Raw genomic sequence first — 60,948 nt, 5'->3', positions numbered from 1 at the left:
ATTAAACAAAGGGTAGTTATGAGTTTATTTCTCTTACTTTCTGTTTGATAGTTTATTTACTTTCCTCTGTTAGATTATTGGTAAGACCACCTTTCACCTGTCTCACCTATCTCATTATTTTATGATCTATTTTGTGTCCAGACATAGAGAATATAATAGTAAACCAGACAAATTCCCTTTTCTCCTGGAATTTATGCCCTTTTCTGTGAACCTCAACAACCTACCACCATATTCATGGGTGGAAAATTAAAGTCAGGCAGGCTGTTTTTTTCATTTCTCTGGCCTTCAGGTTGATCCTCCTACTTGCTGTGTTGAGAGGGATAGATGTATTAAGAAATAAGGAATCTAAGAGACTGTTGACTTAACTACGTAGAGTTCTGTGTCATTTTTTCTGCTGCAATAAAAGAAAAAAAAATAACCCCTGTGGGTGATGAGTGGGAGTATGGCAGGGCCCATGCCAGTGACTGTGTGAGGTGTGAGAAGGTGCCTGTAAGTACAAGTTGGCAAGGAAGTGAGACTCCTCTTCAGCTGTGGCGGTTGGAATGGTGAGACTGCCTTGAGTTTTCTGCCAGCATTTCTGCCCCTCACTTGCTTCTTGCCTCTTTTTCTGCCCCCAGTTCTTGATATTTGGAGTGCATTTATAATAATGAGTTGGAAATTCAAATTGTGATCATTTTCTAGGCAAAAATCTTTCAAATTGGACTGAAACTAGCCCATAGACACTCTGTAGAGCATCAGTTGCCTCTGGTTTGTTTTAAGATGCCTGAAATCACTTTGGCAAGTGAACAGAGAGGCCAAAGGTGTTAAGAAGAGGCACAAACACTCAGTGGCTTCTCTTTATTAACAGAAATTGTAGTAAGTTTTACTAAGATGAAGATATTTTGGTTATACTGGAAAACATATAGATATTCCACTAAAGGCCTTAATTATTACATTTGATGTATCATTGTTAGACTTCCTGCTCTCTGTGTATGTGTAGCATTCCTTGGAAGACTTGGTGACCCATGAACAATGTGTTTCAAAAGAGGTCATAGAGGGACATTGTTAAGTAGTGGGAGAGAGCTTTGCATCTGAGTTAGACAAATTGGAATTTAAATCCTAAATTTGTCCACTTACTTTTATATAATTTTGCATAGGTCCTTTAATTGGTTTTTACCTCAGTTTCCTCATCTCTCAAAGGTCAATAATAATATATTCTCTTGGGTCATTAGTAGTATCAACTAAAATACAATTCATGAAACTCTTGTGAGGTCAAAAGTGTGGTGAGCAATGCTAAAATTGTATGTTATGGGAAATATTATTTCAACTTTTCATTTCCTTTAAGTTACATTGCACAGAAAGATTAGAACGTAACCTATTAAGTATGTTCATTTTATTTTAAGCTATTTTAAATTCTTGATGGGACCTATTTAGGCATACATTATAAATTAATGAATTAAAACATCTTGCTCCTGTCTTTTGTATAATTCTTAATCTATCATAGCTCTAAATTACCTTGGAAAGTTCACCTCTAACAACACATGCTTATCTTTATAAATATTAAAAGACCAATTGTGCAAATGTATATTTGCTTACTAAATTTTAAATCAACTAAATTTTGAATTTGGAAATTTGAAGCCAATAGAACCAACTAAATACAATTTGCCATTTTGGATGGAAAAATCATGTAATTGTTGTGCTCATATTTTTTCCTAAGTAGACAGTTTTGTGCCCAATTTTCTTTATTCAACATATTTTACAAAAAGCATATGGAATAGCTTTTTTACATCTTCCATCAGGCATGTGGAGGTTGGTGAGAAAATAGATCATAAGAAAACATTTTAAAAATACATGAAATACATTCAAGATGTTTAAGAAAAGCCAAATGCAGATTTTGCATGGCCTGGCATATTTAGAAGGAGTGAGAAAAACATTGGATCCAAAGCCTTGATTACACTTTTGCTCAAATTCCTAAATATAAATAAATAGTAAAGCAGTATTTTTTTCTGTTTTCTATATTTTTCATGGTTCAAGGAAAAATTATTCGATTAACTTTTGAGTTAGGCTAATGACTATATCTATATTTTAAGTGTGTTACAATATTTAAATCAAACAGAAAAAGCAAACACTGTTCTTCTGGACCAACAGCTATATAACAATTGCATATCATTATGTATTAGAAATTTAAAATCTTACAGTCATTGAAATCCACACAAATAATAAAACTGGGGGAATCAGGAAAAATTCTTTAGAATCTTTTTCATGTTCTCTTAGCATGGTGTCTGAACATGTTTTACATGGCCATTTGTCTACTTTTGTAAAAAATAAGAAATCGAATTTAAAATAATTGAAATTGAATTTAAAATAATTGAATTTAAATTGAATTTAAAATAATTTGTGGATTCCTAAGCTCAGACCACGATATTAATAATTTCAAATACATTTCCTCACTTAAGTGTGATAGCATGATAGCATTTTATTTTTCCAGTTGAGGAAACTGAGAAGTAAATATATTAAGAAGCATGCCTAAGATCACAATTTTTTAAATTGGTACAGTTGGAATTTAATTTTAATCTTTGGATTTGAGAGATAAGTTTTTCAATCACTGAACTATATTACTCTTTCATATAAGAATAAATTGAAAATCCAAGAGGAGCCATTATTATTGAGTCTTGTTTTCACATGTAGTGACATATCTTCATAATTGAAAACATACATGAATGAGAGATGTATTGTCTCATTTTAGTTTAAAAACAATCTAATATTATTTAATATCATAGAAGTTTTATAGATAAAGCAACTGAGATTTAAAGAGTTAGATGATTTTTTTCAGATCAAATAGAGGAAAGTGGCAGAGTTGGAACTTAAGCTTTCTGATTACTCATCTCTTGGATGGGTTGTTATTCTACTGGTGTGAGTTGCTCAGTTTATACTGATTTACATATATGCTTTTGTATATTTCTTCCTTTAGAGAATGCCATGCATTCATAAACTTACTTACAGCATGTAATATTTCCCCTTTATTCTCACAGAACTTTATTTCCTGCTATTTGGCAGATACGTACTAGTAGGTATAAAAACACATTAAAAAATTGAAACTAGTCCTCAAAGACCTCAAAGCCCAATAAAAAATAGAGACAACAAGTAACCAATTGTAATGCTATTGGATAAGTAATTTCCTTAGTACTATTAAAAACTATTACGGAAACTCTGAGTGTTCATCCCCCCTTTTACTGGGGCAATCTGGAAGAAGAAATAATTCTTTAGTCCTTTGGTAACATAAAGCTAATTACTAACTTGGCCAAATAAATAGTGTGTTTTAATCATTTGAATTAATCAACTACAAGATTATTCAATCAATAAATATGCTTTAGGCAGCTCTGTTAGAGACATCTTGCAACTCAGTCTGTTGCTCTATCACTTGGCCTCTGCTCTTAAGGGGACTCACAATGACATCAAAAAAATAAGAGGCCACATTTCAAAAAAAATGTTAGTTCTATCAGGGAAGAGAATTTTTTGCTGTGTTCATGAGTGTATTCCAAGCTATTATAAAACATGGCTCCAAATAAAAATTCAAAGAATAATTATTGAATAAATGACTGAATGATTAAATGAGTATGGTGAAAAAAGTGAACTTTGATACCAGATATACCTGGGTTCAAATCATCATATCCTCCGACCACTTTGGACTTTGGGGTTTTGGGAAATAAATGCTTCCAATTTACATAGTAGTTCTAAGGATTAAAAATAATTTATGTGAATTATAAGGTTTTGTACTTATAAAATACAACAATTTTTAAAATTTGTAAATATATATTAATATAAAAGTTGTTCAGCAATATCATGAAAAAAACATAAGCTCCAAAAAGTTATAGAGATGATACAGTGCTGAGTGAGTCACAATGCTAGTGCAGTGAACTAAACTTGAGCTTAATAGCTAGAACTTGATTACATTTCTGTCTCCTGAATGTCCTACTCATCTTTTGGGCACTTTGTTTGACTTTCCTATAAACTTTAGATAGTGATACTTACCTTATGGGGATTAAGACATAGAAATTGAACATATTACCTGAAATGTAACAGGGATTCTAAAATGATATCTGGTTAGTGATTTTTGTGAATTGAAACAGTCAAGGGAAGGTTTACGTAGGAGAAAAAGGCTGAATTAAATAAACAAACAAACAAAAGAAACAGATAATGGAACAGAAAAGTACTAAAATACTTGGAGAATGGAGGCACATAATGAATTTAGCAAATTAGTATGGAAAATTAAAATGTTTAATAGGTAATATATTTAATCCTTCTAAATGTTAATATTAATAATCCTTTTATTATATCACCTATGGATTAGAAAAGTGAGGCTTTAAATAGTTTAAATAATTTGGCAAAGGACATACATTTATTGAGTGGATTGCCAGAAATTATTAATCTACCAGCTTGGTATTTTTCAAAGTGTAGGTAATATATACACTGTGTTCATACCTGTGGTGTATTAAAAATGCCAATTTCCAGGCTTCACACCAAATATACTAAATTAGAATAGCTTGGAATGGGGCCAGGAATGCACATTTTTAATGATTGAGAAGAATCTTATGGATATTACAATTTGAAAATCATTCCATTACCTATACCATAAAAATTCAGTTGTTAGCCAAGTTTTTAAACATATTGTTATGCATGTTAACTATATCAACCTCAGTTTTTCATCTATAAAGTGGGGAAAATAATAGTACCTACTTTATACAATTATTTTGAGGATTATATAAATAAGCATATATAAAGCCCTCAAAACAGAATCTGGCAAATTGTTATTGTTCAATAAATGTTAGCTACCATTGTTATTTAGTCATTTTCTTTAAGATTTCATTAAGCTAGAAAGGGCCTTGGAGACCACTTTATGCATTTTAATCAATACTCTCTCCACATTCATTTTCTCAGACTGAAGAATCCTAATCTTCTGGTTTTTCATGGAGACATTCTAACATCTTGGCCATTTAAATTATACCTTCCTGAACTTTTTCCATCTACATTATATCTTTCATTTCACTAGCAATCTCACCATAGAATATTGGAGATGAGGCCTCACCATAATTTCACAGTAGGATAAGCTTATATTTAGTGTTATTTTCCCACCTTTCTTAATGCTACTCAGGTTTCTTAGTGTTTTGTGCATATTAAGGTGGGAAAAAAGCCAAAATCAGTTAGTTTCTCTTTCCTGTATTGGAACTAAAAGCCCAGAGACCATCATCCTAAAAAAAAAAAAAAAAAGGTGTTTAAATTTCTTCTCCCTAAATGCATTATCTTAATTAAAATAATAACACTTTGTATTCTGACAGTGCATTATGATTCAGAAAATCCATTTGATCAGAGCCAGAAAAGTAAGTGCTCCCCATACACACACACACACACACATACACACAAAGCCAAATCAATTATTTTTTATCCCTCATTCCAGAGCTTATTCTACAACCAATATGGGGTAAGATTTAGTATGATTCCTGCAGTAAATATATCCTGTTTGTAATAAAACAGACTTTTGAAGGCATTTTTGAAAGATTAGGAATAGAGGAAGTATATGTATCATTAATTACTAATTGTGATTAACCAAAGTCTCCTGACTTCCAACTTAGTTTTTTAACTGTGCTCAAATGAATCTTGGTGGAGCCACAGAGATGATCCTGGACAGCTTCGCTCATGAGAGTGTGAGGATGAGTGGACACTAAGCAACCAAGCCTTTCAGCCCCTTCACCTCAATGTCTCTAATTCCATATGTTATTATCTGGCATAAAATTTTACTTGAAGAAAAAGATACAATTTTTAAGAATAGGATTGCACTGAGTAAAAGATAATTAAAATAAATCATCAGAAATCAGGTCAACAAAAGTATTTAATAAGGCTAGATAACAGCCAACTCTAAAAGCTCAGGTACTTAAAATTGTGCTATATATTCAACAGAGAGCTGTGCTCCATTTTGTCTATGTTTAGAGACCATCTTTAGCATCTCTGTTTACTCTAACAGAGAAAAAGAAATATGACAAATCATTCACTGATGCTCAAAGTCTTCTCAGTAGTGACAAAAGGCACTTCTGTTGATACTTCATTGCCCAAGCAAGTCACATAATTATGCCTAATCTCAAGAGATAAAGAACTTCTACTGTAGGCCACGATGGAGAAAAATTGGAAATATCAGAAAACAAAAATAATAATCACTGCAAGAGCCAACTTTATGTAAGAGAATGTCTTAGTCCATTTGTGCTGCTATAACAAAAATACCTTAGATTGTGTAATTTACACAGAGCATACATTTATTGCTCACAGTTATGGAGGCTGGGAAGGCCAAGATCAAAGCACAGGCATTTCATGTCAGGTCAGGACCTTCTTGCAGCCCAGCACAGAGGGTGAAAGACTTTGCCTGGTAATCCAGGGAATTCTCTTCCACCTTACCCAAGCTCAAGGTAGTATCACCAGGAGTCTGCAGACTAACAACTTTCCTGGGCTTGGGGCACATCTAGTGCTGATATAACTGCAGTGATCAGATACTTAGACCACAATACTCAATTTCATTTGAGTATCTGGAAAGACTTCTTGAGAAGAACAGGTTCAAACAAGCCCATACTGTGAAGATTAAAGTAAATACCTAACTCTTCAAATCACAGATGTCAACAAACATCCACAAGCATCAAGAACATCCAAGAATACATGACCTCACCAAATGAACTAAATAGGGTACCAGTGACCAATTGTAGAGTGATGGTGATAGGTGATCTTTCAGACAAAGAATTTAAAACATACATCTTAAAGAAGCTCAGTGAACTTCAAGACAACACAGGGGATGAATTCAGAAGCCTATCAGAGGAATTTAACAAGGAGATTGAAACAATAAAAAAAACTCAAGCAGAAATTCTACAGCTTAAGAATTCAATTGACAAGCTGAGAAATCCATCAAAGTCTCTCAACAGTGGAATTGACCAAGCAGAAGGAAGAATTAGTGAGCCTGAAGACAGGCTCTCTGAAAATATACACTCAGAAGAGAAAAGAGAAAAAAGAATAAATAAGAATGAAGCATGTCTATGAGATTTAGAAAATAGTCTCAAAAGAGCAAATCTAAGAGTTATTGGCCTTAACGAGGAGGTAGAGAGAGAGATTGGGATAGAAAGTTTATTCAAAGAAATAATAATATAGGACTTTCTAAACATATAGAAAGATATCAATATTCAGGTACAAGCAGGTCATAGAACACCCAGCAGATTTAACCCAAACAAACCTACCTCAAGGCATTTAATAATCAAACTCCCAAAGAACTCAAACTCATTCTAGAAGGCCTGTATCACCCTCATAGCAAAACAAGAAAAAGATACAACAACAACAACAAAAAAAACTATAGGCCAATATCTCTCATGAACATAGATGCAAAAGCCTCAAAATAATACTAGTAAACCAAATTCAACAATACATGAGAAAGATAATTCATCATGATCAAGTAGGATTCATCCCAGGGATGCAAGGATGAATCAACATATGCAAATCAACCAATGTGAATGCAGGACAAAATCTATATTATCATTTCAACTGATGCTGAAAAAGCATTCAATAAAATTCAACATCCTGTCATGATAAAAATTTTCAAAAAACTGGATATAGGAGGAACTTACCTCAACATGATAAAAGTGATATATAACAGATCCACAGCTAGTATACTGAATGGGGAAAAACTGAAAGCCTTTCCTCTAAGATCTAGAGCAAGACAAGTATGCCTACTGTCACCACTGTTATTCAACAAAGTACTAGAAGTTCAAGCCAGAGCAATCAGACAAGAGAAAGAAAGGGCATACAAATTGGAAAGGAAGGAGTCAAATTATCCTTGTTTGTAGATAATATAATCTCATATCTAGAGAACTCTAAAGACTCTACCCCAAAACTATTCAAACTAATAAATAAATCAGTAAATTTGCAGAATACAAAATCAGCATAGAAAAATTAATATCATTTCTATATTTCAACAATAAACAATCTGAAAAAGAAACCAAGAAAGTAATTCCATTTACAATAGTTACAAATAAAATAAAATACCTAGAGATAAACTTAATCAAAGAAATGAAAGATCTCTATAATGAAGACTATAAAATGTTAATGAAAGAAGTTGAAGAGGACACAAATAATAGAAAAGATATTTCATGGCCTAGATTGAAAGAATCAATATTGCTCAAATGCCCATACTACCCAAAGCAATCTACACATTCAATGCATCCCCATCAAAATACCAAAAAACTTTTTCACAGAAATAGAAAAATAATCCAAAAATTTATATGGAACCACAAAAGACCTAGAATAGCCACAAGTATCCTGAGCAAAAAGAACAAAACTGGAGGAATCACATTACCTGACTTCAAATTATACCACACAGTTGTAGTAATCAAAACAGCATGGTACTTGGCATAAAAATAGACACATAGACCAATGCAACAGAATAGAGAATCCAGAAATAAATCCACACATCTATGGTGAACTTGTTTTCAACAAAGTTGCTGAGAACATATAGTGGTGAAAGTACAGTCTCTTTAATAAATGGTGCTGGGAAAACTGGATATCCATATACAAAACAATGAAACTAGACCCTTGTCTCTTACCATATACAAAAATCAAATAAAAATGAATTAAAGACTTAAATATAGACCTGAAACTATGAAACAAGTAAAAGAAAAAACTAGGAAAATGTTTCAGGACATTAGTCTGGGCAAGGACTTCTTGAGTAATATCCCCAAAGCACAGGCAACCAAAGCAAAATTATACAAATGGGATCACATCAAGCTAAAAAGCTTCTGCACACTAAAGGAAACAATCAACAAAGGGAAGAGACAACCCACAGAGTGGAGGAAAATATTTGCAAACTACTTATCTGATAAGGGATTAATAACTAGAATATATAAGGAGCTCCAACAACACCATAGGGAAAATCAAATAATCTGATTAAAAAATGGGCAAAGGATCTGAATAGACAGATCTCAAAAGAAGACATACAAATGGCCAACAGGTATATGAAAAAATGCTAAACATTATTAGTCATCAGAGAAATACAAATCAAAACAATAATGAGATATCATCTCACCCCAGTTAAAACAGTTTTTATCAAAAAGATAGGCAATACTAAACGCTAGTGAGGATGTGAAGAGAGGGCAACCCTTATACGCTGTTGGTGAGAATGTGAATTAGTGCAACCACTATGGAAAACAGTATGGAGTTTCCTCAAAACACTAGAAATAGAATTACCATATGACCTAGTGATTCCACTTCTGAGTATATATCCAAAGGCGGGGAATTCAGTATATTGAAAAAATGTCTGCACTCCCATGTTTATTGTAGCACTATTCATAATAGCCAAGATACTGAATCAACCTAAGTGTCCATCAGGTATGACTGGATAACAAGATATGGAATCAACCTAAGTGTCCATCAGGGATGACTGGATAAAGAAATTATGGTACATATACACAATGGAATATTGTATAGCCACAAAAAGAATGAAATACTGCCATTTGCAACAACATGCCACACGGATGGAACTGCACAACATTAAGTGAAATAAGCCAAGCACAGAAAGACAAATATTTCATGTTCTCACTCATATATGGGAGCTAAATATTAAAACCAATTGATTTCATGAAAACAAAGAGTAGAATGATGGTTACCAGAGGCTGGGAAGGGTGGCAGGGAGGTGGGCGATAAAGTGAAGATGGTTAATGGGTGCAAACATATAGTTAGTTAGATAGAATGAACAATACTTGATAGCACAACAAAGTGACTGTAATCAACAATAAGTTAGGGTATACTTTAAAATAACTAAGAGTGTAATTTGAATGTTCCTAACACAAAGAAGTGTTGAATGCCTGAGGTGATGGATACTGTAATCACTCTGATTTGATTAGCTCACATTGTATGCCTGTATCAAAACATCACATGTACCCTATAAAGATATACAACTATTATGTGTACATAATAATTAAAATTTTTAAAAATACCATTTTTTAAAACATGTGCTCAAGTTTTTATAAAATGCCAAGAAAAAGAGAAGTATATTTTTTAAAAAAACAAAGGCTTAACTCAAAAAAGCCACATTTTTAGATTAATAATTTCTGTATTGAATAAGAAAATTATAACTAATACTTTTTTCATACACTTTCTGCAAACCTGTGATAAATGCATCATGATGATTTGCATTTATGCTTACCACAATTTGAACCAAATAAATGCAACTTGACATCTAACCCAAGAAGAGTGGTAAAAACTATTCATCAATTCAGCATACACTATGTATTGAGCACTGTACTGGGCGCAGGGACAGTGGTGAATAGATTCATGCTTGTAAGTTACTCTCAATATCCTCAGAAAAGTCAGACATGAAAATTATTTCTTAAAATATATGAAAACATATAGACATAAAAATGCGCAAAATACTTTTAGGCACACCTGAATGAAAGAACAAGTCCACTTTTCTATTTAATGTGTAGTGTTGTGACGTGGGTGTGAGAAAGGAAGGATGGGGATAACTAAGAAATGATTTTATGTGAGAGACTCTATTTGGTCTTAAGAGAATGAGGATAAGAATAGTGAGATTCAGGGTGGCCCATATAAGGTATTGAGTGTTAGGAAATGTTAAGGGTAGAGTTGGAAGGCATTTATACAGAGATTTAAAACTGAAATTTTTAAATAAATAAGAATGTAATCTAATGAAATTATTTTGTCTCTTTACCCAATAAGCGTGGAAGAAATTAAATATTAATTTGGCAAACATTTATTGTATAGATATTTTTGCCAAACATGGTTATAAATACTAAGGGCACAAATGAAGAATTAGTTCGAAATTTTGGAAACTATTTGTAGTAAAATAGAAAAATTAGAGACAATCCTGTACTAATAATATGGGAAGCCATAGAAGTGTATTAGTAGTGGCATACATAAACAAATTTGTTTTACTATGTCTTTCAGTCACAGTTAATGTTGTTTTCTCATATTACATCAGTCATATGATGAAGGCAGGCAAACAGAGTCCGTGCCAGATGTTAAACACAGGGAATTTAGCATGGGGAATTAGCTACGAGTGTTGGAAGAATTGAAGAGACAATTTAATGGGGAGGCAAACTAGATTCTTATAAAGGAATGGAGGCTTTTAGCCCACTTAGACCTGGAGAAGCCAGAAGAGGAATGGCAATACCAGCCCTGGGACTGGGGCTACCCACTGGATACTAGAACTATAGCGTAGTTAGAACCATGGAGGAGGATGAACCTCCAGTACAGTGAAAGGGGGGCTACCTTGGAAATTTTCCTCTGCCTCTCTTTCATACCTCCCATTCCTAGCCAGTGAGTAAGAGAACCTGGGAAATTAGGTTTCCAGGAAATAGTCTCCTGTAATAAACGCAGAGCAGGAGAAGGACAGGGAACAGATCTTCAAGGAAAGGAAATGAGTACCACCGTCTACCTATCTATTCTCACTCTTCTTTCTATATCTGTAATATAACAGCGATGTAATACTTTGGCCTAACGTGATGCAGCTGTTCTTCATCCAAATAAAGATGATGTAACTCTGTCACCCAAAAGAGAGACAAAGTCCCATGGATCACTGTATTCATCCCAAGTCCAAGATCTCCAACTTCAATGAAATACTTCTTTTTAGGTCCGAATATGACTCTTCCTGATATTTCTGATTACTATAGTGAAAGAAAGGACAAGAGAAAAATAGTAATAAAAAAGAAAGTCTGTTTATCCATTCATCCACCTAGCTGTGGAGGCCTGTTTCTGCAACAATCAGGAAATTACAGTTGATATTCATTACTTTTTTCTTCCTCCACTCATTCCATGTTATCCTTGCTCCCCATGATTACCATAATCACATTCTGCATCTGGTATTTTACCTGATTAGATGATCCAAAGCATCAACCTGGTTGAGCGAAAGAAACCATTCCTGAAAAATCTGAGTCTATAATGCTCCTGTTTTTATTAGATTGCTGAGTTTCTTCTGTGAACACCTGTTACTAAACATAAAACTATTAAGAGGTGGCCAGTGAATTCTTTGAGCTATAGAGAAGTCTCTTTGTGTTTCTTTTGTGTAACAACCATCCAATTTCCATTTTGTAATTGGGATCACTTATTTCAGGCAGGCAGTAATGTCCTTAGCCTGTTCATTCTGTAGTGGGAGGGGCCCCAAACCACAGAAAGGCAATTTCAGTTTATAATTCAATAGAAAAAATGATTTATTGCCTGATGAAAACAATTCTGTCTTTGAAACCTAGACCTCTAACCTAGAAGATCCCTAGGTTTCAAGGATAGAAATTATAAAGCCTATGATTGTATCATTAGGTATAATAGTGATAGTGGCCCCTTCTACTTTCATTCCTGTTTCTTATTTTGTATATTCAATTTTAGGTCAATTCAGCATAATATATTGTAGAGGTTGGCACATTTTTTCTATAAGGGCCTTTATGCCCTCTGGGCCATTATGTTCTCTGTTGCAACTACTCATTCCTGCCATAACAGAGCTAAAACTGACACAGACAATATGTAAACAAATGAACATGGCCATGGCCCAATAAAATTTTACTTACAAAATAGGCAGTGGGCCAAATTTGAACATAGGCTGTAGTTTGCTGACCCCTAATACATTATTAATAGTTACTGATTCAAAGTATGTACTACTTTCTGTAGAACTGCACTTTAGTTTTGTTGGATGTGGTCTCAGCTAATGTCATACTTGAGTTTCAGTAGATTAGATTATTCCACATCATACACTTTCCATTGCTTCTGGTATATGGCATACTTGGTCCAGTGAGAGAATTATTAATACATAGATTTGAACTAACTATCATACTTTTTCTGCTGTGAAGTGAATTATTTGGTCAGAAGGAATATTGTACAGGTTAGTATAATGGTGAATATGAACACAACTTTCCATAATTCCACATTGGTGGTGCTAGAAGATATATTATGGGTAAGAAAGATAAGTACTTTTACAGAAAAAGTCTTTTTTTATGAGAGAAGAAACTGCTTCTTCCTTTGTGATAGAAGGGTACCAATGTAATCAACGTGCCCTCCAGGTTACTAGTTGGTCCTCCTTGCAAGTGGTGCTTAACATGGGACTCAGTGTTTCCCTCCAGTGTTTGTAAGTTGGCTATATGCCAGTGGCTGTAGCTAGCTCAGCCCAAGAGAGTGAAGCTTATGTTGTTGACTCAATGTATAATCTTCATACTTGCTATCATGTTCACTTTGTTTATTATTCTATTAGGCAAGGACATGTACAGCTGAGGAGAGTGGCCAATTGATGTAAAGAAAGATTATATTGTTTTTCAGGTTGTTGAGAGAGACTTCTTAGCAAAAATTGCCTTTTGGTAGGATATTTATGGGACACAAATATCCTCATACTTTGTGTACATTTGGAGAAGCCCATTCATCTACCTCTTTCCCTGATCCATTACTAAACATTGATGTTTTTTCTTATAAGTCTCTGATAACCTGGTGAAATTATTAGCCACTGCTTATAAATCAGTGTCTAACTATACTGTAAGTCATCTCTTCTTCCAAGCAAAGTAGACAACTAGATGTAATATTAAAGATTCTGCCCAGTGGGCAGATTTCATTTTACAAGTCTTTCAGGCCTGCCCTTTTCTTAGGTTAAAATGGCCTGCATTATATTTTTTGCTAAATTAAACACGTCTAAAATATTTATCTAATATCCAGGACCAAGTATTTTCTTCTGAAAGCTGATCATAGTAACTCTCAATAAGTCCAAGTGTATGGACTGAGGAGGCAGTAGCAGTATGGTAGGAGGAGGTACCACATAAGTCTATGCCATATGTTCACATAACACCTCTGTCTTCTGGACCAGCTCAAACCCAGTTGAAAAATTATGCCTCTTTGAAGATGGATTGCTGCTGTGCAAGTCCAATCTTATGGCTTAATATATCAGCTAGCACTCAAGAAAATCACGGGTAACTTTTAGCTATTGATATAGTTTGGGTGTTGGTCTTCTTTAAATCTCAGGTCAAAATTTGATCCCCAATGTTGAAGGTGGGGCCTGGGGAAAGGCACTGGGATCATGGAGATGGATCCTTTATGATTGGCTCAGTGATTTTCTCCTGGTGACGAGCTGGTTGTTTAAAAGAGTATGGCACCCCTCCTTCTCTCGCGCTCTCTTTCTCTTGCCATGTTACATGTTGACTCTCCTTGTTTCTGTCATAAATAAAAACTTCCTGAGGCCCTCACCAGAAGCCAAGCAGGGGCGAGTGCCATGCATCTTTTATAGCCTGCAGAACCATGAGCCAAATGAACCTCCTTTCTTTATGAATTACCTAATCTCAGGTATTGCTTTATAGCAAAGCAAAACAGACTAAGACAGCTGTCTAAGGTGACATTTCCAGTCAAAATGTAGTTCAAAACCACAAAATAGTTATCATCAAAAGAGGCTTTGCTCCACATACTAATTAAATTGCATATAATCCTATAGGGTGGCTCACAGAGGCTCCATTTCAATATCCATATTTGCTACCATAGCCTCCGCTGAGTCAAAGCCTGAGTCATCAGCCAGCTGGCACTGCAGCCTAATCCTGCCTCTGAGCCTTCTCTTGCATTCTGCCCCTTCAAAATTAGCAAACATGTGCTTGGAAAAGTGGGTCAAAAAAGCACACCCAAATAAGTTATCCCAAATCCAAAGAATCCCATCAAGCATTGTGTCTCCTTTGTCATGGTGGTCAGAGCATAGAGGAGCATATTTTCTCTGCCTTTAGGGGGATATCCTGGGTGTCCTCGGTATATGGATATCCTATAGTATTTTCATCCTGAATTCTCATAGTGTTTATCACTTTCAGATGTACATGTGTTTTTTAAAGCATACGGAGTACTTGTTACTACTCACTGGTTTGAATCAGTACAATATAAGTGATTTTTTTTGGTGGCATGTGAAGGTAATTAAAAGGCTTGTGAACTATATGATGTTGTTTTAAGATTATTTGCCATAGTGATGCAATGAAACAGTACAGATATGCTGCTGCCTGTGCCAGCTGAAAGGAGACTTCTAAGTTTACATACTAATTGATAGAAGAAAACAAATGAACAAAGAAATCATAATAAAAACTTCTGAAAGATCAATAGATGCATACCAGATGCTTAATATCTAATTTCATCTCTTTGGCAAAGAGCTCATATCCGGAAGAGCAGCTATAGATAAAGTCATCTCCAAATTAAGTTAAAGAAAATTCAGTCACTGTCCAATATCTATTTTGCTTTTTCTCAGGACATTTCTTTTTTTTTTTAACACTTTAAAGATCGAACTCATCTCATCAGTTCCCTGAGAGACACAATACAGCTTTTGGCCTACAATACTGGAGGAACAGTCTTTGGGAGGCTTTCCTTTGGCCCTTCCTCTCAAAATAACATGTAGTTCTTAGGTCAGGAAGTCAATACTTGGATTTTCCCAATTACTGAATATATCTATTAAACTATGCATTTAGGAACTAGGGCTGAAACTATAGGATGGGTGTGAAGATTCACTTGCCCATGGTGATATAGACTTGGTTGAAAATTACATTTATTAATTTTGTAATTAATAAGCATCCACTAAAAAAGTGAAATTTTGTGTTTCCATGTATATATTAGTGCTAATTCAGAGCCAGTGACAAAAAATTCCCCAGATGTCTGTGTATATCTTTTCTTCAGCCTCCTAGAAAATTGTTGCAGGTCCCTTTGTGGAATACTTGTGGGAAATTTTAGTATAAAATTGTGACAGCATTACTGGAATTTTTTTCTCAAGAGAAACTGTCCTCTTTTTCATTTAAAATGTCTAAATAAGCCTAAGTGTGAGAATGGGATAAGAGTGTGTGACTGATTCTGTCAGGATGACTTAAGGAAGGTCATGCTCAGTGAACCTAGTAGTAATTAATACTTTAGTAGGTAGCCTTTTATTTTTAAGGAAAACATGATCATTATGTCACCACCACAGATCTGTAAAGGTCGATTTACTCTCATTGCCACTTCATTGCTGATGCCCATTGTTACAATTGCATCTCCCTTGTGGTCTCTGCTGCTAAGTACTCCTTCCTACTTGATCTTTGCTACTCTGGAATACCAGTTCCCATTGAAATCAGAACACTATTTCAACTTGGGCATCATGTAGCATCACTTCAGCTCACTACAGACAGCTAAGACAAGGTTTCCAAGGACACTGTTGTTACTTTAGCCAATAATTCTTTCATTGATTGGTGAAGGGGTGTTCTTGGGGCTTTCCCAAGGACATAATTATGAGGTGGGTTAATGGGTTTTCCATTTCAACAGTCCTCTACCAGTCTTGAGGCAAGAAAGGGTGGTAGAAGGTGGCATGATAGATACGTCCTTGCAAATACATATCTCAGGTTAATTTATTACAGAGTCTTCAAGAAAGGAAGCTTGTTTCCTCACAGAGTAAATGAAGCATACTTTTGCTGGTGAGCAAGTTTCAACAGAATTTTTGGATTAATCTGTCTTAATTTTTCTTATTTCAGTCTTAGGGTTTCAATCTTTCCGAGGCAATGCCCAAATCATACCATAGAAAAAAATATATATATAATTCTTGTGCATTTGAATTATATTTTAATTACACAATCAACCTGGATAGATTTTGGGTCAAATTTTTAGGCAGGTCTGTCTTATAGTTACCAAAAAATAAGAGACTTGTTTAAGTCTGGAATGAGAACTCATTCATTCTCTGATTTCTTGAAATGAAAGTTTAAAACTCTATTATTATCCTTTTCAAGTTCTCCACAATTGTGAGAAGCAGTCAACAAATACTTGATATCTCAAAGCTCTTTCCTTAATTGGCTTTTCATCCCAAATATGATACTATGAGTCATCCTGATGCATTTGTATACCACAGATTATTAGCATCACATTTTTCCTTTAGCAAAAAAGCTGTTATGTGACCAAAGTCATAGAGGATAACAATACAATCCTAGAATACTGTGTTGAAAGTCTTTTTTTTTTTTTTTTTTTGTGGAACCATTCCTGGTATTAAGACTGGATTAATAAGGTTTTAATTAGAAAATAAAAGCCCATTCTAGGTAGATCAATAGAGCAATATAGTTAGAAGACATTTAGAAGATCTGGAAAATCAAACAAGGTATGATAAAACAACCAAAAATTAGTAATATCAGGAGACCATGGTCACTTTGGATTTGGAGTAACCAAAGAGGGAGTAGGTGTTACTAGAGTAAGGGCCAACCAGTGGATATTGGAACTATGGTGGAGACTGCCTCATCAGAATTGGAACATTAGAGGAAAAACAGAAAGTAAGTGCTGGTAATTTCTCTTCTATAAATGCTCCAGACTCCTGATTGTGTTTCTACTGACTGAACCCAATGAGAGTGCTTTGACAAGGAATCCTTGGAAGCGTAATTTAAAGGATTCAGCTCCCATCAATCCAGATTATGTTTGGAAAAGTTTAGGAATGGGTTGAAAGCAAATCGAGAATAAAAAGCATACTCATTTTCATAACCACTCTTCATAGATTAGAGGGTATTAATATATTTGAGTTCTTAAGACATCATCACATCCTTTTTCTGAAATAAAATATTATTTTTCCTAGAAGAAAGATTACCTTGGCTCAAAACTTTCCTTGGCATTCAGTTACATGGTCTAATCACGGCTCTTTGAGTCCTGAGGTTCTTATTTCTATTTTTAATATGGCAATTTAAAATCAATTTCCATTGTGCATGTCAGGTGAAGAAAGTGGTTATAAAACACAGTCATGTCCATTTTTAACCTTCCCTTCTTAGCATTAGTAGAGTGGTATTAATACTTTGCACTCTTCCTTTATATATGTGTCACATCTTAAAATCAATACATGTTCTAGAGGCTCCTCTTTCCTCTCTAATACCTTCCCTGTACCAACTTCGATTTCCTATATTGATTCTAAATTAGAGTATCTTTCTTTGTAAAACAGATATTCTGTGCAGGAAGAATTGAACCATTTTGGATAAAGTTAAAAACTTGATTATAGTGAATTTAATTCATAGTAAAAATTTCAAAACATATGATTTGGGAAAGAGAGATTAGTTAGAACCCAGAAAGGATTTCTTCCCATTTGCTTACCTCAGTTACTCCAGGAATGAGCTCTGTGGGGTAGATGTATATATTTTGTAAGCTTCTTATTCTCCTTATTGTCCATTGAAATTGTGAACATATAATGATCTGGCCACTCTGAAACACAGTATAGCAGATTTACTAAAACTGAATATATGCACACCCTGTGACAAACAGTCCCATTTCTTGCTAATGCTCATTAAAAGATATATAAAAGAAAGTTCACAGCAGAACTGTAATAGCTCAAAACTGGAAACTACAGTTAGTGGTAAAACAGACAATTAGTGGTAAAACAGACAAATTGATTTATCAACACAATAGATTATTACACAACAATTTAAATGAATTATCTACAGCAATACAAGTCATTATAGGTGAAGCTCACTGGTGAATAATATATTATTCAAGTAGTATAAAATATGAACATAAAATATCTAATTGATGCTAATAGAAATCAATGTAGATTACCCTTAGGTGATGTGAGGGTAGTGACTACAGGGAGACATGAGGCGCATCTATGGTGCTGGTAATTATGTGTGTATGTGTGTGTGTAATAATTCAACCAAACTATACGTGCTGTTATAGGCTTGTGTCCCCTCAAAATTTATATGTTGAAATTTAAAATTTCATATTGAAGTACCTCAGTGTGATTACCCTTGTACCTGAGAATGTGACTGTATTTGGAAAACCCAACCTTTAAAGAGGTAATTAAATTAAAATAACCCTATTAAGGTAGGCCCTAATCCATTATGACTAGTGTCTTTATAAGAAGAGATTGGGTCACACAGACACCAAGAATGCACGTGAACAGAGGAAAAACCACGTTAGGACAGAGGGAGAAGGCAACCATCTGTAAGCCAAGGATAGAGCCCTCAGAAGAAACCATACCTGCCAACACTTTGCTATTGGAGTTCTGGTCTCCAAAAATGTGAATAAATAAATTACTGTTATTTAAGACATTCAGTTTGTGGTATTTTGTTATAACAGTCCCAAGAAGCTAGTATACATGTGTGTTATACCTTATGTATATTATACTATCTAAACTCTTTTACCTTATTATGACACATATACCACTTAGCATGGCAGCACTTTCTAGCCACATTGATATGTCTACAGCAAAACATACGAATATTCACACTAAATGAGATAAATAGACTAAAAAGCCTCATTTCCGTTTGTGTTATATTTTACTGCTAAATGCGTTTTGGCACCAAACTTACAATGAAAATTTAAAAGAAAAGCAAAAGAAAACTCTTCAGTTTTGTAGGACTTTGAGGATTTGGAAACGTGGATAGGGCATTGTGGGCCTGGTTTAAAATCATTTTAAAATAAATGTACAACAATGTCTGTTTCCAAACACTGTTCTCCAGCATAGTAACATCAGTGGCCTTCTCAAATAACTTTGGAATTTTCACATTGTCCTTTGAATCACCAAGACCCTTAAAATGTTTTAGGCGCCTTGAGTTACAGCATAGTAAATACAAACACAGGGCCTTTGTGAGAAGACTTAGGGTCTACTGTGAGCCTTGTAGTATAATACAGAGAATATATTAAAAAGGCTAATAAAGTGAGGCCAAAAGAATAAAATAACTTATGAAGTATCATGAAATATGCCCCTGGAAATTATACTCCTCTGAGCCCAGCTTGAATTCCTATTAAAACTATGCCTTTAACATAGAATAGGATTGGGACTATTAAATAGGTTTAAAAATATCACGAGTAAAACTTAATAGTCTTTTACTAGAATTACAAAATGAGGCTGATTGAAAAGTAACACTTTTATCCTTATTCAAAAAGTTACTTGATCATGTCTCAGGGAAAATGTCCTGATCTCATTTCAGGCTAAAGGAGTTGTGCTCCATCCTAAGCAACATTAATTAATAAACCTTCTACTGGTTTCATTTTTATCTTCTGTGGTCAAATCCATTTGATACTGAAAACAATTGTTACCTTTATTTGCTTAACTCAATAGTTTCTTTAAAAATTCTACAAACCAAGCTGGCATTTAAATAAATTACTAAAAGCTGGTATATGTCACTCACAAACTGCGTAATTTGCTTTTCTTCTGGGAAGGGTGAGAATGTGCTAAACATATCTATGAAAAGATTACTCTCAAATAGGATTTCTGTTTAATATAAAAGGAGACTGATAGAAATATGGATTAAAGAAAGCTTCAACAAGAGAGCAATGAACTTTTGGGAAAGAGAGATGATAATGTGAATGTTTATCTAATATGGTCCTGGGCCTTGAACCTTCTTTTTAATGCTCTGACCTTCTTCAGTCATGCATGAGACACATCGACCACCATTTCACCAGTAGGCGTTTTTCAGTGGCAAAACTGGAGAGTATCCTGGCAATAAATTTGTGACTTTTAATTTCAAAAGTTGGCCTTCAGATATAATATAGAAAATGTTAGAAGAATACATAATTAGGCAGAATCTGAATGTGTATTTTTCCCATTATGAACCTATTAACAGGTTCATATATATACATACATGAATATGTATATATAAGAATATATGTGTGTATATATAGGAATATATGTATATAGGAATGCTGTCCAAAAAGTATCCAGCCATTGTTAATATAATGAGAATGGTTACATGGCTATATACTTTCTGGACAGCACAGAATTATAAAATTACAACATATGAAGAAACCAGAGTTTAGGAAGTTGACATGTCTAGCTCAAGATTATTAAGTTAATGAAAGAAAAGGCCCAGCTGAAAAAATAAGTCATTTAACTTTAGGCCAGTATTGTGCCACTGCTCTCTGGGCATTTGACTTTGCATATTAAACATTAGGACTGTAGCTCCATGATGCAAGGGTCTGTAGTCCTATGTTGATGACTAGGTTTTCAAAATACAACTCCAAGTTTTAATTATTCCTTTTCATTATGATTTTTCTGACTTTTTATTCTGCTTTGACCTTTTGTCAGAGTGTTGGTTCCTTAAAGGTCATGATAGCATAGTAATACTCTTAACTGAAATACATTAAGCAGCAAATGTGAAAAAGTGATAAAAGGGAAAGAAATTAAAAATGAACAAAATGAAAGTATGATAGGGTTTCAATGTTAAATTGACATTTTTCACATGTTTAAATGTGATGATAAACTTCTTTCTCCTTCCCTCCTTTCTTCTTCTCTCCCCTTCTTCCTTTTCATTCCTTACCTTCTTTTTGTTCTTTTCTCCTTTCCTTTCTTACTCCTCTTTCTTTATCGTCTTATGTATTATTTAATGTGACTTATTTCCCAAGAATCTCATATTACCATGTGCTGAATGTTTCCTCTCTGCTGGTGACTGACCCATATCATCTTATTTAACTTAATTATTGAAACTCTTTGAGTTTGTAACTTAAAAATACCTAAAGAATGTGTGTGTGTGTGTGTGTGTGTGTGTGCACATTAAGACCATGACACTATGGCAAATACTCTATATCCATTATTTCATTTAGTCCTCAAAATACTCCCATTAGGTAGGTACTGTCAATATTGTCTATTCCTGAGGAAACTGAGTCTCAGAGTGGATGAAATAAACTGTCTGAAGCTTATTCTTGTAGTAAATGGTATAACTGGGATGCAAACTTAGTTCTGTTTGACTTCAGAGTTCTAGTTCTTAACTACTGCAATTCTCACTTATATTACACTAAAGGCAGATTCAACATTTTTATCATCCCAATTTGGAAAAAGTCACATAGTAAGTAATTGACAGAGCTAACTAGAACTTCTAATTAATAATGCAAATTATTTCTTCATACTATGCTATATTAATTCCTTGCCTATCTAAATGAAAACACTAATTATGGAGGCTGGCAGGCAGTTACAAGAAAGTTGGCAATGATTAAAGGAATAAATTTCTAAGTCATTGCATTATAATCTTGCCTCCATTGACTTTTAAAAAATTGCATATATTTAAGAGATACAACATGATGTTTTGACATACAAATACATAGTGAAATGATTACTACAGGTAAGCAAATGAACATAAACATTGCCTTCCACTGCTATCTTGTGTGTTTGTATGTGTGTGTGTGGTATGAGCACCGAAAATCTACTCTCTTTGCAAAATTTCAATATACAATATAATATTATTAACTATAGTCCTTCTGCAGTACATTATATCTCTTTATTCATCCTATAAAACCACTAGTTTGTACTCTTTGATCCACATCTTCTCATTTCCTTCTGTTCTCTGTACCTGGTAACCACCATTCTACTTCCTGTGTATTAGACTTTTTTTTTTTAAGATTCCACATATAAGTGTTCCTATCTCTCCACATCCACGCCAACATTTATTGTTTGGGGACTTTTTGATAAAGGCCATTCTCACTGGAGGTAAGTGATATCTCATTGTGGTTTTGATTTGCATTTCTCTGATGATTAGAGATGCTGAGCAAAGATGTGGAAACAACCCAAGTGCCCATCAATACATGAGCGGATTAATAAAATGTGGTATATGTATACCATGGAGTACGAGTAGTCGTACTCAGAAACAATGGCCGGGCGCGGTGGCTCACACCTGTAATCCTAGCACTCTGGGAGGCCGAGGCAGGTAGATGGTTTGAGCTCAGGAGTTCAAGACCAGCCTGAGCAAAAGCGAGACCCCTGTCTCTACTAAAAATAGAAAGAAATTATATGGACAACCAAAAATATATATAGAAAACATTAGCCAGGCATGGTGGCACATGCCTATAGTCCCAGCTACTTGGGAGGCTGAGGCAGAAAGATTGCTTGAGCCCAGGAGTTGGAGGTTGCTGTGAGCTAGGCTGATGCCATAAAGCTGGAACCCATTCTACTAAGTATCACAAGAATGGAAAAATAAGCACCACATGTACTCACTATCACATTGGTTTCACTGATCATCACCTAAGAGCACGTTTAGGAATAACATTAATCGGGTGTCGGGCAGATGTGGGAGGGGGGATGGGTGTATACATACATAATGAGTGCAATGCACACTGTCTAGGGGATGGACACACTTGAAGCTCTGATTTGGGGGGGGGCAAGGGCAATACATGTAACCTAAACTTTTGTACCCCCATAATATGCTGAAATAAAAAAAAAGATTCCACATATAAATGATATTATGCAGTAATTTTTTTTTCTTTCTGTATCAGGCTTCTTTTACTTAGCATAATTTTCTTCAGGTTCATCCACGTTGTTGCAAATGGCAGTATCTCCCTTTATAAGGCTGAATACTATTCCATTGCATATGCAGCCATTTCTCAGGATCCATAGGGGATTGGTTCCAGGACCTCCTGCAGATACTAAATTCCTCAGATGCTCAAGTTCCTTATGTAAGATAGCATAGTATTTTTATATAACCTATACACATCCTCTATATACTTTAAATCATCTCCAGATAATTTATAACACCTAACACAATGTAATTGCTATGTAAATAGTAGTTATACTCTATTATTTTATATTTTCATTATTTTTCATTATTTTATTGTTATTTTTAAATTCTTATTTTTGTATATTCTGGATACTAACCCATTGACAGATGTATAATTTGAAAATATTTTCTCATATTCTGTAGGCTGTCTCTTCACTCTGATGATTGTTTCATTTGCTCTGCAGAAGTTTTCAGTTTGATGTAACCCCATTTGTCTATGTTTGCTTTTACTGCTTGTGCTTTGCAGTTTTATTCAAAAAGTCCTTTCTCAGTCCAGTGTCATGAAGCATTTTGCTATGTTTTCATAGTTTTTGGATTTACATTTAAGTCTTTAATCCATTTTGAGTTGATTTTTGTACGTGGTAATAAATAGGGGTCCAGTTTCACTCCTCTGCCTGTGGATATACAATTTTCCCACCATAATTTATTGACCAGACTGTCCTTTCCCCAATATGTGTTCTTGGTACCTTTGTTGAAAATCAGTTGACTGTAGGTGCATGGATATATTTGTGCTCTCTATTCTGTTCTCTATTCTGCTCCATTGGTCTATTTGTCTGTTTTTGTGCCAAAACCATGCTGTTTTGGTTACAGTAGCTTTGTACTACATTTGAAGTCAGGTAATATTATGGCTCCAGGTGTTTTATTGTTTGTTTGTTTGCTTCTTTTCCCCCAAGATTGCTTTAGCTATTCAGGCTATTTGTAGTTCCATATGAATCGTAAATTTTTTTTTCTATTCCTGTGATGAATGTCATTGGTATTTTGATAGGAATTGCACTGAATCTGTAGATTGCTTGAGTAATATGGACATTTTATCAATATTTATTCTTCTAGTTCATGAACACTGGATATATTTTCATTTATTTGTGTCCTCTTTAATTCTTTTCATGAATGTTTTATAGTTTTTAGTGCAGAGGCTTTTCACCTCTTTGGTTAAATTCATTCCTCAGTATCTTGAGTTTTATTTTGCAATGATTGTAAATGGAATTGTTTTCTTGATTTCTTTTTCAGATAGTTCACTATTAGTGTGTAGAAACACTACTAATTTTTCTATATTGATTTTGTATCCTTCAACTTTACTGAATTTGTTTATAATTCTAATGGCTTCTTGGTAGAGTATTTAGCATTTTCTATATGCAAGATTTTTAAAAATCATATTTTGATTTGCCAAGAAGAAGGATGCCCCCCTCATTTAGATTAAGTTTGTGGACATAAGGATTTTTAAAAATGTAATATTATATCTTCTATTATCCTTTTATTGACTTTATGATCTGTTTTGAGGTACTCTTTTAAATTCCTAATAGTAATAATTTGTGTTTTCTCTCTGCAATAATTATTACTATACTTTTTATTCTCCATGGTTTTTGTCAATTGAGTTACAAAAGCTTTATTCTTCTTTCAAATTTTTTTTAGTATTAAAAAACCTAACTTTTTCATAGACAGAGAAAAGTATCTTTGAAAGTAGCAAGATATTTAGAAAGAACTTAAAAGTTTGGGTGAATGAAGTTCTCTAATCACCAGAGCATAGTATCATCCAGTTAGGAACAGATAATTGCATAGAGAAAATAAATAACTTTTAAAAATATTTAACTGCTTAACTACAGAAATAAAAATATGGAATTTTGGGTTATTCATGAAATTTTGGGTCTAACAATAAACCACTTAAAAGTTGACTGCAAAACAACAGCAAAATGTAATGACAGAGCATAAAGAACAGATTATGTATTGGCACCTACCATATGTCAAACTTTTTGCTGGAATTAAAGTGTGCAAAGGTGAGTTACACATGCTTCCTTTCATCAATTCATTAATTCTCTATTTAAAATAATTAACAATTTTTTTTTACATAAAAGAGGCCTGATTGGAATAAGATAGTTGACGCTCAAGAGGAAGTAGAGCCATTAAGCAAATTGTTTATAGGATGAATATTTATAGTTGATAAATGTCCTGTATAGTTAAGAAGTAATTAAATATGTAAAAATTTCCTAAATTGCATGATATGGAGTAAGCAAATGATTTTTCTTGATGTTAGAAAATTGAATTTATGGAGAAAATTGTATTTTCTGACTAGGTACTAATTTTAAAACTGTTTTTATAAAAGAAATGATTTCTATGGATTGATATTCCTTAATATGGTCCTTTAAGGTGGTCTATACTTAAACTTCATACTTTAAAGGAAAAATAGCTTATTTCAAACTACAACTTAATGAGTGATTTTTTTTTTAAGTAACTGAACTGTGAGGTTTTTCATTTTGTTTTATTTTCATAATTTGTTTTTGAATTGGTCATGAAATCTAACAGATATGTGGTTATATCACATTAAGAGGAAATAAAAGATGTTAAATTTAAGAAGCTAAATTCAACATTTAAGATTTTTATATATAGTTCCATATTAATATATGTTATAAATCTGTAGATCTATAGTTGTATACCTCCTTTTTCCTGTCTCACTGTGTTAGCTAGGACAACTCATCTCATTTTCTCCAGCCTTTGGAGAGGGAATTGTAGCAATATCTCTATTGGTTCCCAGGCCTTCAGATTCAGAATGAATTACACCACCTGCTTTCCTGGGTCTTCAGCTTGCAGATGCCAGATCATGGGATTTCATAGCCTCCACAATCACACGAGCTGATTCCTTGTAATTCTGTGTGTGTGTGTGTGTGTGTGCACATGCGTGTATATATGTGTGTGTGTGTGTGTGTGTGTGTATATCCTGATGGTTCTGTTTCTCTGGAGAAGCCTGACTAATACATATTTATACATTATATATACATATATATCTACTCTCTTTGAGTAGAGCATTTTCTATGGACTCCTTGTTAAATTAAGATATATGAAAGACTGGAAAAGTATTAAAAAGTGTTATATAAATGAGCCCAAAATGACTTGTCTATATTGGCCCTATGTTGTTTACTTCTTTACAGCAGGCCAGGACCTGAAAACTCAAAATCCTGCCAGTGCCAAACTCAAATTTTTATACATCCAATGTTTTAAACATAGCCAAAATAAGCAGACCTTTAGCCATGTAGAGCCTGACAGCTTTAAATACGCTGTGAAAGTTACCCAACATCTGCTAGCCATACATAAAATAAACCTCAGGCTTATAAAGTCACTGCTGCTCCTAGACATCACCTAAATACATACGTCCCTTCTCTGATTCCTTCCCCTCCTGTATTTCACTTGCCCTCTTCCCCTTTGGGGTAGTGACCCTCATGCCATAGTCTCTGGAAGGTCTCATCCTGTGAGGAACCACCCCTCCTTATCCCATGCAAACCTGTCAAAATGTGGCCTAATTAAAACTTGTTATGTATTTTTGTTGTTGCTGTGATTGCTTTTGGGGTCTTCTTCATAAATTCTTTTCCTGGGCTGATGTCTATAAGAGTTTTTCCAACATTTTCTTCTAAAATTCTTATGGTTTCATGCCTTAGGTTTGTCATCCATCATGAGTTGATTTTTGTGAGAGGTGAGAGGTACGGATCCTGTTCCAGTCTTTTACATGTGGCTATCCAATTTTCTGAGCACCATTTATTGAATAGGGATTCTTTTTCCCAGTGTATATTTTTGTCTTCTTTGTCAAACATCAGATGACTATATAAGGATGGTTTTATATCTGGTTTCTCAGTCCTGTTCCATTGGTCTATGTCTCTATTCTTGTGCCTTTACCAAGTGTTTTGATTACTATAGTATAGCTGGAAGTCTGGTAAATGTAAATGGGACCTCATCAAATTAAAAAACTTCTGCCAACCAAAGAGACTATCACTACAGTGAACAGACACCCTCCAGAATGGGAGAAAATATTTGCGTGCTACACATCCAATAAAGGTCTGATAACTAGAATCTGTATAGAACTCAGGAAAATTAACAAGAAAAAATCAAACAACCCCATAAAAAACTGGGCAAAGTATATGAACAGAAACTTCTTAAAAGAAGACAGACTAATGGTCACAAACATATGAAAAAATGCTCAGCATCTCCAATCATCAGGGAAATGTAAATCAAAACCACAATGAGATATCACTTATCTCCAGTGAGAATGGCTTTTATCAAAAAGTCTCAAAACAACAAATGTTGGCATAGATGCGGAGAGATAGGAACAGTCCTACACTGCTGGTGGGACTGCAAATTAGTACAACCTCTCTGTAAAGTAATATGGAGATACATCAAAGAATTTAAAGTAGAACTACCATTTGATCCAGCAATCCCACTACTGGGCATTTACCTAATGAAAAAAAGGCATTCTGTAATAAAGACACCTGCACTCGAATGTTAATAGCAGTGCAATTCACAATTGCAAGGAAGTGGAATCAACCCAAATGCACATCAATATATGAGTGGATTAATAAAATGTAGTATATGTATACCATGAAGTACTGCTCAGCCATAAAAAACAATGGTGATATAGCTAGCACCTCTTGTATTATCCTGGATGAAGCTGGAACCCATTTTTCAAAATGAAGTATCACAAGAATGGAAAAACAAGCACCACATGTACTCACCATTAAATTGGCAGTAATTGATCAATACTTACATCCACATATGGAAGTAACATTCATCAGGTGTCAGGCAGGCAGGAAAAGGGAGGCAGGGAGGGGTAAATTCACACCTAGTGGGTGCAGTGCACGCTTTCTGGAGGATGGGCACACTTGTAGCTCTCTGACTTGGGCAGTACAAAGGTAATATGTATAACCAAAGTGTTTGTACCCCTACAATATTCTGAAATTAAAAAAAGAAAAGGAAAAAAATTATTATGGGCCACTGATACCTTACGGTAATATCTTTTTCCATGATTAAATCAAAAATCCCTACAGAAGTGGAATATTGTTTGTCTCATCAAGACCAAATAAGCATGTATTAATAATATATAATAATACTGTATATAGAATAGACATGGACATAATGTTGAAGGCAAATCTGCTACATCTTTGAGATAACAAAGACATTACTCAAAATTAATCCATTATGTGATATTTATTATTGCTCCCATGGTATTGGCTAAATTAATGATGGTTTCACTGAGCTTCCATGCAGATGGCAAGGATGCCAATTAAGTTTGTTGAGGAACCATTTTGAATTCCAAACTTACTTGGTGGCAATTAGTGCCCGATTTTTATTGTATTATAGTTGAATTTCCTTTTCATCCTAAAATGGATCATTATTCCATAGCTTCTGATATATTTTAAATGATCTATCACCTAGAATTTATTTCAGAGATGTTTGATACCTCATATCTTAATTCGCTGTACATTCTTTCAATAACATTTGTAGTAAGACATTGGTTTAAATTTTATTTTTTGCCATAATCTCTGAGACTCTGGAGAAAAAATGCCTCTTTAGGATGGCTTCCTGACTATAAAATTGGAAATATAATCCCTAATGTAGACATTTTTGATAAAGATTAAGCAAGTTAATACATGTTAAAAAACATTATCTTGGTATACAGTAAATAAGTGGAAACTGCCAGTTGTTCCTATTTATATTTGTCTTGCTTTTGAGTCACTATTTTATGCCTTATATTCTGTTTGAGTTACTAGCTGTATAAATGAAGGACAGAGAACTGTCTACACATTACGATTTCAGTGACATAAAAGAACCCACCTTTAATAATAGGTAATATAAATAACAGTAAACTTTAGAATACATTGTATTTTTTTTTAATTTAGGAATAACATTGTAATAACCAAATTTGGATGCCAGAAATAAGGAGAAGTGAACAGACAGAACAGGAGGGGCAGGCTCAAAGTGTTGGAATATCTAATGAGAACAAATGCCACAAAATTCAACAACATGGTATAATGTCCATGACACATTGTTAAATAGAAAAACAAGTAGAGCAATACGTGTACTACAAAAAATTTTCATGTAAAAGAACAGACACAAATACATATAATATTATTCAATAGTTACTTTTTCATTTGATTCTAGACAAGGTCAGAGGCTGATTTTAGCTTCCTTAATTAAAGAAGGGAATTGATTGAAAGCATATACAGTTTTCTCATGTAATAACCAAATCAATGGCAAGGCATGAACGAATGTATTTAGGAATTATGGACATGTGGAACCAGATATTAAGCATTCTTTCTCCTTCTCCCCCTTCTCTCCCCCTTTCCTCTCTCTTTCTCTCTCTGTCTCTCCCCTCTCCCCCATCTCTTTCTCTTCCCTTCTCCCTACTCATTTGTGTGCCTATTTCCATATCAACTTCATTCTTTCCTAATGCAGATCACCTGTCAACTGACAGTTTATATCATGGCTTCCAATAACTCTTTTTTTTTTTTTTTTTTTTTTTTTTTTTGAGACAGAGTGTCACTTTGTTGCCCGGGCTAGAGTGAGTGCTGTGGCATCAGCCTAGCTCACAGCAACCTCAGACTCCTGGGCTTAAGCGATCCTACTGCCTCAGCCTCCCTAGTAGCTGGGACTACAGGCATGAGCCACCATGCCCGGCTAATTTTTTTGTATATATATTTTTTAGTTGGCCAGATAATTTCTTTCTATTTTTAGTAGAGATGGGGTCTCACTCTTGCTCAGGCTGGTCTCGAACTCCTGACCTCGAGCGATCCACCCGCCTCGGCCTCCCAGAGCTAGGATTACAGGCGTGAGCCACCGCGCCCGGCCCCAATAACTCTTACATGACAAATACACCAGAGAGGGGTTGGTGCTCTTTTTCTAAACCCTTCTAAAATGTATTGGTAAAGGTTCCTGAAAGTCTCAACTAGGCATTTTCCCACAGATCATTGTGTATAAGGAGGTGCAGTCAGACAGTATAAACACAGGCACTGAGAAACCCGATTCTTTAGTTTCAGAGTGATTCTAAAAATTCATGAATCATGAGTTTGGCAGCTACTCCAAAGGAAGAAAAAATATATATATACATACACAGACACACACGCACGCACACACATGGAACAAAAGGAGGGAAGGTAGTAAGAGAAATGGTAACAAAGATGGGGGAATTTACTTTTACTTAAAGTTCTTATTAATATTAAGATATTAAGGTTATTGTCTGAGGTGGCCACATAGCTTCTGATAAATTATTCTGTGGCTGCCAAAAAAGTTAATGCATACTTAGACTGTTTAGGCTGCATTAATTGACGTGGCATCTCAAACATAATGGGAAAAAAAATCGATTTTAATCCAGTTAGGCCACGTTTTAAATGTGTCACTTTAAGTGTCAGTGTAGTCAAACTAGTAAATCTATTGAAAGAATATCAACAAGGTGAAGGAAAACAATGATGGGAAAATGGAGTTCCCCATTGGGGATGTCAAAGCAATGGTCATTTATCAAGCTTATTGTAGATGATATTTATACATCAGAAAAAGGGCTATTAATCAGTATTTGTCAAACTCACAGATGAGCTGAAAAGTTTCAACAATAGCAGCTGTGCTTTTATCTGTTTGTTCACATTTGATATGATAATATTCAATTAAATTTGCTTTAAAGGTTTAAAAAATTCATCATTAGTGGCTCCGAGTCCTTTTCAACTCTAAGATTTAGTTATTGCCCCTTGATGGCAATGATGCCTATAATGAATATGTCTACATTCTAAGTAAAAAATGGCATGAATAATAATTTGATTTTATTGTCACTATTGTACTTTGCATATTATGTTTCATTTAGTTTTTTTAAGCTGTTATAGTTACTGTAAAATAGTATGAGGCTTTGGAGTTATATAAAGTATATTCATGTATTATACACAAAGAAATATTTGATTGTATAATTGACTTTCTTTTATTATATGAGTGTTGAATTTAATAGCAAATTGCCAATGCCTGGTAATTATGACCTCCAACAAATAAAATCATACAATGTTATATTGTTTTTATCAATTTGCATTTTGCAAGAATATAAAATACCAATAGGACATAAGGTATATAAAACATAGAAATTTTTCTATAGTACAAAATATCTATAATTAGAAATTATAGAGGCATTCTCCAGTGTTATGGTACATTATGGTTTATTAGCATAAATGTAAAAAAGGATTTTTTCTTCATCTGAATGTTACCTATTATTTTACTGGGGGTTATTTTGTGATTCATACTAATATGTTATCGTTTTGTCCTGAAGAAAAGTAGGAAAGCAAAATGAGAACATTATTGGTTGGCAAAGTCCTTTCTTGTTTGCATGGTGTTTTACATTCTTCTGGCTTGTGGGTTAATTGACAATTTTTAGAGAAGCAATATGGAAACCATTCTACTAAGTGAAGTATCACAAGAATGAAAAAAGCAAGCACTGCCATAAGCATAATTTATATTTTTAAAACTAGAAAATAACAAACAAACTAAAAAGTATTCTTATATAAAAGAAGAAAACTTTCATGAAATAAAGAAATAGTCTAGAAAGGTATTTTGAGACAAGGAATGTATGAAAAGGATTAAGAAATTTTCCGATAAAAACAGTAGGAAAGTGAAATGAGAACAGAAATGGAAGAAAGCCAGGCATGGTATGATACCTAGTAAAATATCCGAAGAATAAAATATGAACAGAATCTCATAAAACAGCTCTAGAGACAGATAGTTCATAAGGGAGAGGTGTCCCAGTCAGAGGCAAGGGAACTATAATATTTACACCCTACATACATCAGTTCTTGTTTAACAGCTACTCCTACGCCAGGTGTGAATGTAAATTCTAAGGACTTCTAGTTTTCTAAGGACAAGCAAAATGAATCTGGTGGCCTGAGGACAGTTCTCTAACAGAGAGACTCAAGGTTCATTGCTGTGAATGAAGCACAATGAGAGTTGATGTCTATAAAGATGACAAAGGTATTTGAGATGATACATATATAACCCAGCATTTTCCACAATCTTCATTATTAGATATAAGGGGCAAACCAAGCATCGAGAAACTTTAGCACAAGAAAATCAACAACATGAATCTTTTATTGTTTTCTTTCATTTCAAAAACAAAGAAAAATTCCATGATTTCCAAGTACAAAAAGTCAGTTATTTATTAGTGAAAGCAAAATAAAATCAATCTGACTTCAAAGCTTTTCGTCATATCACTCATTAGTTAATAATAGAATAGACATTTGCCAGGTGTACAAAGTTTGAGACAGAAAATATGACTAAATAATCTTATTCCCAGCCATGTTATTATCAATTTCAATTTTAATAAAAACTGTGGTTGGAATCTAGTCAACTAGACAGAGATTAAAATGATGAGGATGAAAACAACAATAATGCCATACCTCAGTTTTGGAGAAACTGTGGTTAAAAAGAAAATGACAATGAGCAGGAAAAACATTTAAATATAAAACTATAAACATTTCTAGGAATTTTGTGAATAAAGCAGAATGTAAATGTCTTAAATTTTGACAATACAAAAAATAATATAAGTGAGAATATCTGGAAAAAGTTGGTGGGAAGTGGTAGAAATGTGTAAGTTTGCTACCTTCCTTATATTTCATAGAAGAGTCAACAGGAACTTTCTAAAATATAAAAGTTATAAAATAGATTAATGCATATTTTTAAAAAATCTCTTTAGACTATATTATTAAGTGAAAAGTCCCAGGTGCAGTATAATGTCAAAAAGACGACTAATATAAGTTTCTTGAAGGATCAAAGAACTTGTGAACAGTAGCTATCCTTCAGCAATGGAGGGAGTTTGGGGTCATGCAGTGCAGGAGAAAGGAATTTAACTTTCATTTTATCTCTTATACTACATAGGTTTTTACAAATTCATTTATAACTTTAAAAAGTAAAATCTGGAGATACATTTATTAAAAGTAATCTACATTATTATGTTAGGACAGCATTACACATGAAAAGAACACTGGAGAATATTATGCTGGAGTATTCCTTCCAAACAGCTCAATGCTGATAACGTTATTGCTTAGAGTTTTGGGAAGTCTTCTTTTTGGAATAGTCATTCTAGGTAATCTTATTTCTTCATGTGATTATTAAAAGTTTCTGAAAAGTATCAATTCTGCATACTCATAAGATTCTAATTCACTAAAAGTTTTGTCAATCTTTTCCTGAAATAGTTATTTCTAAATTTCCAAGTTGAAATTATTTATATTATATTTAATATATATCCCATAGAATTTTTTAGCACCCCTTGTCTCTGTTGAGGATCAGATCGTACTATACATAATGAATGTTAAATTCAAAAGAGGAGTCACTCTACAAAGGCTTTAAATACAATATAGCTTAATGAAAAATTTGTAGTTGTTTCTCATATCTGCATTAGTTTTATTAATAACCTTCATGTTTGCACATAGAAATTATGCTTTAGTAAAAATGTAGAACTTTCCATTTAATAATGGACTGCTTACTGTCAAAAATATGTTAGGAAAAGCAATTACTATTAAAATGTTCATAATATAATGACAAATGTGCAGAAAACAAGTAAACTCACTGTATTAATTCTAATAACTTAGGTAGTTAGTCCCATGGACTACTATTTTAGTATATCTAACTTATTAGATTGTATAATATAAAGTAACCTTATAATTTACTCACATAGAGTTTAGGATTGTTTCAGGAAGTCAGAGTAAGTGGGGAGTGGATGGAGAGGCTTCTTTTACACAGCCATTCAGAGACTCAGGTTGAGGAAAGTTTGTTCTTCATTATTACTTGGATTTCATGGCCTTAGATATGCAATACTAGTGAAGTGGAAGGAAGAGAAAAACATGAAATATCCATAGGAGGTTTTATTGGCTATGCTGAAAGTTGCCAACATCACTTCATCTCAGTATTTATAACTCAATCAGATGACCACATCCAACAGGATCAAGTTAGTGGAAAAGGTAGTTCAATTATATATTTATGTCATGTGTCAAAATCTCTACACATTTTGACAGCCTCTCCCATACAGTAGTGAAGTCTTTTTCTCCGACCCCTTGAATCTGGTCTTGTCCAAGTGACTTGCTTTTTACCGGAAAGAATAAGATGTAAGTGATTTATGCACATTTTGAGCTTAGGTCTCAAAAAAACTTAGAAAATCCAAAAGATTATGTTATTTTTGTCTTTGCTACTTGATTTGTAACTTTTATTTTCAGCTTGGATTGGTAAAGTTATGAGAATGTAGTAAATGCAAAATAAATACATGAAATTTGATTGATGTTCTTTAAATTATTTTCAAATAAAAAACTGAAACTACAAAAAAAAAAAAAAAACCTTACAGCTTCTGCTTTCTCATTCTCAGAATATTGCTAAGACTGGGAGTCAATCTAAAGGGTCTGGAGAGACCCCATGGAGGCAAACCTGGCCAACAGCCTGCCTACAACTATACCCATGAATGAAGCCATCCCCTACTGTCCAGTCCCAGTAGGTTTATCAGCTGACTGCCAGTGCCTGACTCAGCCTATAAAGAATTCTGATCTGAACAAAGCCTGCATTGCTGACTCACAGAATTAGAAACGAACAAACAAAAATTCATTCAAAAATGTTCATTTGAACCATTACGTTGTAATGGATTGTTAGATAGCACTTGCTAACTTATCAGTGCCCATGAAGAAAAGTGATTTTGACAAACAGCTAGTACCTTTGTGACACTCACTTTGTGATAGGAGAAAGATCTATAATTTTGTAGATTTTCATTATTTTCCAAGTTTCTTGGTGGCAAGAGTTAGCAGGTTCTTATGATTTACAGTTCTACTAAATACGTAGAAGAAATAACATTAAAAGAGGATTGGGTGGTTTCTTAATTTAAAATACCTACAAATCTATGCCCTGTGATGTAAAGAATGTTAGAAGCTGATGTATAAATCACTTGCTATTTGCAAAATTTCTATTTTTCTACCTCATATTGTCACATTTTATTAAGAATCTAAGGCAATCTACTAAATATTTTAAGTCTAAGGGTAGGTACACTTACCAAAATATTTCCAATTTCTAATTCACAAAACAGGGACAATCTAACTAAGAAGAAATAAGAAGAGAGAATATGATGTAAAAGAAAAGAAATTTGACAACATTATGTGATGCACTAATATTTTTAAATCTTTACCAACCACCAGAGGTATTTTAGCATTATATAGTGACTACATTACACAAACCAAATCAGATATACAAATGTACGCATAAGGACTAGTTGCCAGATTATTTGAATTCAGTAAAATCCAATATAAATCTCAATAGATATAAAAATTTTAGATTGTTTCTTATGTGATGTATGATTCATTTTCATATCTCATTTCGAACTATAGAATAAAGTTCATATCTTGCAGTAAAATTTTCAGCTAATCTGTGACATTGTTACAGCAAGTGTTACAGCGAGTGGTCCCGAGGACAAACTGAGCAGCACACGGAGAGTCGGAGAATCAAGGTTTATTCGCTGGTGGGCTCAGAGGGGTCTTGCCACCAGATTCTGAGCCTCATCTACCCAATTTTTCCCACTTTTATTAAGTTGGGGTGATCCAAGGGGTGGGGGTCTCAGGTTACTAATGCTTGACAGGTAATAGGTTAGTTGATGCGTCAGGTAATAGGTTAGTATTATGTTGATGCACCAGGTAATAGGGTAGTTGACGATGCACCAAGTAATACGTTTAGTGTTATGCTCATGCGCCAGGTAATAGATTAGTTGATGAGCCAGTTGTTAGGTTAGTATCATGCTGATGCGGGTCTTCCGTGAGGGGTGGGGGTCTCAGGTGGCTGCTGTGCTAATAGTTGGGGGTTTTTCTTATAAACATAACCTCAATTTTTGGCAATAAGAGTATAGATTCTTTCTTTTCTCTTGACTGTTTCATTATAAATGTGGTTTCAGCAAACATAAACAATTATGAGTCCATAGGAGAATGTTTATTAATTACATGTATGCCCTAAGTTTACCTAAAACAAAATTGGATGGATAGTTGAAGTAGGTATGGGTGTATTAAAATTGGCATTATCAATAAAGATTGTACATACAAATTTTCGTTTAAGGGGATGATAGTGGATTTGCTTAATGGAGCATTTCCATAAGGGGAAATGTCATCACATATGAGAGATGATCAAAAAGTTAGTGTCATTTCTTTAAGTATATTTTGGAACTACAAAAGTGAAGTAATTTGGTTCCTTTTTATTACAGGGCTTCTTTCTCAGAGATTTTAATATGTTAATATCTCATGAACTTTGAAAGGAGTGGAGTTATATGCAGTGTTTCCAAAATTGTATAACTATATAACCTATCTTAAGAAAGATCTCAGTGGATAAGAGTCTAACAGAAAATATTTTACTTCAGGAAATGGTGGCTTAATAATTTTCCAAAATTCTTGGCAGTACAAATTTAAGTTAAAGATGTCCTTTGAGCATTAAGATTTTAAAATTGGAAAGAGTATCACAGGCAAATGGCACAGTCAGTGCCCGTATCTTAAGACATTAGCACGCCTGGCATTTATGAAGGACAGCAGGGAGGCCAGAGGCTGGAGCAAAGTGCTGTGGGAGGAGAGTCATGGGAGATGAGGAATAGGTCCTTTTTTTTTTTTTTTTTGTAAAAGCCTTTCTGAGATATGATTCATATGTCATACGATTCACCATTTAAAGTGTACAAATCAATTGTTTTATCAATAGTATATTTGGAGTTATGCAATCCATCATCACAATTTTAGGGCATTTGTATCACCCTCCCCAAAGAAACCTCATATATCTTAGCTATAACCTCCCAGTTTTTGCAAACACTCAGTGCTAGGCATTAACTTATCTGTTTTCTAACTCTATAGATTTGAGACCCAGGTCTTTTAGGACTACTGAAAAGGGTTAACTTTGACTTTGAGTGAGAGAGGAAACCATTTGAGAGTTTTGAGCAGAGAATTGACACAATTGTCATAACAATTTAACAGAATTCCTCCATATGCTGTGCTGTGAATAAACTGATAGAGATGGCCATGGAGAACTCATCCATCAAACAATAATGTTGCTTTGCAATAGGGTAATATGGATGGAAGTGGGAACTGGATATGCCTTATGTTTAATGAAAAAATAATTTATTAGATTATCTAAGAGATGGTGAGCTCTGGTGTATTCTGACTGTATATGCCTTTTTTCAAGTATGTTCTGAATATGGAATTCTTTCTTAGCACTTTCCCTTGGAACCATTCCTAAGACTTGCCGATTATCACAAACTGAAATTGGAAGTTTTTTTCCAAGCAGAAACCAGCTTCAATCTCCCTCTTAAGACTTGCAAATGTTTGTATCTGTTATGTGCATGGGATTAGGGATGGAAGAGAAATATCTACTTGTGAGATTATTGTTTCATTTTATGTTTCAAAAACATGGGGATAGGTAGATACTATTATTAATATTCTTATTATCTCTATTAGAAAGATTAAGAAGTTAGAATTTATGGAGATTAAGTACCTTGCCTATTTATAGCAAAAAATTTCAAGAGTCAGAACTTTGACCAATGTCTGTGTGGCTACAGAGGTAGCATTCTTAACAGCCATAACATTAATAAAAAGAAAAAAAAAAGTAAGGAATAGTGCCACATAGCTGTATTTCATCAAGAAACAAAACTTCTCCATTTTGATCCTGCTTCTCATTTAACAAAAAAGAAATATTACATTTCTTAAGTAAAATTACAAGAAAATATAAATCCTTTTAAAAGTTGCCCTGATTTGCTCTGTAAGGATAGAAATGAAAGTTTATAATCTTATAAATGTCTGTGAAATCATGAAGATAAAATAGAATGCAACTTTAAAATTTATATCCCGGTTTTAATATTAACTGTGTATTATCTGAAGTTTTTATTACTTGAAATATTAAATTTCTGCATAATACCTAAGAGAACTATTATGTGAATTTAGTTATTTAGGGAAAATGTCGTATTTTCGTTTTATTAGACAAATATACATTCAATGGAATTTTTATTAATACAGAAAAATGTTTATAGCAATAAAGTCATGATATATACATTTTCATATATTTTAAATATTCAAAGATTTTACAAATATTTTTTATTAAATGTACTTCAAAAGAAAAAATGTGCATGCACATATACAGACCTATATAGAGGGAAATAGTATAACTGATATTGCCTTTTAAAAATTTGGGATTTTGTTTTGTTTTGTTATTTGTTTTGTTTTGTTTTGTTATTGAGTTTTTTCAAATCAGAGAATTTTCATACTATAATCAACATTTAATTTTTATTTAGCTGCTATAATGTATTTTCCTTAGCTCAGAATATTAAAATATGCTGAATGTCTTCATTCTCCCTTAAGATTTACCCTCCACCATTTCCCATTCTCGTCTTTAATGAGGATGCTAATATTTATAAATTACATCATTTTAGTCTGGGCCCTCTGCCTTCCATCTGGGCTCTCATGGGGGACAGTGATCAGGACACAGGGGAAGGAGGTGAGAGAAGTCAGATATCTATTTCCTGATACCCTTGAGGTCACCAGGACTGAATTTCTGCAAAAGGAAGTTCCTTGCTCCTCTCCTTGAAGCCAGTTCTACGTGGTTCTCCTTCCTGCTGATTTCTAATAACATCTCTCCCCTTGTCCTAGGAGTGATTACAGCTTGCTGCTGCTAGCTCCTTGTTTCTGCACTATCCATTTTACTTCCTTTATGCCTTATTTATACCCATACAATTAATCCTTTATCTGTAAACCCTCTTGTAACTGTGCTAAATTGAGAACGTCATCTGTTTTCTGTTAGTTTCTTGACTAACTTAAAAATAAAGTAACTGAACCCTCAAGGAAGATGTACTTTAGCATCTATGTGCTTTTCCTTAGTAGTTTGAACCTAGCAGATATTACTGAGGTTGATACCCCAGAATATTATGGAATTTGGGATACAAATTTTGATTTTTTGCAGCACTTTATCCAAAATTTTAAAAGTAATTATAGGGGATAGGTTATGTAGCAAATATGTGTGTAGTTGCAAAGCCAATATAATTTTGGTACTAAATAGCTTATTATTCTCCCATATTTTGCAGAGAGAATGATATGAAGCGAGAGATATTGAAATTATTAAGAATATTCTGACAATGTCAAGGTTTTGGCCTCTTATTTAGTTTGGCTAGAGACCCTGAGCTCAGATTTTATCTGAACCCTGTCTGAACTAATTTAATCAAAACTTACAGGCTTTGGATCACAGTGATTGTGCTGAACAGTTTTTTTTTTTCCTTTTTTTTTTAATGGATTCATTTTGCCATCCATGGGTTTTGCTTAGAATTGTGAGTTTGCTTCCAAAATGATTTTCAGAGATTATTTCTAGAAGCTTAGAACCTTTAAGCATTTATCAATAGTACAAGAAAAAAGAAACATTAAGGGAGAAGAGATTTGACTCATGAAAACATAATATAGATTCTATTTTACTATTGGTTTATGAAAACGTCACATATGAATATAAGCAGAAACCATATTATTAGATACTGTTATTTTTACATGGTCAATGTTTATGTATTTCTCCACATGTCAAACATTATATTTAATAACCATTCCTTTTTACATCTGAGTCCTTTCTTTAGGAATTTCCCAGAACTAAATCTAGATAGATGTGCCCCCCTCTCTGGGACGGGCTACTTTCTGATGCACCCACTGAGTCTTGTACCTCTTCACAGATCCTGATTTTTTATGGGTAACTCTGTTCTGAACTCCCTGACCTCATTCTCTGCTTAGGTGCCAAGCTTTGGCTCCTGTGCTAGGTTCATTAGATTAATCAAAAGGCACATTTTAGTGCTTCAAAGATGAGCATATACATTCAGGCTTATCATAGGTTCCAAAGTTTTTTCCACCACTATGGATTTGTGGGTGTTTTTTATTTTTTTTTGTCATTTTTGACCTCAGGTGAATATCCCTAGTTTGACACCATAAAACTGAAGACTATAAAACTATATTTAAAACTATATTTTAAAACTATGTTTTAAAAACAACACTTATCTTTAAGACTCTGCTTTATCTATTGTTTTTAGTTGTATGAAGTTGTTCTCTGAATATCTGGTTCCCTATATTGCTGGAAACACAAGCCTAAAGAAATATGCTTCCAAAATATATTAAACATTTTCTTAGGTCTATATTCTTTGTATTAACATATTTATTAATATTATTCTTTGAAATAGAATAATGAAAAATATTTTCATGAATAAATTCTCAAGTACATACTTGAATACACATAATTCACATAAATGTAATATATGCTATGAAATATGTATTTATATAAAATATTTTAAAGTAAATAGTTAAAAGGAGCAAGTTATTTTAGCCAATTAATCATTCCACAAATTGGGTATTTAGCAAGTTGACCATCTGGAGCGATTGGTTTTCTATGAATTGACTGTTGTGGATGGAATTGGCAGTACAGAAAATTGCCTAGGTGAATTCGAATTCCAGTCATGTTGCTTTGTGGAATGGGCCTTTATCTAACTGATGCCCACATTCAGAGATGAATCTTTTCATTTGCAGGGTAGAGGTGAACAAGGACATATTTTCCTTTTTGTGGCGCTAACAAAAAGATCTGAGATTCTTAACTACTACTTAAACAAACTTTTAACCAGTCTTTTCCTTTTGGTTCGATTTTCTCTCCATCCTCCAAGGGTACTTGCTGCCATTGATTATTCACCCATCCTAGAGTTTGGAGTCATAAGTCTACTTAAGTCTACTTATTTCGTGCTAACTCTGCCCCGCTGTAGGCACTTAGATTTAATCTTACTGAGGTAAGTCAACTATCACTGCTCCATCTCTATTTTACCCTTTGAAATTTGTTGACATCCCCTCTCTTACTGTTATTTTTTCTATCATTTCTTTGCTAATGTGGCTTATTCCTTTTAAGAATTTCTTCCCTCCTGTTATAATGAAGCTATGGTTGGGATTAGAAGTAAGTGCTTATCTAATTCTCCAGATTTAACTGGATATCTTTCCCCATTAGATAATTTTAGGACATGTCATGATACATAATGCAGTGATTAACTTCTTTGTACTAACATTTTTTTGTGGATAATAACTTTTAAAAGATGTTGACATTCTAAGTATTAACTTAAGCCTTTTGATTGATTTTAAAAACTTATTTAAATAAGTGCAATATATGTTTTATTTTCATACATACATTAAATTTCATGAATGTAATAAGTAATCCCAACTAGATTCATGAACTCTTGTAAATTTATGTAATATGCTGCACATCTTAATATCTTAAATGCTTATTCATCTTTTAAGAATAAGGTCTTTCTTTAGATTTTTCAGGGGCAGCCATGACAGAAGCAAAAGCAAAAAGTTGATACATTAGATAAGTGGAATTAAGATTAAAATTTTCAAGTTATTTCTGTTTTATACACTAAGCCAGGGAACTATTCATGAGCAATTATTGTGCATAAGAAAATCCCAGTATTTAAAACAACCTGTGTTGTATGTGTTCAAACTTTCATAGGTTTTGCTAGAATAAATGACTGTCAAGATGCTGTGTTCTCAACTGCTACCTACTACAATCTGTTTTAGGATACATATTTGAGGAAATATAGATTTTTAAAAAATAAAATATCAGATAAGCAGTAATAAAATTATTACATAGTAGAACACTTCCATTAGATTATCATTTGTCTTGGGAATTTAATTTTTATAGTTTGTCATTAAAATATTTTTCTTTTCTCATACTGATAGAAAAGTTTTATAATGTACCTCCAACCAAATCTGTTAATTATTCAAATAAACTGAGAAAAATGTTGAGATGACACTGGTATTTCAAGACTTTTAGGTGATTTACTGGTTACGAGTATTTTTTTTTATAAATTTCATTTTCCATCTTCAATGACTTAAGTATGTGGTTGCAAATTTTTCAAAAGTTTCTCCTTATACGTAGTACATATATTGTCTTCACTTATTCATAAAGCTAAGATTTGTAATTTTATTCTTACCACCATGATAAAACTGTAACAGATTTAGTTATGTGTAAACAACATTCTGTTCAGAATTTATAGTAAATCTTGAGAGTGAAATTAAAAACAGTGCTATATTTGAAAAGATTTGCCACATATAATATGATTTTAATTTTATTTTTTAAAGTCTTCTACAGCTATATAGCAATACAGATAATACTTTAATAACATCAAGCATCAGTAATTTAAATATGAATTACAGTAAAACATTCAAGGTTGGTAAATCCAAACTTATTTGTTGTAGTTTTTAAATGCAATAATTTAGGAGGTATTGTATAAGATTTTACAAGATGATTTTCATAGATTCACATTTAATAAGATTGTCAGAAAGATATAACTCTTATATTGTAATAAATGTAGATTGTTATGCTCTTTTCAGTTGGTTGTCTATTCCATTATCCATTGCCATTGCATAATGATATCTTTAAATCTATTATTCCACATTTTTCTCCTTCCTTTTAAGAAGTGTGAGAAACCAATATTTTTTCATTTGATATAATGAAATGTATTACTTCAATTAAATGGGCACAGAAAAGTAGAGAAAGAAAAATCCCCAAATTCTCATGACTCTAAAATTCAGAGATAATTCCTGTAAACATTTTGCATATTTTCTTCCAATTTTTTTCTGTTTACTTAAATTTTTTGAAACTACTAGACAGAAAAATTTAGTTTCTATTTATTCTTATTTACAGCATTGAGAATATACACAAATATAATTTTTTTGTTCTTTCTTGTGTTTTTTACTTAACACATATACATTTTCCTATAAAATTACTATCTACTTAAAATCTTTTTGTTTTTGTTTTCTTTTTAATGTAGATAGTATTATATCCTATCTGATGGATATATCATAATCTGTTTTAATGAATTATTTTTTACATTTTTCACTGATATTAGTAAGGATATAGTAAATGTCTTTAGTACTTAATAACATAATATTCCTGACAGCTCACCCTCTTCACAGTTACTCCATGATGTGAGTGCAGTTAGTCCCATTGTTTAAAAGAAACAGAGGCTTGCCAGAGTCCTGCAGTTTTGCAAGTGATGGATCTGAGATTACAATTTGAAAATGCAGTTTTAACAAAGAATCTATTCTTACCGCTTGTGAATAAATTTTTGTCAAAGTTTCAGACTAGCTCCTTATGACAGATTCACAATCAAGTTACTGGAGATGAATACTTCTATGTCTCTTAGAAACTGCTAAAATGCTTTCTCAGAATAGTTGTAATAATTTACATTTCTATGACCTGTTTGTAAGCATGGCTTGGTATTATCACTGTGGAAAGAATGCAAATTTCACAAGAAACACCATGAACATCTATTGTTTTGGCTAACGATGCTTTCATTTTCTTGTCTTATGGCAACAGAGTTGTAATTCCTTTTAGAGAACTAGATATTATGTAGTTGCCTTCACTTAGGCATGACTAATAAGCAAAGTGCTTTGTTTTCTCCCAAGCAAGATACGTGATTCAAGTCAGGACAACTGCAGTCTTTTGCTCTGGATTTTGAATCTTGAACATGAAAAGAAAGCACTGAAGAAAAATGTAGGAGCAATTCAAATTGGCAGGGAAATGCTGAAGTGATGGTCTTTATTTTCTGTTACCTCAATTGCACAGCCTCTCTAAACCTGTCTTTCCTGGGACCTGATTCTTCATTTTTTTTCTTTTACTCTTTTTGTTAATCCCTGTTTGTAAAATAATTTTATTTTTTTCCTAAGTTGGCTGTAGTGAGTTTTTTTAGTATATGTTAAATTTTAATTAAATTTTTTGTAAATAAATTAATTAAATTTCTATATTTCTTTATTTATTAAATAATACTTTTTCAACAAAATTATTTGTTACAGTGATTTGTGCTGTTATTTTCATAATACATTAAATCCTTTTTTTTTTTTTTTTTTTTTTGAGACAGAGTCTCACTTTGTTGCCCGGGCTAGAGTGAGTGCCGTGGCATCAGCCTAGCTCACAGCAACCTCAGACTCCTGGGCTTAAGCGATCCTACTGCCTCAGCCTCCCGAGTAGCTGGGACTACAGGCATGAGCCACCATGCCCGGCTAATTTTTTTTTTTTTGTATATATATATATTTTTTTAGTTGGCCAGATAATTTCTTTCTATTTTTAGTAGAGACAGGGTCTCACTCTTGCTCAGGCTGGTCTCGAACTCCTGACCTCGAGCGATCCACCCGCCTCGGCCTCCCAGAGCTAGGATTACAGGCGTGAGCCACTGCGCCCGGCCTAAATCCTTATATTTAATATAATATGCTTTCCTTTGATTTCTCTGCATCTTCCTCTTCTAATAGGACACTGGTATATTTACTGATATTATATAATATATTTTAATGTGTTATAGTATTGGTCTCCACAGACAATTCTACATTAGATTAATTTATTAACTTTTCTTTCAATTCCCTTTATAACTATTTTAGACTTTTAATAAGAATTATATTTATCCCTTCTGTGCCCCCAGGGCAGTGCAATCTAGACCTAGGTGTACCGATCTAGCCTGCAGGCCTGTCCCCCTGCTCTGGAGATCAATCCCTGACCCTGCCAGGGAGAGAGAAGAGGGCTGGTCTCAAGTCACCCACGGGGTGCCCAAGCTGGATCAATGTTTCTCTGCCTCGGGATTTGCCCTACTCTGCTGGAGTCACCAGGCAAACAGCACCTGGGAGGGCTGGTAGGGGTAGGGAGCTCACATTCCGAGTTCCCCCCCAGTCCACTGTAGGGCCCCAAAAGGAAAAGTTCTGTTCCCTGAGGATGACTTTGCGTGGTGGCTAAATTGTCTCCCAGCAGCCACGGGTAGGGGAGGGGAAGGGAAGAATGAAGCAATATGGTGCCTGCTGATCAGCTTGGGTCTGCAGTGCAGGAGGTGCCCTGAGGGAGTTAGGAGCCTGGTGCCCTGTCTGCAAGAGACTCACAGCTCACTGGTGGCAACTGCTACTGTCTCTGGGGCTGGTGTTAGCAGGTCTTTCCAGCAGCTCAGGAGCCCACCAGAAGTCTGAGATACAAGGGAGGGGAAATTTATCTGCTCCACCTACCCTTGTTGCTGGTCTCCAAGCCTCTCAGGATTCAGACCCTGCTGATGCCTTTCTCCTTCCAGTTCTGCTCGGCAACGTCTTCCTGTGGAGTTTCCTGTAGTTTCAGGCACCCTTCCTTCTGACCCTCATCCTATCTATGTTTGACTGCCTGTTTATTTTTTTCACTTTCATCTAAAATCTATCTTTCTTGCAGAGACACTCTGGCTGGCAGTTTTTATCATCTGCTATCTTCACTCTTAGTCCAAAGGACTTCTTTTTAAAGAAAACATTAAACATTTTTCCATATTCACATGCTGCACATCCAATAAAGGGCTGATAACTAGAATCTATATAGAACTCAGGAAAATCAGCAAGAAGAAATCAAACAATCCTATCAAAAAGTGGACAAAGGACATGAACAGAAACTTTTTAAAAGAAGATAGACTAATGGCCAACAAACATATGAAAAAATGCTTAACATCATTAATCATCAGGAAAATGCAAATCAAAACCACAATGAGATATCACTTAACTCCAGTGAGAATGGCTTTTATAAAAAAAAGTTCCCAAACAATAAATTTTGGGGTGGATGTGCAGAGATAAGAACACTCATACACTGCTGGTGGGACTGCAAACTCTGTGGAAAGTAATATGAAGATAATTCAAAGAGCTACAAGTACCCTTTGATCTACCATTTGATCCAGCAATCCCATTACTAGGCATCTAACTAAAGGAAAAAAAAGACATTCTATAAAAAAGACATCTGTACTAGAATGTTTATAACAGCACAATTCACAATTGCAAAGATGTAGAAACAACCCAAGTGCCCATCAATAAAACATGAGTGGATTAGTGAAATATGGTAAATGTATACCATGGAGTTCTACTCAGCCACAAAAAACAATGGTGATCTAGCACCTTTTATATTAACCTCGAGAGAGCTGGAGCCCATTCTACTAAATGAAGTATCACAAGAATGGAAAACCAGCACCACATGTACTCACCATCAAATTGGTATTAACTGATCAACATTGAAGTGCACATACAGTAATAACATTCATCGGGTGTCAGGAAGATGGGAGGGGGAAGGAGGAGATGGGTATATACATACCTAATGGGTGTGGTGCATACCGTCTAGGGGATGGACACACTTGAAGCTCTGACTCGGGTGGGTACAAACATTTGTACCCCCATAATATGCTGAAATAAAAAATAAAATTAAAATTAAAAAAGAATTATATATTTATACATGAATTTAGTATGAACTGGCATCTACATAATACTCAGTTTGGTTTTATTTGGAAGGTTTCTTCAAATAGATCTCTATATATTATGTATATATATTCATATACTTTCTTACATTTATTTCTATTGGTTTTTGTAGATCTATTAATCAAGAATTGATTATATAAAACCTTGGATTACTCGTGGTATGAAAAATGCATAAATTATCCAAAATTGGAATATGTGTATATGATATATATATACACACACATATACATACACACACGTATGAGAGAGAGACAGGGGACTTCTTCAAAAAATTCCTGGAAAATGGAATTAAAATATAAAAATTAAAAATGTAAACTTTATTTCTCAACATAAGCTCCAGCAAGTTCAAGAAACTTTTAAATTTTAATTTAGTCCCTTCCTATAGAACTAAGTTACTGGAAATTTAACCATGTCAATGAAGTCTTTTTTACATTATTAACTGAAAAAAAATGGGTTCTATTTACAGATTTTTTGTAAGATTAAAAAACAAAAAAGAAGTCAGAAGTAGCCAAATCAGGACTCTAAGGTGGACACCTAGTGATTTCTCATCCAAACTTTTGCAAAATTGCCCTTGTTTGGTGAGAGGAATGAGCAGGAGCATTGTCAACATGGAGAAGGACTACCGGGTGAAGATTTCCCAGGCATTTTTCTGCTAAAGCTTTGACATTCTCAAAACACTGTCATAATAAGATGTTATCACTCTTTGAACCTCCAGAAAGTCAACAAGCAAAATGCCTTCAGCATTCCAGGAAACTGTTGCTAGGACATTTGCTCTTAACTGGTCTGCTTTTGCTTTGATTGGACCACTTCCAAATCTTGGTAGCCACAGGTGTGATTGTGCTTTGTCTTCAGGATTGTATCGGTAATGCTGTGTTTCATCTCCTGTTACAATTCTTCAAATAAATGCTTCACAATCTTGATCTAATTTGTTTAAAATTCCCACTGAAACCTCTGCTTTTGTCTGTAGCAGATCTGGGTATAATGGTTTTGGCACCCATCAGGTGGAAAATTTGCTCAACTTTAATTTTCACTCAGAATTATGTAATCTGAGCCATTTGAGATGTCTGTGATATTGGCAAATGTTTGTGCTGTTAATGTGTAGTCTTCTTCGATTAGAGCATGATCACGAGATGATTTTTTTCGTCCCAAAATGATGTGGATAATCTACCACTGTGGGCTTCATCTTCAATGTCATCTTAATATGAGTTTTCCATTTAGAAATTGCTGATTTCTTTGGGAGCATTGTCCCTGTGAACTTTTCATAAAGCATCAATAATTTCACCATTCTTCCACCCAAGCTTCACCATACATCTGGTGTTTACTTTGCTTCAATTTTAGCAAAATTCATGTTTCTCTGGTGGAGGCTCTTTCAAACTGATGTTTTATCTTTTTTAGTGCCATGGAAGAGATCCTGTTCAGTCTTGTTACAAGTTAGTATTTATTCTGGTGCAAATGCTTGAAATCCATGCATAATTTTTTCATAATACACATTTTCCATGAACTTTTTGAAATCCCCTCATATTCCTCTTCTGGAAATAAAGTAACCTAAGTTCTTTGGATCAATCACAATTAAGGAAAAAAAATTCTAAAATGATAAAGTCACTAGTGGTTAGTCTGCCCAGGTTACCCCTTTTGAATCGAAGCACTTATTCTCCCAGTTGTTAGGAGAGCTGCCTTGGTCAAGATTATACCTTCCTTGGATACAGTTAATACCTGCTAACTAGTCAACGGGGCATATCACAAGCCCTGGTTGTCTTCTCAACATTTCATGATCCTAGCTTCAGAGCTCTTCAAGACATCAGTTAACATTTCTCTATCTTTCCTAATTTCTTTACACATTGTATTCTCAAAAGCAGTTCCCTATAAATACCCAAAATAAAAATCAATCTCTTTGAGTCTATGTCCTGGGGAATCTACGTAAAAATATGAACAATTGCGTATCTAGACAAATGTAAATCTTTAGTTTTCATGGTACAGCAGGCAAAGGAGATTGAAGGAAAATGCCAGGGCCTCTCCAAGGTGGGAACACCAATAGGAAAATTTCTTTACCTTAAGCTTGGATCTAATGGGCTATGCCTACAGAGAAAGTCTGGAAGCAAAATAAAAATTCTCTTCACGGCTCCTCAAACACACACACACACACACACACACACACACACACACACACACACACAAATACAAAAAGTTTGTCTTGATGCTCAAGAGAGTTGAAAGAAAAAAATATCTATCTCTATAAAATTGAATGCAAAGCTAATAGAGTCATTCCAGGGCAGGGATCAAGTTTTTAACATATTTATATCTCTAACACACTATGGAATATCACTAAATATATGCCAAACGAACACTTAGAAAATAAACACTTTGTTGTGTACCAAGGCCTGAAATCAAACAAATACATTTATGGTAGTAAATTAAATTTCAGATGGCAACATAAAGGATTATAATGGTTAAATAATGGTATGAGTTTTCTTGTTAGCATGGTAATAACAAATTAATTTTTTCAAGATATTATCCTAACTCCAATAACTATCATTAACATAACAGTATGAATGCTGTAAATTTTCATGTTGTCTAGGAAATAATTTGTGCTAATTTGAGTGGGGGATTCAAGATGGTCTGGTTAAATTAGCATAACATCTGGTCATTATACTAACTCCATGCTATGCTTTAAATGAGTAGGAGAAGGTAAAATCCTTTTACAAAGGAAAAATAAAAGTAATAATAGCATCCCTTCCTTGAAGAGCTTTAAAAATGGTTGTCTTAAAACACATTCTGAGAGCACATATGTCTTAATAAATTGAAATAAAAATCTATGAAAGAAAAAGATGTTAAAGTAATTGAAAAGTATGAGTGCTTACTGTGTGTATGTGCATTTACGTACACATGTATTTTAAAATTTCATTTTCCCATTCCATGAATACTAACTAAATTCAGGTCTCTAGAGATAAACTGTAGAAACTGTATCATTGTTCAGGAAGCAGGAACTGGCTTTTGATAAAAGGCTTCCTTTTCTCTTCCACAATGCATTTGGGACCTTCACAGTTGATTACTGTAATATTTATATAATGTAGCTTTGACGTACAATTGAGAACTATAACACATTTAATACTGGAAAAAATTTGGCTAGCATCAGATATTTTTAATGAATTGGAGGACAGCCTATTTTACTTCATCTGAAATTGGGAAAGAGTGCCAGGCTGGTCACTAAACACTACTCAGTTTCTTTTACAAAGATTGCTTAGGATTTTTTTTTGGATGTAGGTCCAAAAATCCTTCATCATTACACTATAAAAGTCAAATGAAAACGAGCCTTCTTACAGACCCCATTAACTGGAGTATCAGATTGATAATGGCCTTGCTCTTAGGAACACAAAGATAATTGTACTGTGTTTTTAGAGATCACTACTTTTCTTTGTATGGCTATGGAGAAAAAATTTATTACACTGATTTGGAAGGCTTAAAAATGATGAGAATCCTTTTCTCTTTATCATGCCTCAATTTATTTATGGTAAACACTAAGAGATTTCAGACAGATATTCAAATAAAATTGAAAATAAAAAGAAACAATAAAACTAGAACCCTAACTAGGCAATAAAATAGGTTAGAATAACTTAATTACCACAGCGTCTCTAAACTTCCATTTATTGTCACTTGTTTTCACTGATTATATGATGTATAGATGTTTATGATAAAAATTTATAAGAAGCATTTTAAGAAGATAAGAATATATATTAAAATTCAATTCCTTATAAGTCATATTGAGCACCCCCTGATACGATGTACTGAGAAGGGTTCATCACCCCTGTGGTATTCTTGCCAAAAATATATAGCCAGTCATGAGAAAATCTCAGACTATCCAAGTTGAGGGATATTCTACAAATATAGCTGGCCACTACTCTGCAAAGATGTAAAGGTTTGAAAAGATAAAGAAAGACTGAACTGTCACAGATTATAGGAGACTAAGGAGGCAGGATGATTAAATGCATTGTTGATCTTGATTTGGTCCTGGAAAAGAGAAAGGATTTACTATGAAAAAACCCACTGGAATACAAAGTCTGTTGTTTTAGTATTAGTATTATGCCCACAATCATACCTGTCTTTATAGGTGATTGTTTTTTACTTTTTTTATTATAGATTTCTTTCTATAAGCCATTTCTGCATGCTCTATTAGCCTAATTCATCCTCAACCAAAGGAAACTAAAATTAACAACTGAGTTTCCTTCTACACATTTCTCTATATAATCCTACAGAGAAAAACCTTTCACAAACACACACATCCATTCACAGAGATTTATTATGACTGTTTTACAAATTAATATATTTTGTTCATGCCACATTTTTGCCTAATTTAAGAAATGCCTTATGGAAATCTCTTCAGGTCAGTGACATAGATATAATTAATTACTTTTATGAGGAAATATTCCATGTTACTTAATAACATATCAGTATTTCTCAACCATTCTCATATTGATAGACACTCAATTTTGGTTTTTAACTGGCAATTCTACAATAAACTACCTTTTACATTTCTGTGCATATTGGTACTTTTATTTCTATGAGATAGATTCTCAGGAATAAGAATATAAGAGTAAGGAAAAATCTTACTTTAATAATAATTGACTATAATATTTCTCTTGGAGTAATGATTCAAATTTCCATAATACACAGAAGTAGATCTTTTCACTTATTATTGCTAGCATAAGTATTATCATCTATTAACATTTCTTTTATATAGAGTAACCTTTCATCATTACTTTACTTTCTTTGGAAACTTCTTTTGTCCTCAGCTAATAGTCAGACTGAACATCATCTAACTATAGGTTATTGAAAGTAGCTCTTTTTTGAATTGTTAATTTGTAAATTTTCCTATTGGAATATCCATCTTTTAGCTTTCAAGTGTAAATGCCATTGCAGAGCACACGTATTCATCCATTATCTGCCTACTGTAGTGTAAACTATCCTCATAGTGTAATTGTATAGCACACACAATTATATATGGTTCAAAACACTTGATACACTTGATAATTATAATAAATGACTGTTATTGACTACATTTGTATCATTATTTTATAGTATAGTCCTTAGATATGTTTATCTAAACAAATATGTACAAATACTTATCATTGTGTCACAATTGCCTAGAGTATTCAGCACAGTAACAGCCTGCATGGTTGTGTAGCCTAGGAGCAATAGGTTATACCATACAGCCTAGCTGTGTAGTAGGCTATACCATTTAGGTTTGTGTAAGTACACTCTACTACGATGTTTGCACAATGACTAAACCACCTGACGATACATTTCTCAGAATGTATCCCTATCATTAGGTGATGCATGTTTGCAATTATATTGTTATAGCTAACATTTATTTTTGTAGCCCAAAACTTATTATGTCGCTTTGAATTTAGTGGGTACTTAATAAATATCTGCTGAGTCAAGGAATGACTTCTGTATCTATCATTTCCTTTCTTATATCATTACTTCAAATTTTTATGTCTTACCTTAAGCATTTAATTGTAAAGTCAATGACTTGTTAGCAAGAATTATGGTACATTACCATAATACTCAGCTAATAGTAGCTTAGTAATACACACACATACGAAATTATTAATTGATTTGTTTATTTTAAAATGTACTTTAGTTTCTTCGTGAAGGTATATTTTAACCCAGTTTGTGAAATTAGCTCTCTTAACTGCTGTATTTATATTAACATTTACATATATGCTTGTAAACCACCTCAAACACCTATTAAATAGGGTGTGAGTGCAGGATAACTTTTATTTCTAAAATTGTCTGATTTGTTTATTGACTCAAACAATAAAGTACAGTCAAATCTTCCTTTGACATGCTTTCTCATTGCCAATCCTCCCTCTTCCTTCACCACTTACTTCAGAAGCCCTTATTTCCTGCTGGGATTAATCAACTGTCTCCTGACTCTTCTCTTAGCCTCCAGTCTTATCATCCTCAATTTTATTCATACTGATCATTCCTTTGAACATACAAATCTGTTCATGTCATTCTCTGCTTAATAATGTTTAACGGTTTGCTGTTATTCTTAAGCTAAAGTGCAAATGACGTAATACATTTTAAAAAGGTTGTCTTAATTTACTCCTCAGTCATCTCTTAGTCCTCCTTACCTTGTATTCTATATTCTGGCACCCTTGAATGTCTGTCAGTCCTGAGAACCCACCGTTGATTCTCCTTTCTTCCTACTTTATGTCTTCTATTCCTGCTCTCTTGAGCATTCTAATACTATCCTCTTCATCCCATGTCATGTATTTATGGCTAGAGTCATCCTTTATATCTCATCATAGGTGTCAATTCCTTAAGGTCGCCTTTCTTCAAAGCATTCTCGATAGGCTAGCGGCAACGTGCTTCTTTACATTGGCACTTCCTCATCCTGTGAACTTTAACATACAACTGTAAATGTCATGAAATAGAAAGAAGCAGAACTATATGGGTCCTGATTGAATATAAGGTCAAGGGAGAGGCTAATCTTTATGTTCCCTTTATGTTCCCATCTGAGTTCATCAAAGATATTATTCATCATTATATGTATTCCCAACATTGGTGTCTATGTGTGTTATGTGGTAGGTGCTCAAATAACTATTATTGTATGAGGATCAATGTGCCGACTTTGTATTTATCATTAGTAATTCATTAGGAATTCATTAAAAATGACTGAGTTGGGGCTTTGTGGTAGGTTTATCAACAAGTAAACTAAGTACAAGAAATAGTCCTGGGCTTCAAAAAACTAGAGTCAAGTGAGAATGTGATTGTTTTCTAGTGTAAAATGATAATCTCCTTTTCATACTAAGAAGTTGGTAAAGCCTAGATTTAGTTATGTGTGGTTCAGATAATTACATGACTTTACCTAACTGTAAGTAACTATCAGTGGAATATGAGAGAGTTAAATCTATGAGGCAGTCACTCTGGTAGATTTCCATTTTATCACTAAGACATTTATTTAAATAAATACAATAGAACAAATGAATCAAAGAACCACTGAATCAGAATTCAGAGTTGGCATTATTCATTTCTTAATTAAATTTTTACAGATCACTGCATCTAGAGCAGCAAGTATAATTTATGATTAATTATGAAAACAATTACCTCAGATTCATGTCTCTTTTGAGCAATATATTGGAAGATCATTGAATATGAAACCCCAGGAAGCAAAGTCCATGAATGTTAACAATTTAGAAGCTGAGAATTACCATTGTTTTAAACTAAATTGATATGCCTCACTTGTCTAAATTTGCATTTACTGAACTCTTTCTTTTATTTGTTTTCATAAGTGGCATGATGGCTCATGTTTTAGACAGTAGATTGTTTTTAAAAATTTCACTAACTTTTGTGAAATTTATAGTATGTAATAAAATTAAGGTAAGATTAAATTAAAGTTATTTTGAGGTGATCAACTTCCCTGTAAATAAATTCATATTAATACAAAGTTTGCCCTAATTAAAATTGTATTATTTCTAATTTTATTATAATAAAGGATTACGAAATAGCATTAACCTATATGGATAGATACATACAGAAAATATAGATATCTGTATCTGTAATATTTCTGAGCCCCAACTCAGAAAATATTATAGATATCTATATAGATATATCTATCACCTATGTATCACCTTTCTATCTATTTATCTATCATTTGTCTATATAGAGAGATGGATGAAATGTTTTCTGAACTACTGGAAGGAGAGTTGAGGCTACCATGCACCTTTACCCCTAAATACTTCAGAAGCTATTTCCCAACAACAAGGATTTTTTTCTCACATATTTTTAGCACATTCAACCATCTTATCTGGAAATCTAAAACTGGAACAATATTTATAATCTATAGTCCATATTCAAATTTTTTCAAATGCTCCATTAAGTTTTTTTTTTACTAGGTTCTAAATCGAATCCAAAGTCATACATTTTAGTTTTATGACTACTTAGTCTCCTTTGATTTGGAACACTTTAGCTTTTCTTTGTCTTTCTTGCCTTTGATATTTTTAGAGTACAGGCCTGTTATTTTATAGAATGTCTCTCAAATTGAATCTGTCAGGAGTAGGACTGAAGTAATGTGTCCAGCTCAGCGGATCATAGTAAGAAGCACATGATGAGTAGTTGTCCCATTATGGATGACAATTGGATTTTATCATAATTTTAAGATGATGTCTACCAAGTTTCTCCATTGAGGATATACCATGTGTTGCCTTTGTAATGAATAAGTAATTTGTGGGGAGATATTTTAGGATTATGTAAATATCTTACTTCTTACCAAACTTTCACCAATTATTTTTAGCATTTATCAATGAATATCCAGCCACACTAGTCCTTCTACACTTAATAATTGGCATTATATCCCATGGAAGAACTTTCTCATCTATGCATGTATTCATGTAATTATATATAACATATTTTTATATGTTTTTATGATATTATATATGATAATTAAGTGCATAATATATAATGAAATGTGTAAAAGTATATATATGTATGAACTTATAGATTTCTATTACAATGAATTGTAGTCAAATATTACCATTATTTTTATTGGACTAATAGTGCTAGATTTGGAAAGTGAGAGTTTCTTCAAGTTGACCCCGTTAATATTCTCTTTCTCTCCATATATACATACATATTAATATATGTGTAAGCATATATAAAAATAAATATATATAATTTATTTCCAGAATATTAAAAAATAAATCACAGGTTAGGGTCATTGAAAGGACTTCCAGGACTCCACAGAGCACTTCTATGTAAGTCTTGAATAAATGTAAAGAATACAGTGTAATATGAGAAAGAAAGCACAGGCAAGTATGGGAGTCCCTAGACACTTTCATCACCACCTCCATAGACTTTTTACCTAGTCACCCAGAGAGCTCCTTTTATTTGTATTATCAATTATCAAGATATATGTGAGGACTTTTGCGTCAGGAGAGCTCTGACAAACATTTCAAATAGGATCTTTGATGTGCCACTGATACGGTTGTGTGAATTATCAAATAAAACAGAGGATCCTAGTTAATTTTTAATTTCAGAAAAGCAACAAATATTGTTTCAATATAAATGGATACTAAATAATTTATGGTATTTCTGCTTCTAATATAATATTGCAAGACACAAAAAGAAACAAATACGAAAACATAGATAAGATAAAATTTTAAAAGTCTATAAAAACTAGAACTAGGACAACTCTGATGTTAAAGTGAACCAAAAGGGACTTTACATCAACTATTATAAATATATTCTAAGCGTAATGGAAAAGTACAATTCTTTTTTTCTTTGTTTTGTTTTTAAATATTTTGTTTTTAATTATTCTTAGTACATAATAGTTGTATATATTTATAGGGCACATGTGATGTTTTGATACAGGCATACAATGTGTATTAATCAAATCAGGGAACTGGGGTATCCATCACCTCAAGCATTTATCATTTCTTTGTGTTAGAATCATTCCAATTCTAGTCTTTCAGTTATTTTAAAGAATTCCCTAACTTAGTGTTGATTATAGTCACTTTGTTGTATTAGTAAATATTGTTCATTCTATCTATCTAATTATATTTTTGCATCCAGGAAAAGTACAATTCTAATAAGTAAATAGATGGGAAATGTAAACAAAATCAAAAACCATAAAAGGAGAATCAAATGAAACTTTGAAAAATTAATAATGTAACAATTCAATGAAAAATTTACTGTTTAATATTAAAATGGAGATGCCTTAACCTTGACAATTTACATTTTGGGTTTTTTTCCCCATGTCTTGTGGCAATTTTTATATTTTTCAAATTTTTCTCTTTTTTTTGGATTTTTGGAGTTTGCTTATATTTTATTTTTATTTATTATGCTTAGGGTTTCAGAGGTGCTTTGATCTATAATTTCATATTTTTCATAAATTTGGGAACTTTTCCACCAATATTTCTTTCAACATTTTTATTTAATATTATGTATTTCTTTTTGTTACTCTAATTAAATATATAACATACTATTTGATACTGTCCCACAGGTCATTGAAACTTTGATCATTTTTCTTTCATAATTTCCTTTCCTTTCTTAAAGTTTGATAATGTCTTAATTAATATTCTCGGCACATTCATATTTCAGTTGAGTCTTTCGATAGAGGCTTCATAGAAATTTTAGGGACTCTTCCATTCTAAGATTTGACCTTGTATTGGCGTCCTAGTGCTACTATAAAAAATTAGTCACTTAAAACTACACACATGCATTATTTATGACAGATCTGGATGCCAGAAGTCCAAAATCAGTCTAACTGGGATATAGCAAGGTGTTGGCAGGGTTAGTTTCTCTGGAGGCTCTAGGGGAGTATCTGTATCTTCCCTTTTTTAGCTTCTGGAAGCTGTCTGCTTTCCTTGGCTCATGGCCCCTTCTTCTACCTTCTATGTGCATCACTCCAACTTCTGCTCCTGTTGGAATAGCTTCTCTCTATGTATCTGATCCTCCTGCTTCCCTCTTAATAAAGAGCCCTCAGATTACTTTGGGATCACCCATAAAATCTAGTATAATCACATCTCAAGATCCTTAAATTAGTCACATCTGCAAAGTCCTTTTTACCATGTAATATAACATAGTCACAATATCTGGGGATTAGTATTTGGCCTTTTTGGGGGGGCATTGTTCATATCCAGCTAATTTGACTGCCTCAAATTCTATCTATGACAGCAGTCCCCAACCTTTTTTGGCACCAGGGACTGGTTTCATGGAAGACAATTTTCCACGTGGCAGGGGGGACTGGTTTCTGGATGATTCAAGTGCATTACATTTATTGTGCACTTTATTTCTATTATTATTACATTGTAATATATAATGAAATAATTATACAACTCACCATAATGCAGACTCTAACGCCACTGCTAGTCTGACAGGAGGCAGAGCTCAGGTGGTGATGGGAGCGATGAGGAGCAGGTGTAAATAAATACAGAATAGGCTTCTTTCACTCGCCTGGCCTGCCGCTCACCTCCTGCTGTGCAGCCAGGTTCCTAACAGGCCACAGATGGTACCAGACTGTGGCCTAGGGTTTAGGGACCACATATCTATGACACTTCAAACCTGACACTTCTGTTTGCCTGAAACCTATCAATTTTTATATGCTCTCAGGAAAAAAAGACACAGACATACAAATCTCATCTGGTACATTTCCTATCTTTATATTTTTAACATCCTTTGGGTTTCTGCCTAATTTTGATTACACTGTAGTCTTTCAAATAATTGTAAATGTTTTCACAGCCTTTTTCTAGATTTTATCATTTTTATTTGTAGGAGAGTTAGTTTAACTGGGCTAATTTGCCATTAAGCATAATCTATTTTTAAAATCATATTATCCTAAAACTTATCTGGAAATAAAAGATAATAGTGACTTGTACCACATAGTAACTCAGATGTATCAGTGTTTGACCATTCTCACTTTTAATTTCAGCAGTAAGTTTGAGGGAGTTCATAACCTAAGCACTTTTTTGGTAGACTCCTGAATTTATTAGAATGTGTAGAAAGACCTACTTCACCAAATTAAAATTACCACATATATTTTTTTTTTCAGAAAGATCCAGACAACTGAGGGTCAACTCAGATATTGGACTTTATTTAGTATACAGCCTATTTTTAATATGTCCTCTTGGTGAGAAAAACTTAACCCATGACTATATCATCTGCCAAATTAATATAATATTAACCCCAAGTTAAAAATGCAAATCAGTAGTTTACTTTAATGTACAACTATCTATTTAAACTAAGAAGTTTTTCTTCCATTATATCTATCTAGTACCTACGTGTGCTCTAAAGTGATCATGGAATAGAGCATTAGAAATTTTAAGATAGAATTTCACTTGTTCTTTCTCTCTACATTTTCCTCTTTGTCAGAAGTATTTTATAAATAGTGAATATATATTTCTGTATATGTACATTTTTCATATAAATTAATGGATTTAACAATGTTTATGGAGACATTTAATTTTAAAATTGTTCTTATTACAGAAAATGTCTATTAACAGAATAAAGAAAATCCTTTATATCATGACATAGTCTAATATTACATAAATATCAGTTTTAGTTTAAAAAAGCAACTCATTTTCTCTACGTCTGTACCAAGCAAACCAATTAAATTCTTATCTTTACGTAATCTTTGCAAATAAAAGGGATAGAATATTAGTCTTGAACAACAGACAATGAAAAAAATTACTTGACTTGGTATTAAAAAAACCTTATATTTTTCTTTCAGTATATTCACCTTCCCCAATTATTCCTATGTTGGTTAATTTTAACATTGATTTTTGTATTTCTTATGAACACTATAGCTAGGGGAATAATAAAGTGCGTGAGTACTCAGTAGGAATTGTGCTTTTGTATATATGCATGTATGCAGGGGATTGGAGGACAGGATCTCTTTGATGGAAATCAAATAGCATTTTTTAAAAATTTAAGATATATTTATTAAGCATCCTTTAAACTTAATTGTAGTTTCTCTTCTAGGCAGTAGGTTTTAAGGGTGAACAAAACAGGAAAAAATATTTTCTCTCTCATGGAGCTTTTATTCTAGTGAAAGGAGGTTAATAATAATAATAAATAAATAAATAATATTTATTTATTGCATTTACTAGACATTTATTGCAAAATGTTCTGCTACTGCTAGTATCTCAAGAGGTGATACTGCCCAAGGGTGCTGATGTCTTATAACCAGCTCAATGAGCTACTAATAGTTCTGGGAGTGCCACAGGAAGCTGGAAGCTGGAACCAAATGCCTTTGCCACAGTAAACTGCCTTGGCTTGGTCCATGCTAGAAGGATCAGCAAGAAAACCAGAAGAAGCAAGTATTTTCTACCCTCTTAATTTCAAACTTCCTTTTAGTGTTCCCTCCTGGCTAAACGTAACAAGAAGCCAAGTGGCAAAGGAAAAATGTGGGTCTCCTGGGGCCTGCATTACTGAGCAGATTATAGAAAGATGAAAATTGCTTTAAAAGAACAATAACTTTATAACCTCCCCAACTAGGCTATAATGGCAAAATGAAAAATATAGTTATATAGGTAGATCCAGCATGCCATGGATGCTCAGTAGCATGCTCTTGTTATTTTGGCTTAGTTTGGACATGTGCACTTTATTGAAGTGCTTATTGTATATTTCTTCAGAATCTTGGTGCATTTTTTATTGTGGTCATAATTCAAAAGCTTTGACTTTTCTTCATACCCTCTGCCATCAAGCTACTTCTACTTTTTATGGTAAAACTCTTTATTAACAATAGTTTTATTTCTTATAATTTTATATATCTTTTATAACTCTTCTGTTATTTTTCTATTAATAATTTTAATGTTTTGTTAGTGATTTAGTTAAAAAGTTGCTTAGATTTTTAGTATCTGCTCCTAACACAACTTTACCCATAAGAATCATTATTTGGGATTACGATTTTGTAGAATTCAAGTTTTTAAACATGTATATTGAATTTGTGTTAAAGCAGAAACATATGTATTCAGATGGCAATAAATGTTGTGGACTAAAATAAAGGCAGCTAAGGGATATATGGAGTACTAGTGAAATGGGGTATTGCTTTATGTTTGGTGATCAGGGAAGGATTTAGATTATTGTTTGAGAATAAACTTGATGGAAGTGAGGAAGTAAGTATGTGGATATATGAGGCAAGCATATTTTCAGGTAGGGGAACAGCAAGTAAAAAGCCTCTCGGAAAAGAGTTCTTTATCTGTTGACAAATAGCAGGAGTTCATCAGAGGGAGAAAGTTGAAGAGTAATAGGTTATGAGGTCAGTGAGGCTATAGGAGGCCAGAAGATTCAAGCAGTGGTGTGGCATTTTATTTAGAGTGTAATGGGAAGTCAATTTGGTGTTTGAGCAGAGGAGTAAGCTAACCTAATTTATATTTTTAAAGAACCACTATGGCTACTTGGTTAAGAACATGTTAAAGGAACAAGTTTGGAAACAGAATTTTCTAGCACTACTTTAGGACAAGGAGAAGAGGGCCTTGGGTTATGGGGAAGCATGGTATTTGGTAAGTGTGATTGGACAATATATTAATATGTACAGGCATCTTCTGCTTAATGTCTGGAATCTATTCCTGAAAATTAGTCATTTTGTAGGAGGTTACTAAGTTCCTATTTCTCATTATTTGGAATTTTAAATTGGTCACACATCAAATCAAAAGCATCAACAAGTTTTCTAAACACATCTATAGTCTAGTGAAATGTCTATCATATCAAATCATATCATAAAAAAATCATATCTTCAGGTCATATCATATAAAAAAACTATCATAATAGCATATAAGAAGCTTAGAAAATTGTTCCAGAGCATCAATTAATGGCTTTCAATGAATTGAGTCATAAAAATATTTAGAAATAATAAAATGAGAAAATATAATTATAGAGAAAATAAAATAACTATAAGAACACATTAGACAAAT

The 60,948-nt window shown here is 33.4% G+C and overlaps 1 long non-coding RNA gene across 1 annotated transcript; it reads right to left on the bottom strand.

Moving 5' to 3' along the window:
- Nucleotides 1–11,601: 11,601 nt before the first annotated feature.
- LOC123640637 lies at nt 11,602–28,019 on the bottom strand. Its single transcript, XR_006736004.1, has 3 exons — nt 27,997–28,019; nt 18,085–18,192; nt 11,602–11,681 (listed from the first exon to the last, which is right to left on the bottom strand). It is a non-coding gene; the product is annotated as an uncharacterized LOC123640637 (long non-coding RNA).
- Nucleotides 28,020–60,948: the final 32,929 nt, after the last annotated feature.

Source organism: Lemur catta, chromosome 6 (genome assembly GCF_020740605.2).
Source record: "Lemur catta isolate mLemCat1 chromosome 6, mLemCat1.pri, whole genome shotgun sequence".
NCBI lineage: Eukaryota > Metazoa > Chordata > Mammalia > Primates > Lemuridae > Lemur > Lemur catta.
Note: the sequence above shows the minus strand (reverse complement) of the source record. Positions and strands in the feature narration are given on the sequence as shown.